Source organism: Lipotes vexillifer, unplaced genomic scaffold (assembly GCF_000442215.2).
Source record: "Lipotes vexillifer unplaced genomic scaffold, Lipotes_vexillifer_v1.1 scaffold371, whole genome shotgun sequence".
Taxonomy (NCBI): domain Eukaryota; kingdom Metazoa; phylum Chordata; class Mammalia; order Artiodactyla; family Lipotidae; genus Lipotes; species Lipotes vexillifer.
Genome location: NW_006786304.1, coordinates 2,569,172 through 2,630,485, shown reverse-complemented (window position 1 = coordinate 2,630,485; position 61,314 = coordinate 2,569,172). Strand labels below are relative to the sequence as shown.

The 61,314-nt window shown below is 41.3% G+C and overlaps 2 protein-coding genes and 1 non-coding gene across 3 annotated transcripts; 2 read left to right on the top strand and 1 right to left on the bottom strand.

Moving 5' to 3' along the window:
• Positions 1 to 10,538: 10,538 nt before the first annotated feature.
• On the top strand, positions 10,539 to 20,925 carry LOC103085347 (zinc finger protein 234). Its single transcript, XM_007458566.1, has 4 exons — positions 10,539 to 10,553; positions 14,187 to 14,313; positions 14,779 to 14,892; positions 19,061 to 20,925. Exons 1-4 carry the CDS (start codon positions 10,539 to 10,541, stop codon positions 20,923 to 20,925), a joined length of 2,121 nt encoding a protein of 706 aa, XP_007458628.1.
• Positions 20,926 to 26,237: 5,312 nt separating this feature from the next.
• TRNAE-UUC (transfer RNA glutamic acid (anticodon UUC)) lies at positions 26,238 to 26,309 on the bottom strand. The gene has a single exon. It is a non-coding gene; the product is annotated as a tRNA-Glu (tRNA).
• Positions 26,310 to 29,634: 3,325 nt separating this feature from the next.
• LOC103084795 (zinc finger protein 226) lies at positions 29,635 to 39,836 on the top strand. Its single transcript, XM_007458564.1, is given in 7 exon segments — positions 29,635 to 29,669; positions 30,127 to 30,177; positions 32,508 to 32,553; positions 34,221 to 34,357; positions 34,984 to 35,062; positions 36,911 to 36,914; positions 37,648 to 39,836. Coding segments are annotated over 7 exon segments (2,541 nt in total).
• The last annotated feature ends 21,478 nt before the right edge of the window (positions 39,837 to 61,314 follow it).

Sequence of the window (61,314 nt, the reverse complement as noted above, 5' to 3'; positions counted from 1 at the left end):
CGTGGGCTCTAAGAGTTCGCATGCCACAACTAAGGAGCTGGTGAGCCACAACTAAGGAGCACTCAAGCAGCAACTAAGGAGCCCACATGCCACAACTATGAAGCCGGCGAGCTGCCACTAAGGAGCCTGCGAGCCGCAACTAAGACCTGACACGACCAAATAAATAAATAAATATTTTTTTAAAACTCTGTTGGGGAAGGATAGAAGGTTTGGCAGAGAGCTTTCTTGTAGCCTATAGAATAGCCTCTTGGGGGGTCATGGGTCCTCACTTCTCAATGGGTCTCATTCTATTACCTGCCTTAGAACTGAGTGCCAATCTGGAACACACTGTGCCAGAATCTTTTCAGTTCTCCTCTTAGATTAGGTGAGTGGAGAGGTGTCTAATTGGGAAAGGGAGTTCTGTCTGGGTATTTTAGAGAGACTAGAAAGAGGAGGAGATGGGTCCCTTAATTGCATTTTGACAGGCTGTCTTGGGACCTACAGGTTGAAAGTTCAGGGTAAATAAGGCAGTGTGTAAAAGCCATTTGGAAACCATTATCCATTTTGTAATTTTAATAGGGCATCCTTCAGTAGATCATTGTTTATCTGTAGATGACAGGACAAATGAAAGTTGCAAGTGTTGCTTTCTTGTAAGGTCTGTGCTTGAACTGAATGAGCACTAAAGTGTGTATCCTGATCAGAGTCCATGATATCTGGGGGCACAGAGGAAACCAAGTTCTAATGAGGGCTATAGTGGTGAGGTTAGCACCCTGGAAAGGATAAGCCAAGAGTAGACCTGTATACGTATCAGTCATTGTGAGGACAAAATGGTTTGTGTCAGCACATTGGCACAATGGCCCAATAAAATAAATTTGATGGTGAGAGAAGGGTCATTCACCCTTTGGTATAGACCTTCATGTGCTGTGCCACCAGTAATCACGTTGGGAGGGTAGGGTTTGGGTTAGGGCTAGTGACATGGAGATGCCATGAATTTTGGCCCCAAATATAAGCATCTGGGGCCCAAGATGAGGGTAATACTTGAGTTTATTTGAGAAATGGGAGCAAATTGGACAGATACGACATTTAAATGAGCCACCTCTGGGAGTCATGGTAGGATCTGAGATGGGAAATTTTCATTGTAATACATGAGGTCTGAGAGGTAATATATTGCTAATGTGGAAGGCCCTGTCATAGGGGATAAGCCTGAATGTGAAATCTATTTTGAGCCCATCAACTGAATCAAACAGTCCAGGAGTCTGTAAAAATATGAAAAAAATGAAATAATTTTTTGATGGTGTCCTCCAGTTCAAAGTGACTACAATTAGCTCTGTGAATTTTGTCATCCTTTATTCGGGACGTCCCAGTCGTGGGATGGAAAGTGGTAACTCTCCATGGGCTTCATCACAAATGATGTGGTGCTGCTGTCTGAAATAAATGGACTCCCTTTCCACTGGGACTTGGTTTATCCCAAGAGGCCCCACGGATGGCCAATGGGGCCAGGAGGGGGCAATCGCTCCTGGATTTGTGGACTTGGGCAAAGGACAGAGGGTGGGAAAAGCCACATTCGCCTGTAGTTTGGATATGCCTGAGGGTTCAAGCCGTATCCTGTAGGTACCATTTCCTTTTAATAAGGAGGCTTCACTGCCTGTTCCAAGCCTGTGGGGTGTTGTTTCCATAACCTATGGTAAAATAGGCAGTTGCACTTAAGGGTCATGGGCTCAGGGCCTATGATGGCTTTTTTCTCAAGTAGGGCCCAATCGGCACTAAGATTTGTCTTTTAAGAGACATCTACCTCAGCCACTGAGGGTAGTTTGTATCTGAAACACATGGGGAGTTGTTGGCTATCATGTGTGGTCCAAAGACTCCAAGGGGCACAAGACAGTTGCTAGGACTTCCACCATCCCACCAAGGGGTCACCAGGCAGATGTGGCATCGCTTGTTGGATGGTCTTTTTACATGGGCCTGCTGTTGGGGTGGCCCCCATTCAAATTGAAATGATATTTTCCGTGACTTTTGTCAATAGATTTTTAAAAGACTATTGTAAATGAATTGTTGCAACCAAATGTTGTAGGCCATGGCCTGATAGTGCGCTGCCAGAATGGAGCTCACTGATTTTGGGTGACTCAGACTCATGTAGGAGACACATAAAGAATCAATCAAATTACTCTACCTCTCTTGGGCCCATGAAGGTTGTAATACAGTTTTTATGTTTTGTTTTGTTTTTGCCGCGCCACATGGCTTGCGGGATCTCTGTTCCTCCACCAGGGACTGAACCCCAGCCACAGCAGTGAAAGGACAGAATTCTAACCACTAGCGCACCAGGGAACTCCTTGTAATAGAGTTTTAAATTAAAATATTTTATCAACAGTTCTGCTATGTAGATCTTCAAATGCACAGCTTCTTGAGCCTTCATCTTGTGCATTCTTCAGAGGATCTGAAGTTCACCAATAGAGTCTGAACTAAACTTTCCAATGATATTATCTAGGTTTGCTGTTCTAACAGAGACAAAACGAACAGCAGTTTAAACAACATACAATAGTTTTCGCTCACGGATTCAGGTTAAGGTAACACTAGCCCCAGTAGGAAACCACCTTACTGCCCAGGAACTCGGCAATATGAACTCTGTCCCCAAAGGATTTGCGTGAACTGTAGTCCAACAGCTCCTAAATGGCTCAAGTACTTCCGGCAGAAGAGGGTGGGAACTCGGGCTGTGTTCTCCTCTGGCTTTCTGGGAAGTGTAGTTTACAAGTTCCGTAGAGATTCGGACGCTTCTGCACAGGCGCCGCTGGGACAGGGGAATTGTGGGAAGTGTATCCCCAGCGCAGCCTGGGGGCGGGGTTTCAGGTCCTGCCGCTCTGGGCGGTCAGGTAGTCTCCCTCTCTTCTCTCGCGCTGGTGAGTTGCTTCCGCGTTTTGCGGCCCGTGGGAATTTCCCTGGGAACCTGTCCAGCCCAGCCATCAATTTGGGGGAAAGAGCTGCTTCAGAGAGCAATGGTTTGAGGGCTGGGACGTGGGCGGTGGTTCCTTTGGGCGGAGTCCTCTGCGTTTGGTGCGGTGGATGGGATCGTTCCTGGTCTGGTTGGAGGGGCACTAGGGCTCTCGCCTTGAGGACCCATCCCCTAGGCCGTGCACCTAATACCCTGCTCTGTCATTTCCCGCAGTAGAACATTGGGTGAATTACTTAAATTTCTGTCTCTGATGGTTTCTTGTAAAATTGGGATGGCATTACTACTCTTAAAAAACAAAATTCAGGGAATATTCCGAAGGTCCAGTGGTTAGGACTCCGAGCTTTCACTGCCGAGGGCCGGGGTTCAATCCCTGGTGGGCGAGGTAAGATCCCACAAGCCGCATGGCGGGGCCAAAAACAAAACAAAAAAGGCAAAATCAAACAAAATTCAGCTGTGTAAATTTGAAGATCTAATTGGCTTTATGCAACAGTTGGTGAATTGGGCAGCATCCCATCTAGTAAATAGAAGGGTTGTACAAAATGGAAAGTTGTTTTTTTTTAGGCAGAAGAGTAGGGCAAAGGAATTATTAGTAAAAGAAAAGAAAGGATTATTTTTAGGTCAAGATCTCTTTTTGTGGGGAATGGAATGGCAAGGGCTTTATCGTGAAGATTGCCTCTTCTCTGGGGGATGGAAATGGGCTTTGTAATAGATTACCTCGTTAGAGCTGGCCATAAAATACCAGCCTGGTTGATTAACATATTTCTATGTAAGGTGGAAACTGCAGTTAAGTCTTGGTTTGCTGTCATGGGGCGGGGTGTAGCAAATGACTCCATTTTGGGCCTTTTTTTTTTTTTAGCCGCCTCCAGGCATGCGGGATCTTCGTTCCCCCCACCAGACATCAAACCCTTGCCCCCGCTGCAGTGGAAGCATGGAGTCTTAACCACTGGACCACCAGGGAAGTACCGGGCCTGTTCTTTCTTTTTTAATAGTACCTTCCTAATACTGTGGTTTGAGAATTAAACGGGATGGTATGAATAAAAGTCTTGATGGAGAAAATGTTCACATATCGAGGTATGGGGCAGTCATTTTAGCTTATACATGGTTCGGCCTGAACTTTGTGTGAGCCAAAGCAGCCTGACTCATGGCCTGTCAAACACACACAGCACATCTGCTTTAACCATTGAGGTAAAGACTATCCATCTCAAAGATAAGGATAAATAACTCCCTTCCTGTGGCATCTTCCTGCATCTCTCCTCTACCTGAGTATCTTTCCCAGAACAACATAAAACCATGTTCATTGCAGCTTCCTATATAACGGCAAATCTAGTACTCATCAGGGATTGAGCCAAAATGCTTATTTAATTCATCCAGGAACACAGCAGTGGTTTGATAAATCGGGTTTATTGGTTGCGGTGAGAGATTACACCCACCATGGGAAACCATGAAGTGCCACGACGGTAAGAGGGTGTCAGAAAAAAATCTATTACAGGATCTGGGCTTCATTTAAGTGTTTTGGGAGAGGGCCTAAGGACGCAGGGTTCACTCCGGATTGGATGCTGCCAGAAAGCAGGAGCAATTTTAAGATTTAGTATCTCAATAAATGTTATATTTGGGGAGAGCAGACTAGAACAAAGATAAAGCTCTAAGTGGTAAAGAAAGAGCATCACTCTTTTAGCCAAGAGGAGGATGTTTGGCATTGTGTGGGTGGCACAGTGACCTTGTTTTTGTCTGTCTAAAAATTACGAAGGGGCCTTCTTTTGTCTCACTTTACCGTGGTCTCAGAGAAACCTGATTTGAGGATGGTAGTCTGTGATTTATGTCCCAAAGGAGAATACTATTGGCCTGTGAGTGCCATGTCAGCTTTCAGATGTCAGGAGTATTTTGTTTTTAATTCTCATTACATTCAACACACCATTATACAGCCATCTTTTGGAAGGAGTTAGATTTTCAGCGGCTGACATTAGAAAATGACTAGCTTATACTGAGTTTAGAAAAATAGATACAGAACACAAGATTTCATTTAAAAAAACAAAGATATATGTTGATAGGCATATGTGTTGACATGTTTACAGAGAGAAAAAAAATCTGGTTATCTTCAAGGGGAAGAATCTAGGTGCATCCCCCCTCCCCCATTTTGCTTTATACAATTTTTAATTGGCTTCCAATAACATATGTGTTTTTATTTTTATTTTTTAAAATTTATTTATCTTTGGCTGCGTTGGGTCTTTGTTGATGCGCGCAGGCTTTCTCTAGTTGCATCGAGCAGGGGCTACTCTTCATTTTGGTGCACAAGCTCCTCATTGCGGTGGCTTCTCTTGTTGTGGAGCACAGGCTCTAGGCGCACCGGCTTCAGTAGTTGTGGCGCACGGGCTTAGTTGCTCCGTAGCATGTGGGATCTTCCGGGACCAGGGCTCGGACCTGTGTCCCCTGCACTGGCAGGCGGATTCTTAACCAGTGCACCACCAGGGAAGTCCCAACGTATGTGTTTTTAAATTGCTCACTATAATAAAGATATTTTAACTAGAAAATATAAAGGAAAAAACTCAGTACAAAACATCCTCCATCAATAGAATCCTCCCCAGTACTCTGGCATTTTGGCTTTGGGAGTCAGAATGACTCCAATGCCAAGCTCTTCAGCCTTCATTACGCTTGCTTTGAGATAGCAGACAGTTTCTTAACGTCTCTGAAATTTGGTGTTTTCACCTCCAAAGTAGGGATCATAACTTCAATGAAAAGTTTAAATGAGGGAAGAGCACTTTTCCATGAGGCCAAGCTTCCACTTTGGCCCTCTCAAGTTGTTTTCCCTGCCGAACCAGTGGTACCACAGGGTCTGGTACCTTCTTCGATCCTCCTGGTCCCTCCCAAATCATTCTACCTCGCCTATTCTTTGACCTCTCAGTTTTAACCTCATATTGTCAGATTATATTCAAATCAAACTACTTTCAATCACCTAGTGTTCCCTAAACAATCATCCCCCCTTAACTTCTTTCTTTTTTATTTTTTAAAAAATTTTGTCTGCACCCTGCGGCATGCGGGATCTTAGTTCCCAACCAGGGATCAAACTCTTGTCAAGGCCCTGGAGTGGGAACGTCCAGTCCTAGCCACTGGTCGGCCAAGGAGGTCCCCCACCCTGTTAATTTCTTGAAGATTGCATCTCCTCACTTGTTCCCTTTCCAACAATACTCCTGCCATAATTGGAGGCATTTCGACTTCAGAAAGTCGTGTCTATGGAACATTTTCGCTGGAGGACTCGGGGAAACGTAACGTAGACTCTCAGTGTAGGAATCCGCCTTACTACCCCGGAAGTTGGGACTTGGCGGGATTCTTTTCTCTCTGGCATTTTTGGGAACCGTAGTCAAGGAGCTTCCCGTAGTCTTCCTGGAAAGTGAGCCTCTGGACTGTTTTCCTCCGCATTCTGGGAGTTGTAGTCCGGGCACTCTGTAGTCGCTCGCACTTCCGCTCAGGAAGGCGGATCTGACGAATTCTGGGAAGTGTAGTCCAGAAGCCCGGTGGACTCGTAGGTACTTCCGTTCCCGGAGTGGGCGGGTTGCCGGTGTGTTTACTGTGGGCCTGTGCGTCTGTTCCGCGTCTGGCTGGCCCTTGCGAGCTTCCTGGGTCTCCGCTTGGGACGCGCAACCACCTGGCAATCGATTTAGGGGAAAAGAATCCTCGGCGGAGAACGCAGGTGCGGAGGGGCGAGGGCGGCCGTGTGCGTGCCCCTCGGCGGAGCCTCTGTGCGTTTGGGGTGTTCTCGAAACCCCAAGTGGGGACTGGCTCCGCTCGCGTATCCCCTGGATTGGGAATTTCCGCGGCTCTCACCTCGCCCAGTCCGCCTCCCTACACCTTCCACGCGCGCTTCCACTTCCTCGCGTGGGGAGTTAATCTCCCTGTGCCTCCCATTGCTTTTTAAAAAAATGTTAGGACCTTTCTAGTAGAATTGTTTTGGGAATTGAAAAAGGTGGTACAAATAGAAATCTTAGTTCCTGGCACGTAGTGAATGATGATCTCTCCTTGGTGTTAATTTCTCGAGGAGCGGTCAGGTCCCCGGGTTAGGGTCAGAAATCCAGCTTCAGTGACCCTTGCCCTTCTCTCTATCTCTGCGTGACGCTGGATAATCCCGGACCCCTTCTGACTCTTTTGGAGGGGAAGGTTCCGGATTGCTCGGGATTGCTTCTAGATTGCTCGGAGGGAGGGGAAGCTTTAACTTTTATGGGGACGGGGACTCAGTCGTGGCACTTCATAGCATTCTTTCTTTTTCCAGCGTGATTTCTCAAAAAGGACCACACGGAGGTAGAGGGAGTGGCCCTGAGCTACATGATAGCAAAGCTCCACGTGAGTGGGACTTGACAGTTTTGTTTTACAATGATCTTCACATCAGTCAGAGAATGTGTAGGATGTGTAATTGGACATGAGTATTGATAGTAATTAATCCTTAACTGTTAACTTAAGCGATGAGGGCTTTATACAAATAAATACATTATGTCACACCATGGCTCCGTGAAGAAATATTGCTCTTTTCCTGTTCTGAAAAATGAGATTGAGACCCAGGGGGCTGAAAGTTATTTGCCCATAGTCACCCACCAAGTAAGAGGCTGAGGTGGGGTTGGAATTCAGGCAGTCTGAGTCCAGAGCTTGAGTTCATAATCTTTTGGATGTAATTCTCCTTAAGCTTTAGGAACTAGGTGGAATGAAGCAGTTTAGTCAGGACTTGATTGTGAGGGACCTTAACATCAAATAAAATGGGCTTGGACTATTCTATGAGTTTTTCAAAATATCGTCAACTATTTTGTTTCACTTGTTACAAATAATATTTCTTATTCTCATAGAACTGTATCATTGTGGAACATTCAGAAATTTGAGAGAAAAAAATTGTTTAATTACTTATTAATCCAGGGTGTAAAGATAGCAACAGTTAAGCTTCTAATGCATTTCTGTTTAGTGATTCTTTTTGTGTATTTGTTTATAAACATTTTACAGATTTTATTTTATCCTACCTTTCTCAGTGATTTTTCCCTTATGTGTTTTAACTATGGAGATTTCCAAACACTGACAAGAAAGAATAATGAACTTCCATGTAATTTAATGATCAGTCTTACTATTTTCATTATTATTGTTATTCCTGTGACTGTTTCCTGATTTTTAAGAAAGTTTTATTTATTTATTTATTTATTTTTTGAAAGTTTTATTTTTATATAATTTTTAACCTATAGCAAAGTTGCAAAAGTAGTGTAAGGAACTCTCCTATACTTGTTACCTAAATTCACCAATTGTTTACATTTTGCCTATCTACTCTGTTCCTCCGTCAGGAATGTACCTATATTCAGTGACAGCTCATCTTAGCTTTCTGTATAAAGGAAGCCCACATACCATGAGTAATCAGGAGGTCTTGGTAAGAGGGATTTAGGAAAGGCTGACTATAGCATTTTAGCATCACATACTTGGTAATATTAGACTATTATACTAGATATATTTTTAAATTAATTAATTAGTTAATTTTTGGCTGCTTTGGGTCTTTGTTGCTGCACGTGGGCTTTCTTTAGTTGCGTCAAGCAGGGGCTACTCTTTGTTGCAGTGCACGGGCTTCTCAATGCGGTGGCTTCTCGTTGCAGAGCATGGGCTCTAGGCACACGGCTTCAGTAGTTGCGGCACCTGGGTTCAGTAGTTGTAGCTTGCAGGCTCTAGAGTGCAGGCTCAGTAGTTGTAGCACACGGGCTAAGTTGCTCCGTGGCATATGGGATCTTCCCGGACCAGGGCTCAAACCCGTGTCCCCTGCGTTGGCAGGCGGATTCTTAAACCACTGTGCCACCAGGGAAGCCCCTATACTAGATATTATACTACAGAATAGTGTTTATATATTAGATATCTATTAAGTTATTTCTAATCATAGTTAATAGGTAACAGTAGATAAGGCCAGATAGCATATTAGGTAACATACTGTTATATAATCCACGTCCTGTATTTTGTTCTGTTTTTCATTAGAAGTCTTCATAACTGGTTTTCCCCTCAGTTTAAAGTCCAATTTTATACCCAGCTCACAGATACAGAGAACAGATTGGTGGTTGCCAGAGACAGGGTGTGGCGGGGGTGGGTGAAATGGATGAAAGTGGTTAAAAGGTTCAAACTTGCAAGTATAGAGTAAATAAATCATGGAAATATAATGTACATCATTATGACTCTAGTTAATAATACTGTATTGCTCATTTGAAAGTTTCTAGAAGAGTAGATCCTAAAATTTCTCATCACACATAATACATAAATTTGTAATTATGTATGGTGATGTATGTTGACTAGATTTATTGTGGTAATTATTTCACAACATATACAAAACTAGAATGATTATGTCGTACACCTGAAATTAATATTATAAGCCAATTATACCTCAATTTAAAAAGCAATAATAAAGCTCATGCACTTGATCATTAAAAAAAAAATTCCAATTTTATGCCTTGCCTTAAGGGGTATATTTGTTTATAAACATTTTACAAAATTTTTCTCATACTTTTCATAATGTTCTTCTTTGACATGGAATGATTCCACAGCCTTTGTCTTTTTTGTTCTTGATGCTTTTAGGGAGTATAGAGGCAAGTTATTTTGGAGGACCATTTGAGGTTCATCTGATATATTCCATGTTTAGCTTCAGATTACGCATTGTTGGCAGGGATTCCACAGAAGTGGTGAAGTGTCCTCGTCACTGCAACATAGCAGGAGCCAAAGGATATCAGTTTGTCCCTATATTGGTAAACTCAACTTTGTTTACTAGGCTAAGGTAATGTCTGTCAGATTTCTCCATTGTAAAGTTACTCTTGTTTTTCGGAATTAATAAAGTTTTATTATGGGGAGATACATTTATTAGTGGGCATTCTACTATAAAGAGAAGCTGCTTCTCTCCCACTTATTTATTTATTCATTTAAATATAAATATTAGTATGGACTCAGGATCCATAAATTAGTATTCTAAATGACATGTAGATTAATAAACATTTATTTTTACCAGCTTGAGGTATGTTGTACACATCATAGAATTCACCCACTTGAGATGTACAAATCAATGATTTTTTTAGTAACTTTGCTGAGTGGTGCAACCATTGCCATAATAATTTGGAACATTTTCATTTCCCCAGTTGGATTCCTTAGTTAACCCTCATTCTCTCCCCAGATACCCAGGCTACCACTAACCTACTTTCTGTCTCCATAGATTTGCCTATCCTGGACATTTCATATAAATGGAATCATACAATATGTAGACTTTTGTGTCAGTCTTCTTTTGCTTTCCCACACATTTGCAAGGGTTCATCCACGTTGTAGCATAATCAGGACTTCATTCCTTTTCGTTGGTGCATAATATTCCATTGTATGGGTATGCCACAATTTGTCTGTTTTTTCACGCATAGGCCAACATTTTGGGTGTTTCCAGATGTAGGTTATTATGAGTAATGCTGCTGTGAACATTCACATGCTCATTCACAAGAAGCATCTGCATGGGTGAGCGGCGACCCAGGTCACTCTTTCATGTCTTTTTTCTGCCTTCCCAGACACTCTGCCAGGTGCAATTCTGACCTCCCAGGATCTGTGTAACTCAGGACTGTGCCCATCCCCAGACACAGGAGGAAACATGACCATGTTCAAGGTGAGTAGGGCCCGCCGTTCTCACTTTTAAAGTTCCATCTCATTACTCAGACTGTTGCACGTTTGTCTTGGGATGACTCAAGCAGAACGAGAGACATGGGAGGGCCTGTTCTCCTCCCAGCTCTTAAGTTGTCCCTTTTGAGTTTTCATTGCATTTGTTTTTATTGTTTATTTTGTGTTATTATTATTTATTTTATAGAGTAGAAAAATGACTAGAAATGAACAACTCTCTCACTTCACTACTTCCTTCCTGACAAACAAGCTGTTTTTATTTTCTCTTACTCTTTTTCTCATGTGCATTCATAACTCTTTTGTATTTATGATGTACATTTAATTTTAAATTGTAACTTCTTTCCTTTAATATTAGATAATGTTCATTTTTTAAATGGATACAACATATTTGTTATCGAATTGATGTACGTTTTTATTTTATTTTTTTGGTACCCTTTTATTTATAACTGCTTCCCACTTGTAGCCATTTAGATGGTTTAGGAATTTGACTGTTCTAAGCAACCCTGCAGTGACAGCTTTCCTACATTAAACGTCCCCCCACCCAAATCAGTTATGAAAACAGTCTCAGTTTTTTCTCCTTACTGTACCGTGAGCTCTGTATAGAAAGAGTACATTTGATATGTGTCATGTTGGCTGTTTTCTAGGTAGAATATCCAAATACAAGCATGGCACAGCCCTAACTTGCTTTGCACAAACATATTTGGAGGTTTTCACACAGCAAGAGCTGGATTCTGACTTCCCCAGGCCTGAGTCATGGCTTGTGTATATTTTATTTACTGGTCCTTTTTTGTTCTTTTATGTATTAACCAGTTTGACTAAAGTAGTATGTAACCTTAGCTTAAAATGTCTAGTGATACTAGATTTGCCAGTAACTTGACTTCTGTTTCTGCATTTACTCTTTAGAGCAGCTGCATGAGGAGATTTTGTCTCATTTTCTTCTTAAACACTTGAAATATGAGACACCTGCTCACGTTGACACAGGAACCCAAGGGTCTGGAATGCTAAGCAGTCTGCTTAAGTGAAAGATAAACAAGAAGAAAGAAGGAGTTCATTTGAGACCTGTGTCTTGTATTGTTGTTGTCTGGAGGGCCTTTTGAGTGAGATTTCCACAGTCAGTAGGTGGCGCTGCTCCTCCCCGACCCCTTTCTTGGGTTGCGTCTCTTCTCTTTCTGCATCTCTCCTCTACCTGAGTACCGCTGCAGGTACTCTGAGATGCTCAGCGCTCCAGGCACACAAAGAGAGCGTTTAGCACAGTCGTTGTATAAAATCTTTAAATTCCTCTGTGGCAAAAGATACCTTACATGGTATTACCAGAAAAAATAGCAACCTGGGGCAAAAGTATTTACCAAACGGATTCCAAAAAAAGACAAAATCCAGAATAAAGAATCTTATACATAGGACAAAGGAAAAAATCTAGCGGAATATGAATGAGGACATGAACAGGTATGTTAAAGAGGACAGATACAGATGGTTAATAAACATCTGGAAAGGTATTAGTATTAATTTATAATCAGATAAGTCGGAATACTAAAGCAAATTGTTCTTCCAAATCAGATTACAAAAACCGTGGGAAAATTTATAACCTGTTCTTGGCCAATATATGGAGATTCAGGGTACTTGTACTCTCTTCAAAGATTAGGGAAGTAGAAAAAAAATTGGGAAGAAAATCTGCCATTATATAATTTTATAATTTATATTTTTAATATATAATTTAAAATATGCCTATTTTGACATTTTAATTTTCATTTGCAATTATTTATTTATTTGTTTATTTTTGGCCACGTTGTGTCTTTGTTGCTGCGTGCGAGCTTTCTCTAGTTTTGGTGAGTGGGGGCTACTCTTTGTTGTGGTGCGCAGGCTTCTCATTGCAGTGGCTTCTCTTGCTGCGGAGCACGGGCTCTAGGCACATGGGCTTCAGTAGTTGTGGCTCACGGGCTCTAGAGCGCAGGCTCAGTAGTTGTGGCGCATGGGCTTAGTTGCTTCGTGGCATGTGGGATCTTCTTGGACCAGAGATCGAACCTGCGTCCCCTGCATTGGCAGGTAGATTGTTAACCACGGCACCACCAGGGAAGTCCTGCAATTATTTTTAAATAATGAGGGAAATAAGATCTACAAAAATGATGTTATTTGCAGGATGGATTATAAAGAGAAAAATATGTAAAATTAAATATACTTTATTTAGAACAGGTAAATGTAGATCATCAGTTCTCTGGAATAATACGTAGCCACAAAATGGGATGAAATAGGTGTTGATAATGATAATATGAAGGAATAATAAGAGTAATAGCAAATGTTTATCAGGCACTTACTCTGTGCCACATACTCTTCCAAATGCCATAGATATTCCCTTGTTTAATCCTTGAAAGAACTCTGTCATGTAAGGACCATTATACAGAGAGGAAACTCAGGCACATAGGCAAGCTTGTCCAAAGTCACGCAGCTAGTAAGGGTAAGGGCCACACAGACCTTTGGGAATCATGCCAAGGCATGCTGAATCCAGAGCGTGACGCTGAATGCTGCAATTAAGAGATGTAGTGTGTGCAAGATGGGAACCCATGTCTCTAGGAAGATACTGGAACCAAGACTGTTCAGTTTGTAGAACTCAGAGAATAGAAATGTTGCTACCAGAGCTCTTTACCAAGCAAGAAGTCCTTCAATAGGAAAATCTGGCTTCTAGCAGCATGAGTAGCTTATATGCACTCTAATTCAAGTCTAGCCAGTCAGCTTCCAAGTTTGAAATTCCCCTGACCCCTTAAATTTTGCCCCAGACTCTGGATCGAGGAAACAGACTTGAGAGCCTTGCTTCCTGTCTCCTTGTTGGTTGACCTCGCCGTAAAGCTTTTTCTCAAAAAAAAAAAAAAAAAAAGTGTACCTTGAGGTTACATAGGGTGAACTATGTCGATGTCCCACACAGGTTACCAAATGCTTGTTAGCTTGGCAGACAATAAAGAAAAGTGGTAGCTTTTCTATCACAACAGGGTTCGTGTGTGTGAGAGGAAGAAGGGCATTGCTGTCAAATATGTTTGGACTAAATTGCGAAATTCTTCTCGGGACAATTGGCAATATTCAACAAAAAGTAAAATGCATGTAGTCCAGGATATATATTTAGGGTTTTGGGAGGCTTACTGGTAAGTAGACCCAATGAGGGCACAAAATAAATACAAGGACAGTTGTCACTGCCACCCTTTCAGTGAGGCTGAGGAAAATCAGTGTGTGACATTGGCAGGATGAAAGGAGAAGTTCTGGGAAGTCTACAGATTTGACTGAAGTCCCTCAGAATCTGGGCTCACTTCCCTCCCATCCTCTCCACCTTTTCAGCACTGTCCCTTTTCTTTCTTTCTTTCTTGTTTTTAAAATATTTATTTACTTATTTGGTTGCATTGGGTCTTAGTTGTGGCAGGCGAGCTCCTTAGCTGTGCCTCACTGGCTCCTTAGTTGTGGCATGCGAACTCTTAGTTATGGCATGCTTGTGGGATCTAGTTCCCGGACCAGGGATTGAACCCAGGCCCCCTGCATTGGGATCGTGGAGTCTTAACCACTGTGCTACCAGGGAAGCCCCAGCTGTCTCTTTTCAAGTGGCCATTGGTTGTAAGATTGAGACTACATGTGTTTGGTGTCGTAGGAGGCGGTGACCTTCAAGGATGTGGCTGTGACCTTCACGGAGGAAGAGCTGGGGCTGCTGGACTCCACCCAGAGGAAGCTGTACCAGGAAGTGATGCTGGAGAACTTCCGGAACCTGGTCTCAGTAGGTGAGGACAGGTACCCTCTCTAACTTAATGTTTGGCTTTGTGTCCTCAGGTGTTGAAGGCTTTGGGGGTCTTGAAACAGTCACCTGCATTTGGGGACCTCACTTTTGTACCAACAATTTTTTAACGAAATCAAATAAGGTAGAAAAATACCAGGATTTGTTGGGAAGAATGGAATACGTTGCAGCAAAAACTTTTGCCAATTGCGTGAGTGATGTAAGAACCGATGGGAGGAGGTTTAATGAAGATAGATATTGGCAATAAATCGGTTTCTGCAATATTTATTACGCATATGTAATATGGGTCTTGAAATACTGGTATTTCTTCAAATAGGTCATGTTTTTTGTTTTTTTTTTTGAATACACTGGTTTTGATTCATTGATCAACATTTAATTCAGGAATCTAAATTTTCAGTAAATTGTACCTTTAATGTGTTCCTTTGAAGTATGTGACTCTGCATGTTCACAGGGTATCACCCCTTCAAACATGATATATTCCACTTAGAAAAGGAAAAAAGGCTTTGGGTGGTGAAGACAGCAACCCAAAAGGAAGGGACATCAGCTAAGAACCAGGCAGATAAGAGTCCTTGGAGATGCTCTCTATGTGTTTTTACTTTTCTCCAATCCTTTGCTGTCATCTGGTCCAAACTGCCAGACCCCTTCTTTCACACGCCTTTGTACTGGTTGCCCTGCTCCTACCCTTCCCCTCCTATAGTCTGTTCTCCCCGTCACAGCCAAAAGTGATGCTTAGGAAAGATTGCCATTCCTCTATTCCAAACCTTTTATGGCTTATTTTTCTTAAAGTTAAAACCTCTTCAAGTGGCTTCTGGAGTCCTCCAGGGTCCACTCATGGGTCCCTGCTGCCTCTCCAATTCCTCTCCTCTGCTCGTCTCTCTCGCTCCATCCCTCCCACCCCTGCCGGCCTCCGCAGTGTTCTCAGACCTGCCAGGGACGCTGTATCGCCTGTGGCTGCCCTAATAAATCACCACAAACTTCGTGGCTTAACACAACACATGTTGATCATCTTACACTTCCAGAGGTCAGAGCTGTAACGTGGTTCTTACGGGGCTGAAATCAAGGTGTCAGCACCATTGCATTTCTCCTTGGGGCCTCTAGGGGAGAACCTGCCTTTCCAGCTGCTAGTGGTCCCCCAAATCTCTTAGCCTGTGGCCGCCTGCCTCCATCTTCACAGCCAGCGACATCACTTCTCTCTGCCCCTTGCTGTGTATTTGCATGCCCCTCACCCGCTCTTCTGCATCCCACTTCCTCTTTGAAGGGCCCTTTTGACTGCATTGAGACCCCACGCCCACCTCATAGTAGAGGATCATCTTCCCTTTTAAAGTCAGCTGATCAGCAGCCTCAATCCCATCTGCAACCTTAATTCCCTCTGCCACATAACCTAACATATCCTAGGTTCCAAAAATCAGGACATGAGTTCCTTGGGGGACAGTTACTCTGCCCACTGCCGGGACTTCTGCCTCTGAGCCCTCACCTTGCTCTCTCTCTTCCTTTTGCCTCAGATCCTCCTGGCCCTCCCTTACTGCCTTCAGGTCTCCGCTCCGTTCTAACAGCACGCGAAAGGCCTCCTCTGACCACCCTGTCTAAAATCCCTCCCTGTCCTCTCCTTGTTCTGCCGTTTATTGGGTCTCACAGACTTTGGTTTGCTTGCTTATCACTTCTGTCTCTGCACTGAAGTGTGATCCCCAGGAGTGAGGAGTTTTGTCTGTCCTGTTTAGTGCTCTGTCCTCAGTGCCCAGAGCAGCCTGGTATGTGGCAGACGTCTGTAAATATTTGTTGACTTAGTGAGTGTGTTGATGGATGGGACGGGAGACCCCCGTGTCTCCGAGGGTCATGGAGATAACTGTTGGTCATGTGCAAACCAGAGTGAATGAAGGAGGTTGCAGAACATTTTTGTCTTTTGATGAATGTCTATCCAATTACTTTCATTTTTTTTTCTTATTCGTTTTTTAATTGTATTTATTTTATTTTTCCAATTGCTTTCTGTTTCAATTACTTTCTTTTTTTTAATTGAAGTATAGTTGATTTACAATGTTGTGCTAATTTCTTTTTATACAAATTTATTTATTTTATTTATTTATTTTTGGCTGAGTTGGGTCTTGGTTGCTGCACACGGGCTTTCTCTAGTTGCGGCGAGCGGGGGCTACTCTTCGTTGCAGTGCACGGGTTTCTCATTGCCGTGGCTTCTCTTGTTGAGGAGCACAGGCTCTAGGCTCGTGAGCTTCAGTAGTTGTGGCGTGCGGGCTCAGTATTTGTAGCTCACGGGCTCTAGAGCGCAGGCTCAGTAGTTGTGGCGCACGGGCTTAGTTGCTCCGCGGCATGTGGGATCTTCCCGGACCAGGGCTCAAACCCATGTCCCCTGCAATGGCAGGGGGATTCTTAACCACTGCGCCACCAGGGAAGTCCCCCACATTCTGTTTTCAAAGAGATAGTCCAAAAGATTCAGAAGGAGCTAGTGGTGGGCCCTCTTGCTTTCTTTTCACCCCAAGGGATTCTTTCCACCTTTGATTTTCTTTATTAGCAGCATGCTTGGTGTACCCTGGTCTCTGGGACAGCTTTTCAGCTTTCCAGCAAAACTGAGTTCTCTGTCCCTTTGATATTTCAAATAACTAACTTGGAAAAGATGTTTTCCTTGTAGGACTTGGCTTAAGCTCTCATAAAAAAGTCAAACCGAGATTCATTTATTCATTCAACATGCATTTGTAGGGTACTCACTGTACTCCAGGCATGATTCTGGACAGTGATTATAAAGTAGGAAAGTGTAAAAATGTGTTCCATGTACAAAGCGTGAAATGCTTTCTGCTTTGATGCTGCATTGCAGTGGGAAAGAGACATATTAAACAACAAATGATTTAGTGAGTCGTGGGGAAAAGTGCTGTGTAGAACATAAACAGATTCAAGGAGGATGGACCTTGCCAGAGGTAGACTGAGTGAGGGCAGGATTGGTTATTTTACATTAGGTGGTAAAGAGGCCTCGGTGGTGGGTTGACATTGAGCAGAGGCCTAAAAGACATGAGTCAGTCACCCAGCTGTCTGTCTGAGAAGACTTCCTGGCAGAATTTAACTCCCGTTTTAGGATTGGCTTTCAGAGTTTATACCGTGACCTCACCTTTTCCCTTTCTCAGTCTCTGTCTCTGAGTAAAAGATTACCTTCCACTTTTTTACTGTTTTTCCTAGAGGTCTGAATTAATATCAGGTTTAGAACAGTGTATGTTATCTGTTCAACTTGGTTTCCCTTTTCTCCTAGTGGAGAAAACCTGCCAGTAGGAGCTGACGTTCCATCCTCTGCTTTCACTGTGTTTTAGTCGGTGTGTGATTAGATATTTGCTGCCAAGCCTGCAAGTCATTCTAACCATTCCAATCACCTCAATGCTAGAGTAACTTTCCAATACAGTGATCCAAGGCAGAGTTGTAAAGAGGCTGTTTATCATATGTCTACTGGATCAAAGAGGAGGCAGCTTAAAGGGAGGGGAGTGAATTTCTCCTTTGAAACTTGGCAAAATTTCTTCACAAGTATTTTCTTTCTTCTTCTCCTTTTTCTTCTTTTTTTTGTGTTATGAGGATTCCCTGGCGCTCCAGGGGTTAGGACTCTGTGCTTTCACTGCTGAGGGCCTGGGTTCGATCCCTGGTTGGAGAACTGAGATCCCACAGCAAAAAAAAAAAAAAAAAAAAAAAGGCTGTTTTGTTTTGTTTTGTTTTTAGAGCAGTTTTAGGCTCACAGCAAAATTGAGAGGAAGGTACAGAGATATCTCATATATCCCTTGCCCTCCCCACACTCACAGCCTTTAACATCATTGACATGTCCTACCAGATACAACTGATGAGCCTACATTGACACATCGTTATCATCCAGAGACTATACTTTACATTAGGGTTTATTCTTGGTGTTGTACGTTTTATGGATTTGGACAAATGTATAACGCCATGTAGCCACCATTATTAATATCATACAGAGTATTTCCACTGCCCTAAAAATCTTCTCTGCTTTGCTTATTCATCCCTCCTTCCCCCTAACCCTTGGCAGCCACTGACCTTTTTACTGTCTCCATACTTTTGCCTTTTCCAGAACATCAAATAGTTGGAACCATACAGTATGTAGGCTTTTCAGATTGGCTTCTTTCTTTCTTCTTATTTAATAATATGCGTTTACATTTCCTCTGCTTCTTTTCCTGGCTTGATATCACATTTCATTTTAGCACTGAATAATATTCCACAGTGTGGAGGTACCACAGTTTATTTATCCATTTACCTACTGAAGGACATCTTGGTTGCTTCCAAATTTTTTTACGGAAAAGTTATTGCTTTTCCTTAAAGTTCTAGTTGATCCGGATTTTATTATCTATATAACTTTTTTGTGTACATCATTTATTAACTATATAGTTTACTATCCAAGATTCTAGGCCGCCTTTGAAATTCAGTAGAAATGGCCATAGATGAACAATTTGAATCTAGTTATCAATTTTTTAAGTTAAGGTTTTGATGTCTAACTTGCGCCTCACATAGGAAATTTGCACCAGTGGGTTTTGTTATGCTTAGTGGATAGGAGCCAGCCTGACCACCTCTTGGTTTCCTTTGGCACGTAAACCAGAGCCCATGACACACAATGGAAGAGGCAAACTGAACATTCTCTGGATTCATTCAAGTCTCACACTGTCTCCTAAATGTGAAATCTTGACAGCACTGAGCAGAGCCTTCAGTTGTCCACATCTCTGAATTTTATGTCTTTGCAGAAGGAAAGATCCAAAGTGAGATGGAGACTGTTTCAGAAGCAGGATCACATGAAGAGCTTTCCTCCTGGCAGATCTGGCAACACATTGCAAGTGACTTCACTAGGTGTCAAGACTCCATGATAAAAAGTTCTGAATTCCACCAACAAGGTGACTCATCCGGCCAGGTTGGGGCAGAATTCTCTGAAACTCACACAGGCCAGAAACCTCATCAGTGTAATGAATGTACAAGATCTTTCAGTGATGTCTCCAACTTTGTTCTTCATCAACAAATACACCCAGGAGAGAAGTCTCATACATGTGGTGAGTGTGGAAAAAGCTTCTGTTACAGCTCAGCCCTTCGCATTCATCAGAGAGTTCACTCGGGAGAGAAACGCTATAAGTGTGATGAGTGTGGCAAGGAGTTCAGTCAGAGCTCACAGCTGCAAGCTCATCAGAAAGTCCACACCGTAGAGAAGCCATTCAGATGTGAGCAGTGTGGGAAAGGCTTCAGTCGTAGGTCAACACTTACTGTTCATTGTAAATTACATATGGGAGAGAAACCTTATAATTGTGACCAATGTGGAAGGGCCTTCATTCATGCTTCACATCTTCAGGAACATCAGAGAATCCACACTGGGGAGAAACCGTTCAAATGTGATATATGCGGTAAGAACTTCCGCCGTAGATCAGCCCTTAACAGTCATTGTATGGTCCACACTGGAGAGAAGCCATACAAATGTGAGGAGTGTGGGAAGTGTTTCACTTGTAGCTCAAATCTTCATATCCATCAGAGGGTCCACACAGGAGAGAAACCTTATAAATGTGAGGAGTGCGGTAAGTGCTTCATTCAGCCTTCACAATTTCAGGCCCATCGGAGAATCCACACGGGAGAGAAACCATATGTCTGTAAAGTGTGTGGTAAGGGCTTCATTTACAGTTCAAGTTTTCAAGCCCATCAGGGAGTCCACACAGGAGAGAAACCATACAGATGCAGTGAGTGTGGGAAGCATTTCAGGATGAAAATCCATTATCAAGTTCATCTGGTCATCCACACAGGAGAGAAACCCTATAAATGTGAGATATGTGGGAAAGGCTTCCGTCAGAGTTCATATCTTAAAATCCATCAGAAGGCCCACAGCATAGAGAAACCTTACAAGTGTGAGGAGTGTGGGCAGGGCTTCAATCAGAGTTCACGACTTCAGATCCACCAGCTGATCCATACCGGTGAGAAACCATACAAATGTGAAGAATGTGGGAAGGGATTTAGTCGTAGAGCAGATCTTAAAATTCACTGCAGAATCCACACTGGAGAGAAACCATATAATTGTGAGGAGTGTGGGAAGGTTTTTAGTCAGGCTTCTCATCTTCTGACCCATCAGAGAGTCCACAGTGGAGAAAAACCATTCAAATGTGAAGAGTGTGGGAAGAGCTTCAGTCGGAGTTCACACCTTCAAGCCCATCAAAAAGTCCACACTGGAGAAAAGCCATACAAATGTGAGGAGTGTGGGAAGGGCTTCAAGTGGAGCCTGAACCTCGACATGCATCAGAGGGTCCACACAGGAGAGAAACCATATAAGTGTGGGGAGTGTGGGAAGCACTTCAGTCAGGCCTCAAGTCTTCAGCTTCATCAGAGTGTCCACACTGGAGAGAAGCCGTACAGATGTGATGTGTGTGGTAAAGTCTTCAGTCGGTCTTCACAGCTTCAGTATCACAGGCGAGTTCACACAGGGGAGAAACCTTACCAGTGTGAGACATGTGGTAAAAGCTTCAGTTGGCGCTCCAATCTTGTAAGTCATCACAAAATGCATGCTGGGGATACATTTTATGAAAGCAGCGAGAGTGGTAAGAACATCAAGGAACTGTCAGAGGAAAGAAGTTCTACAAAATGATGTTTTCAAAAAACTCATGTGCAATGTGAATTCTTGCAAGCATCAGGTCTCATAGGAGAGAAAGTATTTTAGGTTAGTTGGTGTTGAAGCAGTAGCTAAACAGATCCTAGTGTTCACCAGACCACACAGCAGAGATCCCTTCTGAGTGGTGCAGTAAGGGCTGCGTTCAGAACTTTGACATTTATCAAATGTCACTTAGGAGATAGCACTTAGAAAGGAAAAGAGTTTGGTGTGGCCTTTAACAAAAGTATAAGGATTAGCTAGTCAAAATTGATGTCCATGAGAATGTGCGCTCCATGAGGGCAGGGACTTGGCTGCTGAATCTACACAACCTTAACATTGACTAGCGCTTTTAGGTGTGCTCAGTACTTGTGTTTTAAATAAACCAAAAGGGGGAAATGTATAATATATGAAAGTTGTATCCAGAGGAGGAAACCTGCAAAATAAAATTAATTCAGGACATGAACATTTGTTGAAATACTGAAAACCACTGCAGAAAACCAATCTGCAATATATATATTCTTAATTTATTTTTGGTTGCGTTGGGTCTTCATTGCTGCACGCAGGCTTTCTCTAGTTGCAGTGAGCAGGGGCTACTCTTCATTGCAGTGCGTGGCTTCTCATTGCAGTGGCTTGTTGTGGAGCACGGGCTCTAGGCGTGCAGGCTTCAGTAGTTGTGGCACGTGGCTGAGTTTCTCTGCGGCATGTGGGATCTTCCCGGACCAGGGCTCAAACCCATGTCCCCTGCAATGGCAGGCAGATTCTTAACACTGCGCCACCAGGGAAGCCCCCCAGTCTTCAATATTAATTTGCTATTAGCCTATCTCAACTGGCTCCTTGCCTCCTGCAGCCTCTTTTCTCAATTTGGGTGGTTTTTTGAGGCCCCGTCTAGTTTACCAAGGACTGTGTTCAGTAGAAATTGAACTATCTTGTGATTTTTTTTTTCTGATGGTACAGACTGAAAAAACATTATTAACTTTGCAACAACAGTAACTGCATAGTATACAATTGATTTTTTTGTCTGTCAATGTTAAGGCAGGGTTTAGTGTAACACTTTGAAAGTGTCACAAAGATTGTTTGTCCCTAGAAAAAAACTTTTTAGTTGACCTTGAACTTACTGATTTCTAATTCTCTGCATTTTCATCCAGACTTTGAAATGTTTGCCTTCTAATTATTGTAGCATTTTTTCTATCAAAACTTCTCAGGCAGGGGCTATGCCATATTCTTCCCCCACATCCATGAGGCAAATACCCAGAAAACTTGTAGGAATTTGATAAAATTATCAAATGTATTATTGAGACAAGACTGACATTTATGTGCTTTTCCCTACTGGTAGCAGTAAAGCACGGTTTCAGGAAAGGAGTATATATCAGAATATATTAGATTGTACATCTCTTTGATCTAGATATCATATAATTGGAAGTTATTGATTATGAGATTAAAAACCAAAAAGATGAGCACCACATCAATGATGTCACTGAATTTTTTAATGGAAATTAGTGTACAGCTGTAAGAATTTGAGTTTTGATATATTCCTATATTAATCTGAAGCCATTAAAATGATGACAGGGACTTCCCTGGTGGTGCAGTGGCTAAGAATTCGCCTGGCAATGCAGGGGACACGGGTTCGAGCCCTGGTCCAGGAAGATCCCACATGCTGCGGAGCAGCTAAGCCCGTGCGCCACAACTACTGCGGCTGTGTGCCACAACTACTGAAACCTACGTGCTTAGAGCCTGTGCTCCGCAACAAGAGAAGGCACTGCAATGAGAGGCCCGCGCACTGCAACGAAGAGTAGCCCACACTCACTGAAACTAGAGAAAGCCTGCACACAGCAACGAAGACCCAACGCAGCCAAAAATAAATAAATTTATTAAAAAAAAATTATGACAGATATCATAATGGTAGGAGATACACAATATGGGCTTTGAGGGATCACAGATTGTAGCCTTCATAGTTTAATCAACCATAAATCTTTGTTAGTGTTTGCGTATGTGTCCGTGTGCACACATGTATGTGTACATGCATAAGATCGTGTGTAAAGGGATACTCTTCCAGAGTGGTTTTCCTAGGCAAGGAGCATTTTGTGGTATTTTTCCGTTTCATAACTTCATGTTATATTTTTTTCATTGAATAGTGAATATTGCCAAAGCAGGAAATTAGTACAATAGAATTTGAAAATGTACTAAATAACTATCCCTTGCAGTTAAGAGCTCATAATATGATTGTTCTATATTGTCATAAGGCATATAAGATCAAAATTACGGTATGAACTCTGGAAGCCAATTTCAAAAACAAAACAATTCTCAGATTATTTTGCATACACAGAAAAATTGATGAGTTTCAACAATTGAAGCTTTATTATTTATGCTGTGCTTTAAGTACAGATCCGTAATAGGGAGAGGGAAAATCCTGGAGCTAGAAACAAAAGTGGATATACCTACGTTGTGGAGGTTTAAAAAAAAAAAAGTTTCTCTTGTTGAAAAGATGCGCATGAGGAGAGAACTGAGCATAATAGCAGAGGACCCTCTGCATGTGGAACCAGTAAGGACAAAGCAGGTTTGGATGCCATTCCATACTCAGACCAATGGTGGTATTTTTAGTATAGTTGGTTAAAGGGCTTTATTTAGCAAGTTACAGTTGACCCTTGAACAATATGGGTTTGAACTGGGCAGGTCCACTTATATGCAGGGTTGTTTGTTTTTTTTTTTTTGCGGTACGCGGGCCTCTCACTGTTGTGGCCTCTCCCGTTGCGGAGCACAGGCTCCGGACGCGCAGGCTCTGTGGCCATGGCTCACGGGCCCAGCCGCTTCGCGGCATGTGGATCTTCCCGGACCGGGGCATGAACCAGTGTCCCCTGCATCGGCAGGCGGACTCTCAGCCACTGCACCACCAGGGAAGCCCAGCAAGTTTTTCTTTTAATAGTAATTGCTACAGTACTACATGATTTGTGGTTGGTTGAACCATGGTTGCAGAATTGCAGATACAGAGGAACCACGGATATGGAAGTCTGACCATAAGTTATTTATATAGATCTGTCTACCCATCCATTCATCCGTCCATCCATCTATAGAGAGAGAGGGAGTGAGTGCACGTGCTAGGTATTTACAGAAGTAGATGTGGAAGTGTGAGGATATACAAACACACACGTGTATGTGGTGTATATAAGCATGTATATCCATGTTTCTATTTCAGGGCTGGAGCAAGGAAAGTATAGAATGATCCTGGAGAAAATTTGCTGTGCCAGAAAGTAGGGAAGAGTGGTGGGACATGTAAAAATATCCAGCTTGAAGAGACTCACACTGGGTAAATCTGAGCAATTTGACCATAAAATAAATAATTATCATACAGAATATGAATAAAAAAAGAGGAAGGGAGGGAAGGAAGGGCTCTCAGAATGCCAAGCCATAAATATATAGAAGGAATGATGTAATGTAAAAATCATTATTTACAACCATCATAGTAATTATAGGTTCTGGCAAGAATAATCAATGAATTATAAAACTACTGGTTGAAAGTTTATGAGTAACAGGATGCTACAAAACCCAAAATCTCTCTCCACAAAGTAGTAGTAATCACAACAGGAAATACAGTAGATATAAATTTGGTGAACACTACCTTAGGCAAGAGATGAACATTATCAATAACAGAACAAACCAACATTTTAGATTTCTGGGATACGATGTACTGAGAAGGACGCAACGTTGCTTCAGTATTTTTACTGACAGAAATAAACAACCAAATCTTATCACAAGGAAGCATCCAAGTTGAGAGTCTCCTGTTTCACAGTTATGACCACAGGGAGCATAACTGACCAAAGGTCCCAGCTGCTGCTCTTAAATCCGTCACCACGTTTGCATGGAGGCCAGTCTTGCCCCGATTGCTCCTAGTCAACACAGCAGGGATCCTAAGGCAGGCCATTTCTTGGAGACCAGGATTCCTCTATCCAGTGACCTTTTTTCAAGGACTCCCTGACAACTTTGAAGGATTTTACTTAGAATACAAGGCAGTCTAGGATGATTTACCAAATCTTTCTTCCAAATCTTCACTCAGGGTCAGACTTGCACTATGAGCTCAGTTCTGCCAGCCTTCCTGAGCTCCCTGCCATTTTCTTTCCGATGTTTTCCCTAATAAAATATTTGTTCATTAAAGTCTTTCTCAGCACTTTGCCATCTAGTTCTTGGAGGACCAGGACAAACCCCAAACCCTAGAAACATCCCTTTTTGGCTCTTTCTAGTAACCTTCCTTTCCATATGGTAGCCACTAATTTGTAATGGTGTAGATTCACTTAGCCTATTTTGTACTTTATGTAAATGGAGTCATGTAATAGGTACTATTTTGTGTTGGCTTCATTTGCTCAACAGTATATCCGTGACATTTATCCATATTGTTGGGAGTGGATAACTTTGATTCATTTTCATTGGTGGATATTATTGCAGTGTGTAAACATATCAAAATCTATTTATTAATCCCATTATTGGTGGGTATTGGGTACTTTCCCATTCTTGGTTATCACAGTTAGTGGTGATGTGAGCAATCTAGAACGTGCCTTGTGCACTTGTTTGAGGGATATTTCTGTGGGTGGAACCAAAGTGTTATAGGGTATATGTTTAACTTTGGTAGATACAGTTGACCCTTGAAGAATGCATGGGCATGAGGGATGCCTCTGAGTCTTCTATTCCATAGATGTTTTTAAAATATCTCTCACTTTTGGCCCATTAGTGGTGCGTTTGGATTTACAGTGTTTCTTAACTTTAAAATAGTCCAATTTTTCCATTTTTTCTTTCACAGTTTGTGATTTTTTTTGGTCTTAAATTCTTCCTACTCCAAGGCAAAAAGGCTGTTATCTTACATTTCTTTCCTAAAGCATCATTGTTTACATTTCAAATTTAAGTCCGCAGATCTTCTGGAATTTATATTTTTGTATCCTATGCTGTAATGATTAATATTTTCCCATATGGATATCCAGCTGACTGAGAACCAATAGCTGACCCTTGGACAACATGGGTTTAAACTACGCAAGTGCACTTATACGAGGATTTTTTTCAATAGTAAATACTGCCCTACTACACGATCCAAGATTGGTTGAATCCTCAGATGCAGAATTGCCAATTATGGAGAAACCACGTACGTACAGAGGACTGACTATAAGTTATACTTGGATTTTCAACTTAGCAGAGGGTTGGCACCCCTAACCCCCTTGAACCCTAGTTCAAGGATCAACTGTATTAACAAGACTTTTCCCTCTCTGCTGCAGTGTTTTCTTTTCTTTCTTTTTTCTTTTGGCCATGCTGCGTGGCTTGCAGGATCTCAGTTCCCCGACCAGGGATTGAACCAGGGTCACCACAGTGAAAGTGCTGAATCCTAACCACTAGACCACCAGGGAACTCCTTGCAGTGTTTTCTTTTTACACGTTGTTATAATGTCTGTTTCAACGTGGATTTTGATGTCTATTATCTTGTCTATCCTTGAGCAAACACCAGACTATCTTATATTGTAGATTTATAGTAAGATTTAATGTGACTAATATCTTTCTTTTCATTCTTCTTTCAGATTGTCCCAGCTCTTCTTTTAGCTCTTTGCTTTTCCACATAATATTTATAAACATCTCATTAATTTCCAAGGGAAAAAAATGCTGATATTTTTATTGGGGTTTGATTGAGCCTATAGATCATTTTGGGGATTACCGATAACTTTGTAATATTGAATCTTCAAGCCATGAATATCATTATTGATTGATTGATTGATTGATTTGCAGCACGCGGGCCTCTCACTGCTGTGGCCTCTCCCGTTGCGGAGCACAGGCTCCGGACGCGCAGGCTCAGCGGCCATGGCTCACGGGCCCAGCCGCTCCGCGGCATGTGGGATCTTCCCGGACCGGGGCACGAACCCGCGTCCCCTGCATCGGCAGGCGGACTCTCAACCACTGCGCCACCAGGGAAGCCCAATATCATTGTTTTAAAGAATTTCTCTTGGAGAAAAATTAAAGTGGATCCCATGTAATAAAATGTACATAAATATACTCCAAAATATTTAAAGGACCTACATGTGAAAGATAGGTCTAGAAAGTTAATTTTTAAAAGGTAGAAATATATTTTTTCACCTGAGTTGTTTCAGAAGCACAGATATTAAGAAATTATTTTTTTATTATCTTATATCTTATAATTAAAGATTTCTATTCCATGAAGAACACAATAGAAAAATTTTAGAAACACGTGCCCAATTAGGAAAGGATACTTGTAATTGGTAAAACTGAAAAGGTATTAATAATCAGAATATGTAATAGAAATGAGGAAGAAAATGACAGCATCCACATTAGAAAATGGGGCAAAAGGTTTAAGTAGACATTTATAGATGAAGCTACCAAGCATTTGAAAAAAAGATCAAAGTTATTAGAAATCAGAGAAATTTAACTAAAACAAGATACTACTATACATTTAATACACTAGCAAAACAGGGTGATGAGTCGTCCAAATGAAGGTAAGTGGTTGCACAAAAACCTGACGTGCAACTCTTGGTAATCTGGACTTGGTGTAGCCATTCAGGAGGTCAATCTGGCTATATTATTAAAGTATACACATTTGCTATGAAATAATTTCACTCGGGTATGTAGTCCAAAGAAATTCTCAGGTACATCTATAAACAGAAATGTAAGAAGATGTTTATTTTATTGTTATTGGCATGGCAGTTGGAAGAGTACAGGTAAAATGTGGGTGCAGAAAATGGAATTCTATGAAACAAATTAGATGGATGGGTGAATCTTAAAAATATACTCCTGAATGAAGGAAATAAACACCAGAATGAATTTTATGACACAATATTATTTATATAAATTGAAAATATACACAAGTGCACATTTTGCACAAGAACACACCCAAAAGAAAACACATCAAGCAAATTAGAATGGTAGCTTACGGGGTAGAGAAGGGAGTGGAGGGTGCCATAGGGAACAGGAGGTGAATAAATAAAACTTTTAATCAGGTTACCATATTTCATCATTCTATATCCAAGATTTCAATTTACTTGTAGTGGAAAGAAATCCTGTGTGCTATGTTGGCTTAAGTCAGGAATAGTTCTTGGAGGATATTTTCCTGAAAGAATTTGGAACAAATTTTTGGAAAAATCTTTGTTTATACCATGGATGATCTTTTTTGTTTTGTTTTTTGTTTAATTTTTGTTTTGTGGGTGTGTGTGAGATCTACTTTATTTTGTTTTGTATTTCATTAATCTGATCTTATTTTTTTCTGTCTGCCTTCTTCAGTTTTATTATTCATTTATTAACTTCCTGAGATGGATGTTTTCCGAATCAATTTTCAACTTCCTTTCTACTTTAATATATGCCTTTAAGGCTCAACATTTCCCTCTATATATGTGTTAAAATCTCCAGATCCAATTATGAATATGAATGTTTCTCTTCATGGTTCTGTCAGTTTTTGCTTTATAAAGTATGAGCTGAAGTTATTAGTTTCTGATAACTTGAAACTTTTATGACTGTGAAGTGTCCCTCCGTATGTCAAGTAATGCTTTTTTTTCCCCCTTAAAGTTCACTTGGTCAAATATCAATGTCACAGATTTTATAATTACAGAAATAACTTGAGACCTAGGATGCTGATGTGTGTCTCTAGAAAGGATTTTCACTTGCTTCTGCACGGGTTGTAAGATGCTAACAAAACACGTTCACCTTTACACAATTTCAGGGAATGAGGTGTTTTGGCGTTTGGCTTCAGTCCCTGCCAAAGAAAGCCCAGTTTCCTTCTCCCCTTATTCCAATGGTGAAACTCTTTGGGGTTAACCAGGAAGCCTCTGTGGCTGGTAATGCCTTTATGTCGCTTAGCCTCTTGAAGACGTCCAAAATTCTACTGAGCTTGTACGCCTTTCAGTGAACAGAATTTACACCCTTCTGAGGCCGACACAGTAGAACGGCAAGGCTGCCTGAGACCTCAGGGATTCCGGAAAGTGAAAACCAGGGAAGTTGGGCACTTCCGCACCAACCAGGGGGGCAAGGCTCTGTCCGTTTTCCGCTCGAACCTTCGGGGGAAGTGTAGTGCAGAAAGGCGGTACTGTAGCCGGTACAGACACACACACACACACAGACACAGACAGACACAGACAGACAGACAGACACACACACCTTGTGGGACATGTAGTCCAGAGTGCAGAAAGGCGGTACTGTAGCCGGTACACACACACACACACACACACACACACACACACACACACACACACACACACACACACACACACACACACACACACACACACACACACACACACACACACACACACACACACACACACACACACACACACACACACACACACACACACACACACCCTTGTGGGACATGTAGTCCAGAGCTCGTGCCGGTAGACACCCCCGCTCCCACCCTTGCATTCTGGGACATGTAGTCCAGAGCTCGTAAACTCGTGTAGTCCCATATACTGCAGCTACAGTAACGCCTCGCTGTAAACGTTTCCCCGCGGAATTCTGGGAAGTGTGGTCCAGGAGCTCCGGGTTAGTCGCAGGCACTTCCGCCCCAAGAGGACAACGTAGCAGCCATCTTTTGCCTGATTATGGTGTTTCAGGTCCGCTCTTCAAGACCCATTCAAGCTTCCTCGACATGCGCCTGGGGCCAACCTTTCCAGACCTTTCATTTGGGGAGAAAGAGGAGGAGCGGCTAAAAGCGGAGGTTTGAGGGCCTAGAGTGGTGATGTACGTCCCCCGGACGGAGCTTCTTTGCGTTTGGTAACGTACCCGGGATGGGGTGGGCTCAGGTCGTGCCTCCTCGGGTTTGAGGGTCTCCCCGGTTTTCTTCACCCCTAACCTGACCCCGTCCCCCATCTATGAGCTAGCCCTACCACTTCATACGACGTCACATTGGGTGAGTTGCTTAACTCCTCTGTGCCTCCGTTGCTGTTCGGTAAAAGGGGGAAAAAAGGAATGCCTTCTTAATATAGTGTTGTGAGAGAAAACGAGATAGCACAAGTAAAAGGTCTACAACTACCTGATACATTGTTGTTATTAATACTACTCTAATTTGGGAGGCACCCATTTCGCAGCGGGATTCTGTGAGCCCAGGAAGCTGAATTGTCCTGGACTTCTGGCCTGTTCTAGCTGGTACGGGGGTGGAAGGGGCTGCGGTATGAATTAGTGGGGGTGGAAACACAGCCTTGGTATTTCACAGTCTCATTTCCTTCTCCAGCCCTGACTTCTCAAAAAGCACTGCACGGAGGAAGAGGCAACAGAGCCCCACGTGAGTAGGACTTGACATTCTTCTACTTAAGATATTCATATAAATTGTAGAACGTATGGGACATGGGTAACGATTATAACTGAGACTTGGTCACTAATTTCCATTCTAAAAGCTTTATGCAAATGAACACATTTCCATCAGGCAGTGGCTCTGTGAATTGGTACTGCTGTTTTCTCTACTTTAACGATGAGGAGATGGGGGCAGGGAACACAACCCTGTTGGCCCATCCTTACCCAGATGGTAGGAGGCAGAGCTGGGGTTGGGACCCAGGCAGTCTGAGTCCAGCACCTGAGTTTGCTAATCCCTTTGGTATATTCTCTTTGAGCATAGGGTACTGGTTAGAATCATATCATGAAAGTAGGTTGGGACTTAATCGTGGGGACCTTGAGAGCAAGGTTTAGGCTATTTTTTTTTTTTTTTTTTTTTTGCGGTACGCGGGCCTCTCACTGTTGTGGCCTCTCCTGTTGCGGAGCACAGGCTCCAGACGCCCAGGCTCCGGATGCGCAGGCTCAGAGGCCATGGCTCACTGGGCCTAGCCACTCTGCGGCTCTGTGGGATCTTCCCGGGCCAGGGCACCAACCCGTGTCCCCTGCATTGGCAGGCGGACTCTCAACCACTGCGCCACCAGGGAAGCCCTATTTTATGAGTTTTTAAGATAGTTTTCTCAACTGGGTCATTTATTTTATTTCAAATAATATGTATATCATAGAAATAGCGTAATCATTATGGAAAAATGCGGATATATACATAAAGAAAAATTTTAATTATCTATAATTTTGGGATGTAAAGATAACAGTTGTTAATGTTTTAGTGCCTTTTTGTCTGGTTACTCTTTGTGTATGTTTCTGTGTAGTGGAGGCTGCTTTGTGTGGGACTGATGTTACACTGCGGTGCTACTCAAATTGTGGTCCACAAACCAGCGGCACTGGCATCACTTGGATAGAAATGCCCAGCCTTGAGCCCCATTCAAGACCTTCTGATTTATAATTTCTGCATAGGGGGCCTAGGAGGCTGCATTCCAACAAGATCCCGCAGTAATTCACACGCACGTGAAAATTCGAGAAGCTCAAGAGAGGGTCTTTTCTGGAAACTGAGGCCGAGCAAATTGACCCTGCTGGATGTCACAGATAAAACTGAGCTGGATTCACCAAAGCCCTACTTAGTCCAATGATTTTATTCCCCCACTAGTTATTGTCAACTGTCAGGGCCCCTTTCAAAATCCTGAATTGAGCAGAAGACAGCTAGCAAGTGTAGAGTCAAAATGCAGGTCGTTAGAAGTGAAGATGTATCTCTCCCAGGCTTTGGGGAGTGGAATCATTGCCATCTTTTGTACTAGATCGAACCTGGGCCCCCTGCATTGGGAATGTGGAGTGTTATCCACTTATTTCTTATCCACTTATTTCTTAAACTCCCATTTATTTCTTAAACTTTTCTATATTTATTATGATATAATTACAATTCAGATTCTTGTCTCTTTTAATTTGAATTAGGTATGGACTGTCAAACTATTTTTTATTGTTGTTGCAGAATCCTGGCTTTTATTAGTTCTCTTTACCTCTGCATAATTGTCAAAACGGTACTTCCTGTTTAAAAAGAAACAACGTATTCTTATACCTTTTGTAAATGTTGTCCATGTCAATTTAAATATTATTGTTGCAGTTACAAAATCTTTAGGAAGACAAGCAGAGATTTTTCAGAAGTCTAAAGACTCACATAACAGGGCAACAACCTGTGACCTCCACATGTCTGACAGTGTTCTGCTGGTAGAAATCACATCTTCAAGGATAATTTCTAACTAAAATATCATCTGCTTTATCACAGTTGCTAAGAAATAAGAAACCCTGACGATGGTGTTCTCAGAGCTTTCTACCTTACAACGATATCATGAGGTGGATGCCATTGTTCTCCCCCACCTGCAGATGACAGAACTGAGGCGAAGAGATGTTAATAACTTGCCCAGGATGACACTGCTAGTGAATGGCGTAGCCTGATCATAGCCCATGCATATTGACTCCAAAACCTACTCTTACTTACATGGTCTCTGTTTACACCATACCCAGAATAAGAATGACCACTGTGGGAGCTGCAGGCACACTGTGAGGGGGCCACTGTGTGTGGATGGGCAGGTCATTCCTCACACAGCCACTGAGAGGGGTTACGGGGGCATCTGGTATCCATGTGGGGCTCTGCTCATCAAGCGTAATCAGCTGTAGCCACCCCGAGGACTGGGAGCCTTGGTAATTCACAATGAGCACCACGTGGGTTAGTGACTTTTTTTTTTTAACCAGATTCCATTGACTTCTTTCTTCTTTCCCTGTCTGTCTTGCTAGGACTCTGCACTTCCCCAGAAGGAGAGAGAAAATGAGCACATTCCAGGTGAGTAGAGCTTGCCTTCCTTGCTGTTAAAAACGCCATTTTTGTGCTCAGATTGGACACAGGTTTTCCTCTTTTTTTTTTCTTTTTCTTTTTTTTTTTTGATTGGAGTATAGTTGATTTACAATGTTGTGTTAATTTCAGGTGTACAGCAAAGTGATTCAGTTATACATATATATACATATATTTTCAGATTCTTTTCCCTTATAGGTTATTACAAAATATTGGGTATAGGTCCATATGGGTTTTTCTCTTTCAAGGAGAGTCTAAGCATATGAGGGCCTGAGTGTGCCATGCGTGCTTTTTTTAAAATTCCTGTTACATTTAATTGGTTTCGGTTTTAATTTTTGTTTTATTTCATCATTTTTTTATTTCACAAGTAAAAGAAAAATTAAGGGAAATGAAGGACATCTTCCACTTTACTGCTTACCTGCTTACAAATTAGCTGCTTTTATATTTCTGTAATCTCTTCATCATATGTATTCATAGCTGTGTATTTGTATTTATAACATAGATACAGTTTTAAATTGTTTTTTTCATTTAATACTAGCTAACATTCACTTTTAAGTGCTTTATCATGTTCCCACAAACCTATGCACTTATTTTTTAAACATTCTTTATTCACAGACATTTAGTTTAAAGACTTCTACTGTTTTAGGAACACTACAGTGACAGTGTTCCTGATTTAACCTTTTTCTCAAGGTATCTGTTCTGAAGAATATTGACCCTTTTTGCCCTTAACATACTAGGTTTAGGTATTCAGAATTGAAGAGGTACGTTTTATATGTGGTGCCTTGGATGTTTTTTGGTAGAATATCCAAATACGGCACAGCACAGCAGGATCAAACTGCTGCTTCATGCAGAAAAAATAATGTATTGTTAGAAGTTTTCTCATGACCAGAGTTAGATTCAGTCTTCCCCATGCTTGAGTCAGACCCTTTGTGTATTTTATTTAATGGTTTGTTTATTTTTCCATCTTATATTTTTTTCTAATCAGAGTAATACATGACCTTAGTTTAAGAAGTCCAGTGGTACTTAAAGCACTTGTCACTGCATAGACACCTCGGAACAATTGTATAAAGAGGTGCTTGGTTTCATCTTGGTTTTAAATATAAAGAATAAGGGTTGTGAAAAAAGGAGGAACCAACTCAGACTCACCCAGAAAACCAGGGGTCTGGAGTCAGAGTATTGCATTCAAGTGAAAGAGAGAAACGGGAAAAGAGAGAGTTTTCATTCAGAGACCTGGCATGGCCTTTTGGTTAATTTCCACATATAACACTCCTTCTCAGCTGGTTCCCACCTCAATGAGAAAGCAGGTGCCATCAAATACTGCCGGGACTAAATTGGTAACTGTTTCTGGGGCGCTTGGCAATAATAATTAAAAAGTGAAAGCTTTTTAGTTCAGGATCCAGCGGTTAGAATTTTAGGGAGTTTACTTATGAGTTGTCTGAGAGCCCCCGGTAAGTACACAAAGCTTTCTCTTTCATAACCGCATGTCTGGTGAGGCTGAGGAAAGTCAGTGTGTGGCATTGGCAGGATGGAAGGAGGGGGTGCTGGGAAGTCTGCACACCGCACAGGAGCCGGAGCAACTTCTCACCCTCCTCTGCTCGGGGCTGCCCCTCTTCCAGTGGCCACTGGGTATAAGATTGAGGTGGTGTTGTTTGTTGTAGGAGGCGGTGACTTTCAAGGACGTGGCCGTGGCCTTCACAGAGGAGGAGCTGGGGCTTCTTGACTCGGCCCAGAGGAAGCTGTACCAGGATGTGATGGTGGAAAACTTCCGGAACCTGGTCTCAGTGGGTGAGGACAGCCTTTCTCTGCGAGTGTCTTTGTGACCTTGGTGTTTCAAGGCTTTGGGCCTCTTGAGATGGTTCCCTGAATTTGGGGACCAGACTTTTGCAATTCCTGTGGGACATGAGAGGATGTCTCTGGTCTTTCTAAACAGTGTGTTTCAGGTCCTTTTCATTTATTTTGTAAAAGAATTGTAAATCGACAGTATCTTGCTGTACCTTGTGTATTCTTTTTCAGATTTCCCTCCTTGCCATTAGTGGAGTATAAAGCCAATTTATTGAGCCCTAAGTGTGATTTTTTAATGAAATAAAATAGTATAGAAAATATCAGAGTTCCTTAGGAAGAGTACAACACGTTGCAGCAAAAACTGTGGGCGATGGCATGAGTGGTGTGAGAGCCAGTGGGAACAGATTTCATGAAAATAGACATTGATCAGAAATAGGTCGTTCAAGCTTCGTTTTAATAACGTATACTTGTACATGTGTATCTAGGTTGTGAAATAAATGCTGTTTCTTCAATGGGTCGTGATACAAAGTTTGAAAAACACGGCTTTCAATATCTTGAATGTGCAGTTGGAACTCAAATTTCTAGTAAACTTTAGCTCTAGCCCGTTCATGTTAACTTGTGACTTTGCATGTTCTCATTCTTCAGACAAGATACAAAACATATAGAAAGAGAAGAGAGGCTTTGGTTGATGAATTCAGCAACCCAGATAGAAATTTAGGTAAGAGCCAAGCAGTCGTGAGTTCTTGTGGTTAGCTCACTATCTGTTTTGCTTCTCACCAGCCCTGTGCTGTCCATCACCTGGTCCCAGTTGGAAGTCTCTTTCCAGGATTATTGCATAGTCTTTGTACTGGTCACCTGTTCCCACCCTTCTCCTCCCACAGTTTGTTCTTTAAGTGGCAAAGTGATCTTTTGTAACTTTAAGTCAGGTTATGTTCTTGTTTCAAAATTCTCTTGTGGCTTCTTTTTCTTAGAATAAAAACCACTTAAAGTGGCTTCTAGAGTCTTCTGTGGGCTGCTGTTCATTCCCCACCATCTCCCTGAATACATCACCTCTCCTCCCTCTTGCCCTGTCTTTTCCAGACCTGCAAAGGATGCTTCTGCCACAGAGCCTTTTCCTTGTCCTTCTCTCTGCCTGGAATACTGTTTCACCTGTAATCTTTTAGGCCTCTTTACTTCTTTCAGTCAGTCACCATAAAGATGATGAGAGGGCTGTCCTCTGACCATCCTATGGAAAATACAGCCCTCTCTTTCTTACTGTCTCTGCCCTGCCTTGTTTTGTCTCTAAGCATTTCACTCATGTACATTTTTGTTCACCTGTTTCTCACCTCTCTTTCTTCCACTGGAGGGTAATCCAGGAGTGGAGGAGGAATTTGGTCTGTTAATGTTTATTGCTCACTAGCCTCAGTGCTTAGCATAGTCTTGGTACATGACAGGGACTCTTAAATATTTCTTGAATAAACGAATGAGTTAATGGATAGAGAAATTAGCCTTCCATGAAAATAGCTAGTAGGCAGTGAACAAATCCGAGTGAATAAGGGATATTGCCAAATGTTTTTTTGTTTTCAAATGAATTCCTAGCCTAATTCTAACTTCTCAGGTGCCCATGATATATGTATGTGTGTGTTTGCCTTTCTGTACAAGTTTGCCCTCATCAACTTGCACAAAAAACATGTATAGAACCTGTAATTATAACCAAACTGAGTAAAATGCTTTCCCTGTGACTTTCCTTGAGCTCTTAGTAGCAGAGCATATTCATTTGGGGAGGAAATACTGTTTTGAATGAGGATTCTTATGTCTACTTCTTAGGTAGCTCTCCCCATAGAAGGAAAGAAAATTCTGTTTCCTTATCCCTTATACCAGGGGAGAACAGGTCTCAGAAAACAGCCAGCTGGTGAGTTAGCCTTTCCCTTAAAAGATTTGCCCCGCTGCGTCCCATTTGCTTCCTCCCGAGCCCACCTCACTAATAAGAAATCGATCTTCGTTAGCTCTGCAAACATTTTGTGTGTGTGTGTGTGTGGTGCATTTGTATGTATCTTGTAGAAGGCATTTTAGATAATGTCACCTTGAGTGCTTTGATCATTCTTTAATAGTTTCTAGTCTGTTTCTTCTCAATACTTATCACAAGTTATGGAATTTATTCCCAGCTCACTCATAAACCCCATTCTTCACTTTGGAACTCATTCTTGTTAAAGACCAATGTATCTGTGTCCAAAAATTTTCCATGCTGTTTTTAAAGAGACAGCATTCTTCCCTACCCTCTAAATTTTGACTCCTACTTGGCAGGGGGAGTTGGGGAACGTATTAGGCAGCACAGATGCCTCAGAAGGATCCAGTGCATAGGTCTTCATGCTTTTTTTTACCCCCACTGATTCTTAGAACTTTTTTAAAAATTAATTTATTTATTTTTGGTTGCATTGGGTCTTCGTTGCTGCACATGGGCTTTTCTCTAGTTGTGGCGAGTGGGAGTAGCTCTTCGTTGCGGTGCGCAGCCTTCTCATTACAGTGGCTTCCTTATTGCAGAGCATGGGCTCTAGGCACGCGGGCTGCAGTAGTTGTGGCACACAAGCTCAGTAGTTGTGGCTCGCAGGCTCAGTAGTTGTGGCTCACGGGCTTAGTTGCTCCGTGGCATGTGGGATCTTTCCGGATCAGGGCTCAAACCTGTGTCCCCTGCACTGGCAGGCAGGTTATTAACCACTGTGCCACCGGGGAAGTCCCAATTTTTAGCACCTTTCATATTCTCCTCAGCACTAACCCCCTTGGTGTACTGCCACCTCTGGTGCAGCCTTTCAACTTAAGCAAAACTGTACTTTCTAGTCCTTTTCCTATACCTGATACCTGACTTGTAAAAGCTCTTTCTCTTCTCTGACTTGGTTCAAACTTAACCTGGGATTCAGAATTGTAGAGAATCCTAGAAATCAAACTGAGTTCACCTGTGCATGCATTTCTTGAGCCCTAACTGCCAGGCACTGTTAAAGCTGTCAGCACAGCAAAATGCTTGTCTTTATCGATACTGTATTGTGATAGGAATGACATGTAATTTTTGAAAGATGATTTAAATAGTATGTCAGATGGTAGTCATTTGGTTTTAAATGGATTTCATTAATGCTAAGTTTTTGGGAGTTTAATGGACCATCTCTTGGTTTCTGTTAGTTTATAAACCAGAGAACTTCATTTGTCATGCGAAAGATAAGCTGAACCATCCTGAGGTTCATTAAAGTCTCATTCTGTGTCTTAAGTGTAAAATCTTGAATCTTTGAACAAAGCTTTCACGTGTCCACATCTCTGAATTCTCTGTCCTTATAGAAGAAAACAATCAAAGTGAGTTGAGGGCCGTTCAAGACAGAGGATCACATGAAGAGCTTTCCTGCTGGCAAATCTGGCAACAAATTGCAAATGACTTAACCAGATGCCAAGACTCCATGATAAATAGTTGTCAGTTCCACAAACAAGGTGATTCCCCCTGCCAGATTGGGGCAGGACTCTCTATTCAAATTTCTGAAGATGAGAACCATATATTAAATGATAAAGCAGGTGATCCCAGTAACACTGGAAATCCAAGGTTTGCAACTTTGAGAGCCCAGGATTCTTGGAGGAAAACTTCATTGACTGAGTCACAGAATTATCAGAATAGACACCAGCAAATTTCCATGAAAAATAAACTGTGTCAGTGTAAAGAGAATGTTGACACCATCAGTTGGATTTCACATCACCTTGATGCTCACGGAGTACACAAGGGTCAAAAATCTTGTGGCTACAGTGATTATAGAAAAGATAGCATGAGGGTTTCAGCACTGGATCAGAATACTATGATTCACACAGGACAAAAACCTTACCAGTGTAATGAATGTAAAGAAACCTTCACCGATCTCTCCACCTTTGATCTTCACCAGCAATTACACTCAAAAGAGAAGTCTCATATATGCAGTGAGTGTGGAAAAGGCTTCTGTTACAGCTCGGTTCTTCATATTCATCAGAGAGTTCACGTGGGAGGAAAACACAGTGAGTGTGATGAGTGTGGCAAGGAGTTCAGTCAGAGCTCACAGCTGCAGACTCCTCAGAAAGTCCACACTGTAGAGAAACCGTTCAAATGTGGGGAATGTGGGAAAGGCTTCAGTCGTAGGTCAGCACTTACTATTCATTGTAAAGTCCACACGGGAGAGAAACCTTATAATTGTGAGGAGTGTGGGAGGGCCTTCAGTCAGGCCTCTCACCTTCAGGACCATCAGAGAGTCCACACTGGGGAGAAACCATTCAAATGTGACACGTGTGATAAGAGCTTCAGTCGAAATTCACACCTTCAGTCCCATCAGAGAGTCCATACGGGAGAGAAACCATACAAATGTGAGGAGTGTGGGAAGGGCTTCATTTGTAGCTCAAATCTATACATTCATCAGAGAGTCCACACAGGAGAAAAACCATACAAATGTGAGGAATGTGGGAAAGGCTTTAGTCGGCCTTCAAGTCTTCAGGCCCATCAGGGAGTCCACACTGGAGAGAAATCATACATATGTAATGTGTGTGGTAAAGGCTTTACTCTGAGTTCAAACCTTCAGGCACATCAAAGAGTCCATACAGGAGAGAAACCATACAAATGTAATGAGTGTGGGAAGAGCTTCAGGAGGAACTCCCATTATCAAGTTCATCTGGTTGTCCACACAGGGGAGAAGCCCTATAAATGTGAGGTATGTGGGAAGGGCTTCAGTCAGAGTTCATATCTTCAAATCCATCAGAAGGCCCACAGCGTAGAGAAACCTTACAAGTGTGAGGAGTGTGGCCAGGGCTTCAATCAGAGTTCACGACTTCAGATCCACCAGCTGATCCATACCGGTGAGAAACCATACAAATGTGAAGAGTGTGGGAAGGGATTTAGTCGTAGAGCAGATCTTAAAATTCATTGCAGAATCCACACCGGTGAGAAACCGTATAATTGTGAGGAGTGTGGGAAAGTCTTCAGGCAGGCCTCAAATCTTCTGGCCCATCAGAGAGTCCACAGTGGAGAAAAACCATTCAAATGTGAAGAGTGTGGGAAGAGCTTCGGTCGGAGTTCACACCTTCAAGCCCATCAAAAAGTCCACACTGGAGAAAAGCCATACAAATGTGAGGAGTGTGGGAAGGGCTTCAAGTGGAGCCTGAACCTCGACATGCATCAGAGGGTCCACACAGGAGAGAAACCATATAAGTGTGGGGAGTGTGGGAAGCACTTCAGTCAGGCCTCAAGTCTTCAGCTTCATCAGAGTGTCCACACTGGAGAGAAGCCATACAGATGTGACAGATGCAGTAAGGTCTTCAGTCGGTCTTCACAGCTACAGTCTCATCAGAGAGTGCACACAGGGGAGAAGCCTTACAAGTGTGAGACCTGTGGTAAGAGCTTCAGTTGGCGCTCCAATCTAACAATTCATCACAGAATCCATGCTGCTGATAAATCCTATAAAAGTGATAGGAGCGGTAAGACCATCAGAGAGCCCACACACGAAAAAAGTTCCATAAAATGATTAAGAAAACAAAACAAAAACAACTCAGGTGTCATGTGAATTCTTCCAGTCATCAAGTTCAAAAGAAAAACAAATCATTTGTTTCATTAAAGTCAGTGTTTCAGCCACAGCTCAACATGTCCCAGTAGTCAGGAGGCAACACAGCAGAGAACCCTGGTAAATGGTGTAGTAAGTTTGAACTTTGACCTCTATTAAATATTACTCAGGGGAGAAGCCTTAGTATGAGTTTTAGCAGGCCTTGTACAAAAAAAGTATGATGGACATGCCAAAATTTATGCCCATTACAATGTAAACTCGACGAATGCAGAGACGTTTGTTCTGAATCTACAGTCTGAACATTGTCAACTACTTCATAGGTGCTCGATATTTGTCCAATTAATGAGGAAAAACTTCTTGAAAATTATGTTGCAATCCCCTCCAAAATTTCATAAAAATTTGTATTCAGAGCAGTTAACCTAAATGTGGCCTTAAAAGTAATTCAGGGAGACAAAAAGTTGAAGTGTTAGAAAACCACTCTGTATTGCAATTTGTAATATGAATGTGGCATCGTCCTGTTATGATTAGCTCCATTTGTCCCCCCAGCCTCGCTTCAAGTTGGATCTTATCTTGGACTTTGTCTAATATTCTGTTAATTTTTTACAGTACAAATTCAGTTATCTTTTGTGACAGTATAGACTTACTGAAAATGGATTGTTCATCTTGCAATACAGAAAACATACTGTTGACCCTTTTTTCAAGAATGTCAAGGCAGAGGTTTAAAGTTTAAGTGTCAGAAAGAGTTACTAATGACAGTGACAGAGGACAAATATTTCTTAGTAAATGAACTGATCATTGGATTCTTATTCACCACATTTCTGTCTAGGTTTTGATGTGATTGTCTCCCAAGGGTTTTAGCATTACTTTCATCAATACTTCTTAAGTAGAGAAAAGAGGCTCTTTGAAGTAGATTACTTTTGTCAAGTTTTGTATCTCCTTACTCCTTCTCTCTGGCCTGAGACAAAAAGAAAAAAATTATTTGTTGAAATTTGGTAATTTCATCAAACATGTTTATTCAGTGACTGACTTGCACACTTTTTTCCTAGCGGTGGATTGAAAAATTGATTTTCAAAGTGAAGTTGGTAAGTACATATCAAAATATAGAACATGCGTCCCTTTGATATAGAAATCATAGAATAGGACCTTATAATTAGGAAATTCAAATAGAAAAGGTGAGTAGCACATCAATGTTACTAAAGTTTGTAAAAGTGAAATATTCAATAGGAATTTCTTTATATTTTAAGATACTTATGTAATAACAGATCTGTTAAAATGATGGCATAAACTTAATGACAGAAGCATGTAACAGTTTAATGTATTTTAGGCACATCACATACCTTAATCAAACACGTATGTGTGTGTTAATGCATCCTATCATCTGTAAAGGGATATTCACCCTTATGTAAACAGTGGCAAGATTTTCAGGGATTTTTTCCACATTTAACTTCCATATTTTAAATTTTTCATTGAGCATCAATTTTCCAGTAAAATACTGTTATTTTTATAGTAACATAGGTAGTAAAATAATGTAAAATATAATATTAAAAATTACTAAGAACATATTAATACCTCACAGTAAGAAATCTTATCATCATGAGGTATATATATGGTTAAAATTAAGGAATAGACCTCTAGAAATCAGTTATAAAAATAAAAAATTTATATGGTTATTCAAAGATACAGAATATTAGTCAGTGTAACTGTATATTTATAATTAATGCATTTGAAGTTTAGGATAAATCCATGCAGCCCAGAATATTCTGTTTTAATTCCAACAGTAGAAATTTACACATCCTAGTTCTCCCCATCAGACTTCCTTACTGGGTGAATGGATGGAGAGCCTGGGGTACCGGCTTGTCCTTTCAAGTGCTTGGTCTGACTGAAGTAGCTGGGTCATTCCAGACACTATGACACAGAGAACCGTTAGCTGTGGGAAAAAAGGAATTAACCCCCCCCCTCAAAATTTTTTTTAAATTGTTTACAAAGTAACAGTGATTGGGCAAATCCTGAAGATAGAGAGTGGAAATAGGTAAGTTTTAGAGGTAAAATTTATCAACGATTCCCTAAGGAAAAATGTGCATAGGGAAGAAACCGAGAATGATGGGAACAAGTTGTTAAGGAGGAGGTTTGCATACCATTTCCTACTTCTTAGTCATTTCACTGATGTTTAACACTTACTTGGTTAAAGGGCTTTACTCAGCAAAAGATGTATTTAATGTGAGAGGCAGGTTTCCAAGATTGGTTTCCTAGACCACACCTTCACATGTGTATGTAAAGTCCATGCTATTGCAAATTGCATTGCATTAGATGTCAGAAATCCTAGGCCTTTCATGTTTTGTTTGTTTGGTATGGTAGATATCAGGGTAGCCCACCAACTCTGAAGGTAATTTGTAGTTTAGTGAGTTAAGTCAAGGGCTGGAAAACTACCTCCTGTGAGCCCAATCTGGCTCATTGCCATTAAAACTTTATTGGAACATAAAAGCTCTTTATTGGCCCATCCATTTTTTTACCATCTTTGAATGTTTCCCATTGTGCTGACAGTGTTTAGTAGTTGTGACGAGCACTGTGGCCCACAAAACCTAAAATATTTACTTTCTGGCCCTTCAGAGAAAAAGTGTGTTGATCCCTGTGGTAAGCCCAAAAGGTTTGTCTCTGTAAGTGAAAGACCACAAGTAGAGCAGAACTTAGACTTGGTTCAGTGAGGATTCCAGAGAGGTGTTCTTTTTGATTCTCATATCTGCCCTTCTGGTTGACCTTGTTCTTTAGTTTGGTTCAAAGACAGTGGTAGCAACTAGGGACTACCTGTTTCTTTCTTCACATTCAATGAAAGAGCTGCTCTTCCATTCTTAGTGTTGAGTACACTACTCACTCCCAGTGCATAGCTTCCTCTAACCTTGACTCCCATCTATGCTAAAGACTAAATCTTTAGCTTTGTATCCAGTTCCATTGGCCTTTGTAGGGCCTTCAGTTTCAACTCCCACTTGATAGCTTGAGCTCGAAATCTATTTTTACCACTGGGGATTTTCTATCTTAGCTTTGAGCTTGGCTACATAGCAACACTTTGGGGGACTTGTTACAATCAACATTTCTTTCTTTCCTTCCTTTTTTTTTTTAAGGGGATCCAAAGTCAAATTCAGTCAGTGGCTGAATGACAACACATTGAGTCACAACCTCGTAGATTCTCTTAATGTCATAGGGCATCAGTGGGAAGGAGTAGAATCCTGGAAATTTGAGGTGGAAATATGGGCAGATTCCAACAAAGCTGAGGCCTATGACCTCTGACCTGTGACCTCTTAGTGGAGCCTCCTGTGCTATTAGAAGGAAGTCTGCCTCTGAGATAGTTTCTTTGCAGGGGACTGTAGATCCTCAAGACTTGCCTCCACTACCTCTCGTATTTCTAGACCTAGTAATCAGACTAGAGTCCTTGAAATGGGGAAGGGAGCAGGGAAGGGGTGGGCACCCACCGGGTATAAAGTATGACCATGAGGAGACACTATATCTGCTAAAATAAGGAATTTTATAATTTATATCAATAGAAACTTCAGAAATATTGTGTGATTGTGGATTTTGTAGGTATTGAAGCAGGTGGAAGTAATGTAATATTGGATTAGGCTGGATTTGTTGATACGAGTGCATTCAACACCCATTCCAGACTTTGCTCAAATGACTGAAACCTGTACCCAAAGTTAGCATATGCTAAAGTCAAAATGCCAGAACTTTCTAAGTATGTTGTAGCAAAATTTCTTGATGTTGGCATCACTGACATTTTGAACTGGATAGCTCTTTGTTGTTGGGAGCTGTCCTGTGCAATGTAAGATGGGCCAGTGGCACATATTCTTCCCTGCCACCCTAGTTGTAACAATAAAAAGTGCCTTGAGGGCTTCCCTTGTGGCGCAGTGGTTGAGAGTCCGCCTGCCAATGCAGGGGACACGGGTTCGTGTCCTGGTCCGGGAAGATCCCACATGCCGTGGAGCGGCTGGGCCCGTGAGCCATGGCTGCTGAGCCTGCACGTCCGGAGCATGTGCTCCACAGCGGGAGAGGCCACAACAGTGAGAGGCCTGCGTACCGCAAAAAAAAAAAAAAAAAAAGAGGTTTGGGGTAAATTTTTCCCTCAAAATACCCAGGTCAAAGTCTGTTCTTCTTGATTTTTTAATGGGACAGAATTGGGGGAATTCAACAAAGTATTTCTTTAAATTCTGAAACAGATGAAGAGCTCAGAAATGAGGAACTCCTCTACATTGTCCATAGATATTACTGAGTTTATTTTCCATGATTTTACTCAAGAGCATTTGCTGTGTCGTCATCCTTTTGACAAATTTCTTTAAGAGCTTAAAATTCTCCTCCCTCAAAAAAAAAAAAAAAAAAGTGCCTTGATACCTCCGTGTGCACCAGCCACGTGGGGCTCATTCATAACACAGCTCCTTAAAAAAGTCTCAAGACACTGCCACATGTTTCCTGGGAGGGGGGACCAAAAGTGTCCCCAACTGAGAACCACCGCTGTAGAAGGTTTACAAAGGCGTAAGAATGTCAGACCGCTGGAGTGGATTTATCACATAAGATCTGCTCACCCAAACCCCCTATGTGCCCTGGGAGGGCTCAGAGGACACTTCCTTTGCCAGAGGTTTACGAAACGTATTGGTGAGGGGAACGTTAGCAGTCTTGGAATGCTCTGTAGCTACTCTTCTCTGCAGGCTAGGAATGAGAAAGGGAAATTATGTCGTCATAATGGGCTCCCTAAATTCAGTGAGGCTAATGGGATCGTGGGGTATCATTGGTCAAGTGAAACACTTCATTGGCAGAGATAAAGTGAGCGTGCTTTTCACTATGAACAGCAAAATGAAAGGGATCATTAGAATGGTTTGGTACACAAAGATTTTTTACATTTGCTCATGTGCTATCTCTAGGGCTGAAATAAATGGGAAGTCTACTAATACCCTACTTGATTTGAATCAGGAGAAAAGCTCTAGGTCTGATGAACATGTCTGACCTGAATCAACATGAGAGTTGTGGTCCCTCAGCCAATTCCATAACATGAGTCAGTTCCCATTTCCAGAGCATCTTGAATGAAGGGCAGGCTGGGTCCCCTTGACAGAGGATATACCCTGGTGTACTACCAATACCATAAATCATCCCTAGACTTCAACATGACTTCCAGCCACATTTTATGGAGGTTGTGCATTAGGTAATTGGAAATCACCAGAAGATGAAGGAAGCACTAGACACTAGAGCTGACATTAACTCCTGGACCCCAAAATGGCATTGTGGTTTACTGGTTAGTACAGGGACTTATAAGTGACATAATTAAGGGATGTTTTTGCTTGGGTCCATCCACGTGAGCTGGTCTAAAAGGATCCCTGCACTCATCCTCTGGTTATTTACCAAGTTCCAGAATGTAGAGTTGAAATTGGAATATCCAGCTGGCAGAATCCTCACCTTGGTTCTCTAGCCCATGGTACAAGGGCAATTTTGATAACAAAGGACAAGTGAACACGATAACTGTCTTGTATGTACCAAAACAGACAACCAAAAGCAGTATTATATTACTGGAAGGACTGAAGAGTTTAGTGCTACTAGTAGTATCCTGAAAGCTGCAGGGGTCATGATTTCCATCATATTCCCATTCAGTTCACTCACTCGACCTGTGCAGAAGACAGGTGAATCTTGCAGAATGACATGGGATTATTGTAAACTTAACTAGGAGTTAATGCCATTTGCAGCTCCAGATGTGGCTTTATTGCTAGAGAACACATCTGCTGGCACCTCATATGCAGCTACTGAACTGACATGTGCTTTTTTTTCTTTATACCTATTAGCAAATATCATCCATTGAAGTTCAGTTTCATCTGGTAGGGCTATCAATACATTTTTATTGACCCAGCTCCGGGCTACATCACTGTCCAATCTTGTTTCACAGTGTAGTTCAAGGATTGGCAAACTACAATCCATGGGTCAAATCTGGCTGCCACTTGTTTCTGTAAATAAGATTTTATTGAAACAACCATGACCACTCTTATATATTGCCTACGGGTGCTTTCGTGCTAAAATGGCAGAGTTGAGTAGTTGTGACCGAGATTGGTCTGCAAAGCCTAAACAATTTGCTACATGGCTCTTTACCAAAGTAATTTTATGATCCCTGATAATGTCTGTGTTGCATGTACCTGGTAATGTAGGCAGTGTCTGTGACAGGTAGGGATGCTGCATGGAGATCACAACACAAATATTTAGGATTTGGGAGCAGAGCTATGTTATCCTCTGCATGTGACATTACTCCTTCTGTGAAAGCAGCTTCTGGCTTTATTGGTCCCTAGTTAAAACTAAATACATGGCCATGAGCCAGAAAGTTATGCAATGAAGTCATAAATTTGGGCATACCAGCAGCACTTCATCGTCTAGTGGAAGTGATACGTATGAGACTGGGCTCAGTGTCACAAGTGAGTTGCACAAGCAAATGGCTCAAATTCCCAGAGCTCCAGTTCCTTCTACAGCGACTCCCATCTCACAGCCCATGCCTGTGACCTCATGAGGAGTTCTGTGTGATCAATTGAATGAGGAGGAAGATTTGGGTGCTGTTCTCCAAAGGAGACTCCCCAACCCCCTGCTGGGAATTTGATTACATGAGACCACTTCCATCATGGAAGGGACAGCACTTTCTTTTCACTGGAAAAACCAGTTGCTGTAGATATGGAACTGCCTTTCCTCTTCCAGCGCTTCTGATAAAAGTACCATCTGTGGACCTTACAGAATGCTTTATTCTCTGTCATTGTATTCCTTCCATCATTGCTTGTGACCTGGGAAGTCATTTTACAAAAAACGAATTGTGGCAATTGGGCTTGTGTTCACAGAATTCACCGATCTCGTAACCTGCTTCCGCTTAGATGTGCCTGGATTCTCAGAATTCCGACAAACTCTGATTTCTCCTTCCACATTTGTGTATGCTCTAATTCCTATTTTAAAATTCCTTTATCTCTAAAATCATAGTGACGTGGCTTTCTTAAGTGAACCCTGACTGGTATTGAACCCTGTAGTGTAAATGCCTGACATTAAGCTTTTGATTGCCAAGACATCCATTTAAAAAGACATCTATTTTTTTCTTTTCTGTTGTTTAATTGAAGTATAGTTGATATACAATGTTGTGTTAGTTTCTGGTGTACGGCAAGTTTATTCAGTTATACATATATATATATCCTTTTTCATATTCTTTTCCATTATAGTTTATTACAAGGTAAATATAGTTCTCTGTGCTCTAAAGTAGGACCTTGTTTATTTCTTTTATATATGGTAGTTTGTTAATCCCAAACTCTTAATTTATCCCTCCCCCCTTTCCCCTTTGGTAACTGTAAGTTTGTTTTCTGTGTCTGTGAGTCTGTTTCTGTTTTGTAAATAGGTTCATTTGTATCATTTTTTTAGAGACCACGTATAAGTGATATCTTGTGATATTTGTCTTTCTCTTTTTGACTTACTCCACTTAATATGATAATCTGTGTGTCCATCCATGTTGCTGCAAATGGCATTATTTCGTTCTTTTTTATGGCTGAGTAGTATTCCATTTTGTGTGTGTGTGTGTGTGTGTGTGTGTGTGTATGTATATATATATGTATATATATATATCACATTTTTTTTTTTTTTGCGGTACGTGGGCCTCTTACTGTTGTGGGCTCTCCCGTTGCAGAGCACAGGCTCCGGACGCGCAGGCTCAGCAGCCATGGCTCATGGGCCCAGCCGCTCTGCGGCATGTGGGATCTTCCCTGACCGGGACGCAAACCTGTGTCGCCTGCATCGGCAGGCGGACTCTCAACCACTGCGCCACCAGGGAAGCCCTATCACGTCTTTTTTATCCATTCATCTGTCGATGGACATTTAGATTGCTTCCATGTCTTGGCTACTGTAAATAGTGCTGTGAGCGATGGGGTGCATGTATCTTTTTGAATTAGAGTTTTCTCTGATATATGCCCAGGAGTGGGATTGCTGGATTGTATGGTAACTCTATTTTTAGGTTTTTTAAGGGACCTCCATAGTGTTTTACACAGTGGCTGCACCAATGTACATTCCCACCAACAGTGTAGGAGAGTTGCCCTTTCCTCCACACCCTCTCCAACATTTATTATTTGTAGACTTTTTGATGATGGCCATTCTGACCGGTGTGAGGTGATACCTCGTTGTAGTTTTGATTTGCATTTCTCTAATAATTAGTGATGTTGAGCATCTTTTCATGTGCCTATTGGCCATCTGTATGTCTTCTTTGGAGAAGTGTCTATTTAGGTCTTCTGCCCATGCTTTGATTGGGTTGTTTTGGGGTTTTTTTTCTTTCTTTTTTTTTTTTTTTGTTATTGAGTTGTATTAAGCCCTTTTTGGTTGCATTATTTGTAGATATTTTCTCCCAGTATGTAGGTTGTCTTTTCATTTTGTTTATGGTTTCCTCTTCTGTGCAAAAGCTTATAAGGTTGATTAGGTCCCATTTGTTTATTTTTTTCTTTTATTTCTATTGCCTTGGGGGACTGACCTAAGAGAATATTACTACGATTTATGAAAAGACATCCATTTTGTATAAACATATTGCCACTGTATGACACAACTCTTAGCAAAGCAACCAGATAAGGATAACCACTAGTGGATAACCACTAGGCCACCCACACCCATGAAGTTACCATTTCAGAAGCCCCTGGCAATCTAGATACCTGACCACTTGAGAGAGCCTGCCTCCACTCTCCCACACCCTAATTCTCACTCTTATGCTTCATGATAATGAGTGAACCTGCGTGAAACCCCACACACCCCACCCTTAAAGCCTAATAAAGGCAGGGCCCCAGGACCGAGCTCTCTCTACCAAGTAGGAATTCTGAGAATCCAGGCATATCCAGCTACCGAAGTGGAACTTTTAACGGGAACATGGTATAAGATCAGTGACTTCTGCATGCCCAAAGGCCACACAGCAAGGTAGAAAGTAGAGAGTATCTGTGAGTAATAGATCTTGTTTTTCAAAGTTCTCTAATGTTTTTAAAAATTTATTTATTTTATTTATTTTAATTTTGGCTGCATTGGGTCTTTGTTGCTGTGCACGGGCTTTCTCTAGCTGCGGCGAGTGGGGCTACTCTGTTGCGGTGCGCAGGCTTCTCATCGCAGTGGCTTCTCTTGTGGAGCACAGGCTCTAGGCACATGGGCTTCAGTAGTTGTGGCTCGCAGGCTCAGTAGTTGTGGTGCACGGGCTTAGTTGTTCCGTGGCACGTGGGACCTTCCTGGACCAGGGTTCAAACCCGTGTCCCCTGCATTGGTAGGCGGATTCTTCACCACTGCGCCACCAGGGAAGCCCAATGGTTTCCCTAATGGTTTTTTGCTGAAGTGTGTCTTGTGATAATAATAAGAACCATAAAGGCTGGCCTAGCCACAACACTGGCCCCGGTGGGGGAAATGTCTGTGGGGCTCTGTGTGAGTAATTCGGAGCCCAGGTGAGTGCCTCAGGCATCTGTAGCTAAGAGCATTACCATCAGTAGGCTGTGGCTTACAGGATCTTAGTTCCCCAACCAGGGATCAAACCCGGGCCCGCTGCAAGAGGAAGCACAGAGTCCTAACCACTGGACTGCCAGGGAATTCTCCTGATTTTCATTCTTGGAGGTAAAAATTTCAACATTTTATCACTAGGTATTATGTGTAATTTTATTTTAGTTTTAAATGTGATCGTTCTAGGAATTTATAACCATTTCACATATATTTTCAAATTTATCATTATAATATTCCTCAAAATGTTCTGTTAAAATCTTTAGTGATGTTCCCTTTTTAACTTCTGAAATTGGTAATACTGCCATTTCTCTTTTTCTTCTTGATCACTGTTACTGGACTTTGTCAATTTTATTGTTTTAGTCACAGAATGTTCTTTTGGCCCTTTTTTTTAAAATCCACTTATTTTTTTTTCTATTTCATGAATCTCATTTCCTTCCATATACTTACTATATTTTTTGTCATTTGTTTATTAAGCTCCCGAGGGGGATGTTTTAATTTTCAGATTCAGCTTCTCTTCTGTTTTAGTATATGCTTTTAAAGTTCCACATTTCTTCCTAAATATGTGTTGAAAACTCCCATTCTGAGAATTTTGCTTTTCTCCTTGTGGTTCTGTCAATTTTGCTTTTTCAAGTTTGCTTTTACATTATGTGAAGCTGTTATTCATGATAATTTGAAACTTATTGTTTCTTTGTATATCTTATAATGCTTTTTTCTTCAAGGACTACTTTGTCCAATATTAATATGTTTTTAAATTATAGAAATAATTTGAAGCCTATGATGATGCTCTCTTCCCTAGAGAGTTTTCATTTGTTTCCTTTAGATGCTTGAAGATACTAACAAAAAAGCTTCACTCTAATCCAATTTCAAGTAATTGAGGTAATTTGGAGTTTGGTTTCAGTCTCCCCCAAAGGCGATCCATTACCCTTTTATCCTTATTCCTATAGGCAGCTCTTTAAGGTTTTACTACGGACTCCTCTTCTCCCTACCCTGACCTCCTCTCAAGCCCCTTGACCATGGCTAAAGTGATGCTCAGCTTTCAATAACAGAATGGGTAGGAGCCACCAAGAAAGACAGTAGCAGCGCCAAATTGGACAACTTTGCCAAACTCCGCGCTGGCATTTCTTGTTGTAAGGCGTGAGGGGCAGCAATTGCAGGGTTTTTTTTATGGTGACACAGATGTATATTTTGATAACAGCAATTACAGTCTCAGTATTGTAAGGAGCATGGCAGGCCGCTGCCGGCTTGTAATGCGGAGAGAAATGAATTAAAGCAATTTTATAACAACAACAACAACAAAAAATAGCTCCTAAAATTCCTCTAGCCTGAGTGTTTCAGGAACCCTCTACAAGAATTCAGTGCCTAGAAGCTCAGGGTACTCGGAAGTACTTCCTTTTCAGAGGGCTCGACCGTGGCCGCCGTTTCTCTCGTTCATTCTGGGAGGTGTAGTTTGAGGTCCGTGCAGCCCAGAGCACTTCCGCTTCTGGACGGCCGGGCTAGGGAATTCTGGCTCCCTCTACTGGGAAGGCGCTTTCGCTGTAGGAGGGGTGGGCTATTGCCTACCTTCCCCTCAGGTAAATGGGCCTTCAATCCCCGGGGCCCCTCCAAGCCTGGGCTCTCCAAGCCTGGGCGGGGAGCCAGCGAGGCCCTGGCCCTCGTCCTCGGGGAGAGTAAGAGAAGCTGCTGCCGGCTGCAGAGTATGGGATTGGGGGAAGTTTGTGTTCCCCTCCGCTGAGCCTCCCGTTTGGAGAGGTTCGTGCAGCCCTGTGTTGGGGGCAGCCCGAGTCGCTCGTTGCCTGGTTTGAAGGTCTCCCAGCGCTCCAACTGGCTTCCCTCTCCTGCCAGCCAGCTCTACCACTTCCTAGCGGTATAACGTTATGCGAGTTACTTAATCTGTCTTGGCCTCATCCTCATCACTAGTGTCATTAATCATTGGTAAGTCCCTTATCATTTTATACAAATTAACTTCATTAAATGACCGCAACAGCCTTATGAGGTAGGTAAAGCTATTAGGCTTTTTTTCTTTTTTTTTTTAACAGATAAGGAAACGGAGGTATTGTTTGGGGGAAAATAAAGCATCCGCCTAACACACAAAGTCCTCTCTACACAGTGTCGAAAAGAAAGCAATCTTATTACTGAATAAGCATTTCCAGAGTACAGTGTTGTAGATAATTTGTGGAAAGAGATTACAGAGGAAGAAATTTATCACTATTTATACAGTCAAGCAGTTACGTGCTAGTCTATTTTTGACGACTTGGTACATACATTCTCAAGATTAACGGTATCTTGTTTTCCTATAAGAGGAAGTGTCTGCCCCCATTTACTGCAAATTCTTTGTTAAATTCATCTTAAATTTACTTGGAAATGTTTTGTTAATTGACTTTCTCTGAAGGAATAATAAAATATATCTGATCTCCCCTGCTAGCAGATTTACAACTCACTGAAAGGCACCTTTGTTACACTCCCACAGTGACTGGGACGCTGGGTTATTTTATAAGATGTTTACATTCTAAAGGGAAAAACCCCAGGACTTTGAAAAACGCTTCTGGGTTGTAAACTTGGTAAGAGGCTTCCTTAGCCTCTAACAAGATTTTCATGCATATGGAAAGGTTAAAGAAAGGATCCAAAAACCCTGGGTTTTTTAATGGAGTTGCTCTAAGAAAAAGGACAGGAAAAACAGACCCTTTGGACAAGGAAAAATTCTTTTTTTAAAAAAAATTTACTCTTGTGAGTTTATCTTATTTGCCCAAGACTTAATAGCTAGTAAGAGGCAGAACTACCATTTGAACCCGAGAAGTTGAAGCCTCAAATCTGGGTTTTTAATCTCTATGCTGTACTTCTGTACTTTTTTTTTTAAAGCATCAGAAATAGTCATGTGAATGGTTTAAAGAAGTCTTTTTTTCTATCAGGTTTGGAAGTGGTTTGGGGCTTTGTAATTTATATCCTCATTATAAAAGGAATGTATGCCCATTATAGAGAGATTAGGAAATACAGAACTGTAAAAAGGAAAGAAACGAAATTACCCATAATCTCAAGGTTTAGAGATAACACTGTTAACATTTTTAATGCATTTTGCATTGGAGCTGTACTACGCATGGTATTTCTTCCTAAATTTTTATTAAGGAAAGGCCCAAACATACACAAAACAGAGAAAATAGTGTAATGAAACCTGCCCACCACCCCATCAGTCATCTGCAACCCTTGTCAAAGTTTTTCCTATCTAATTGTGTCCGTTCCCCTTCTCACACAAAATACTTTTGGGGAGATTGGGAGGAAGAGAAGATGGAATAATTTAAACTAAAAACAAACCCCAGTCATGGAGTCACTAGAATTTAAAATCTATTAACATAAATTGATTATATATGAAGAACAAAGGAAAGCAACTGTTAACTTCACGGTTTTCATTCCTGGCAGCCAGGAGGATGGTAGTTATGCAGGTAAGAAAGTTCAGGGACATAGAAACATTGAAAGTTGGAGAGGAATAATGATGAATTTGGTTTCTCTATTTTGAAGTTTGACTTGAAACAGTTCAGTCTTCTAAATCTTGGTTTCTGATCTGTTTCTCCCTTTGGCTGTGTGCTACTTTGTTGCAGGGAGAATGTCATATTCTTTAAAGTGTACTTAGCACCAAAGACTGGCAGGGAGAAATTCTTCAGTATTTGTGGCTGGTGTACCTGCCCAATATCCTGAAACAGAGGCCTGCAGCTCAGTTAGATTTTATTCAAAATTCCTGAAATGGACTTAGGAAACAGTAAAGGAGAACAATATAAACTTTAGTGATCCTTTATCTCACTTTCAATGGGTTGCAGTATCTACTAATTTTTTTCACAGCATTCAAAAGTTGATATACATTAATTATTGATAATATTTTAATGATCTAAAGAAAACTTATTTAGAAACCAACTATCTCTATGTGTCCTGTGTTTATCATCTGAGAATATTTGCTAACTTGTTGTAGGTGGTCGTGAGTCAGGCAGAGTTTCCAGTGCTTATACATGTATTTATTACATGTATCTTCCTCATATCAATCCTATTATTAGTTCCATTTTACAAATGAAGAAGAAGGGACAGAGTTCACAGAGTAAGTGGCAGGACGAGTATTTTAACCTAGGCAGCCTGAGTCCAAGTCTGTGATCGTGGTTATCGTACACAGTTTGTATTAGTCTGCAAGATAATAACTCACAAGAAGTCTTACTGCAGCAGGGAATATTTAAGCTATGGCCTAGAAGTGAAGAGAGCAGCAGTATATGACAAGAAGGAACAGCAGATACAAAAAAGCTTTTTGTAGGGGTCCAAGCGATTCACCATGGCTGGACATGTAGCGTGGAAAGCAGATTTGAAGAGGGAAACAAGCATATGCAAGATTCCTGTTTGTGAGGCTGGCCAAAGTATTTGGACCTTCCCTTAAGGACACTGGATAGACATGCATGTGAAAAGGATTGAATTTCCATGTTAGGCTACAGCTTTCTGGCATCAGGAAGGAGAAACAATTGATTGAAGTTAAACATTCTGTTCATGTTGATTATACAAGATGTGGTTAGTGTAGTGGTTACCTCTCAGGCTCTGGTTGTCAAATGCCAAATTTTGAAACCTGGCTCTAGTACTTACTAATTTAGTAACGTGGGCAAATTACTTAACTCTCTCTGCCTGTGGCTCTGTTGTAAACTGTAAAATAGAGGAAATAATAGTATTTACCTTAAAAAAGTTGTGAAGGTGAAGTGAGATCCCGGAGTCTAAAGAGTTGGGAGTAGTCCCTGGCACACACTAAGTGCTCCATAAGAGATAGCTGCTAAGAATAACAGAAAAAGGAATATATGTTCAGAAATGAGAAATGCAAAAATATATTGTCATGGATATATGGATAGTTTTAGGTATTCCTCTCTTCTCTCCAGTCTCATTTCTTTGAAACATCAATTCTGTCATACTGTTAATGGAAATAATCAACCTATAATAAGAATAGATGAGAGTTTTATTTGAGCCAAACTGAAGACTGTAGCTTGGGAGGCAGCCTCTCAGATAGCTCTGAGGAACTGTTCCAAAGAAGCATAGTTTTCAGCACAGTTTTATATCTTGTCAGAACAGAGAACATCAAACATGACAGGAGTATATTCCTTCAAGGTTTCAAAAAAGACATTAGCACTCACATTACGAGTCAGCATGGCCTCAGCTCCAGGGAGCCTTATCATTGAAGGAAAGCTAGCATTGACATCCCAGAAAGGGAGACATTTTTCTCTCTTCAAAATGGGCATTCTTTACTTCTGGACACTGCACACTTTTTAAAAAAATTTTTTTTAAAAATAATATATTTTATTTATTTATTTATTTATTTTTGGCTGCATTGGGTCTTTGTTGCTGTGCGCGGGCTTTCTCTAGTTGCGGCGAGCGGGGGCTACTCTATGTTGCGGTGTGCGGGATTCTCACTGTGGTGGCTTCTCTTGTTGCGGAGCACGGGCTCTAGGCACTCAGGCTTCAGTAGTTGTGGTGTGCGGGCTCAGTAGTTGTGGCTCACGGGCTTAGTTGCTCCGCGGCATGTGGGATCTTCCCAGACCAGGGCTCGAACCTATGTCCCCTGCATCGGCAGGTGGATTCTTAACAACTGGACCACCAGGGAAGTCCTGCACCCTTTTCCTTAATGGTTAAAGCAGATGTATGTTTACTAGGCCACAAAACAGGCTGTTTTAGTTAGCGTAAAGTGTAAAGTTAAATTATGTAAAAGCCAGAATGACTTCCCCATACCTCAGTATGTGCACATTTCTTCCATCAATATATTTGAACAAACAGTCTTTGTAGTGACTATTGTATAAACACCTAATTAACAACAAAGTGCTTGTCTTTCAAGTTCAGAAACTCCCTGAGGATTGATTACAATGGCCCTGATTTGAGAAATTGATCACACAGTCCATGCTGAAGTTTGTCTTTTCACTCCTTGTGGTGGTGTCCTCAGCAGCCAAGTTCTGAATTATTTGACTGTTCTGTTAACAATAGTGGAAATCGACAATACAATCTGCCCCTGTTGCATTTTTTGGGTCTTTCATTCATCTAAAAATCGCCTAAAACTGCATTTTCAGCTTATCATTTCCCTCTCCCCCCTTTTTTTCCCTCTGGTAGAGGGGGTACAGTTCTATTACACTGATCTGTTTCTTTCAGTCTTTTAAGATTCTGATTCTTCAAATATTTGTTTATCATGTTTTGTTTGTCAGTGAGATAAAGCTAAGCTCTACCGGCGTCAGAGAACTGCTTCACACGAAGGGGATCCTGGAAGGCGTTGGCCGAGAACTCCCAAGAGTTTGGGGTTGTTTTGTTTTGTTTTAAAGCTCCAACGGGGAGGACACGGCCCTTCCTCTTCTTGGGGCTCTGGGAAGTGTATTCCCCTGGACTCTATCCGGAAGCGAGAGGCTGCGGCGTGTCTCCGGGGCTTCTGGGAAGTGTAGTTCCGAGCGCTGTGTAGTGAGAGGCACTTCCGCTCCGGGAAAGCGAGGCAGCTACCATATTTTCGATCCGGTAGGTGAGTCGGCCCTGCACCCCCAAGACCCCTGCGAGCCTTTTCGGCCTGAGCGTGGGACTAGTCGCTACCTAGCCGGCTGTCTTAGGATGGAGAAGTCGCGGCCGCCGGCGGAGGCTGAGAGGTGGAGGGCGGAAGTGCGGCATCCTTCTGTTCTCCGCTCACCAAGCAGAGCTGCTACTTCTATCGGTACAATATATGGCGAGTTGTTGATTATCCGTGCGTCCTACTTTCCTCCTCTGTAAGATAGCGGGAGAGACGGTTACTACTGGGTAGGGTTGTGATTAGAATCGAGTGAGACCATACGTGTCAACAGCTTCGAACGCTGGTGGCACATACCGGGTTGGCTCTTGCTATTGACGCAGTTAATTTTCTCACGAGCGCCCTTTTGACTGGACGCCCGAGTGAGCGGAGAGAGCGAGGAGCGATGGCACGGTCCTTTTGTCAGACGTCGGGAGACAGCTTTTCCCGAGCTTTTACTGATCTCGTTTTTTAGGAAGCACCGAGTCACCCCGCGCTAGTGCCTGGGGACGTCCCGCGGCAGTGTATCCGGCAGACGGATACAGTCGTGCTCTTCCACCACATCCTTTTCTTCGCCAGTCCTGAATTTGGAAACGGGAGGAAGGAAGGACCTCTTGGCCCCTCACAGCATAGCCCCAGGTACACACCACTGAAAGGTCTTTGTTGGTCCGTCATCTGTTTTCAGTTAATCAGGTTTCCTTCGCTAAGTAAATTACCACTAGGAAAAAGATCAGTTGTCTGTTGACTACACCTGAGATTGTTTAATTGCTTGTTAATATGTACATGTGTTTTTCTACCACATGTACATGTGTTTTTAAAATAAATATTTTTTAAAATATAAAATGTTTTATTTACTTTAAAATATGTTTTAAAATATTAAAAAAATTTTATTGAAGTATAGTTGATGTACAGTGTTGTGTTAATTTCTGCTGTACAGCAAAGTGACTCAGTTATATTCTTTTTCATATTCGTTTCCATTATGTTTATCACAGGATATTGAATATAGTTTCCTGTGCTATACAGGAGGACCTTGTTGTTTATCCATCCTATATATAATAGTTTGCATCTGCTAACCCCAAACTCCCAGTACTTCCCTCCTTCAGCCCCCTTCCCCTTGGCAACCACAAGTTGTTCTCTATGTCTGTGAGTCTGTTTCTGTTTTGTAGATAAGTTCATGTGTGTCGTGTTTTAGATTCCACATATAAGTGATATTGTATGGTATTTGTCTTTCTGACTTCGCTTAGTATGATAATCTCTAGGTCCATCCATGTTGCTGCAAATGGCATTATTTCATTCTTTTTAATGGCTGAGTAATATTCCATTGTGTGTGTGTGTGTGTGTGTGTGTGTGTGTGTGTGTGTGTGTATGTATACACTACATTTTCTTTATCCATTCATTTGTCAGTGGACATTTAGGTTGTTTCCATAAGCCTGGCTATTGTAAATAGTGTTGCTACTAACACTGGGTTGCATGTATCTTTTCAAATTATAGTTTTGTCTGTGTATATGCCCAGAAGTGGAATTGCTGGATCATATGGCAACTCTACTTTTAGTTTTTTGAGGAACCTCCATACTGTTTTCCATAGTGGCTGCACTAAATTACATTCCCCCCAACAATGTAAGAGGGTTCCCTCTTCTCCACACCCTCTCCAGCATTTATTATTTGTAGACTTTTTAATGATGGTCATTCTGACCAATGTGAGGTGGTACCTCATTGTGGTTTTGATTTACATTTCTCTAATAATTAGCGATGATGAGCATCTTTTCACATGCCTGTTGGCCATCTGTATGTCTCCTTTGGAGAAATGTCTATTTGGGTCTTCCGCCTCTTTTTCGATTGGGCTGTTTGAGTTGTACGAGCTGTTTGTATATTTTGGAAGTTAAGCCCTTATCAAGTCCCATCACTTGCAAATATTTTCTCCCATTCCATAGGTTCTTTTCATTTTGTTTATGGTTTCCCTTGCTGTGCAAAAGCTTATAAACTTGATTAAGTCCCATTTGTTTATTTTTTCTTTTATTTCTATTGCCTTGGGAGACTGACCTAGGAAAACATTGATATGATTTATGTCAGAGAATGTTTTGCCTATGTTCTCTTTTAAAAGAGTTTTATGGTGTCTTGTCTTATATTTAAGTTTTTAATCCATTTTGAGTTTATTTTTGTGTATGATGTGAGGGTGTGTTCTAACTTCATTGATTTATGTAAAATATTTTTAAAATATTTATTTTTAAATCACCATGCTCTACATTTCTTCCTTTTATTCTCTTTTATTATCTTCAGTTCAGTTTATTCCTTTTATTTACTCTCAGCTCATTTGAAAATTGTGTGGTTTTGTATTTTAACTTTTAAAAATGATATCTGTCTCAACAAACACTAGATTTAATCAGCATGTATTCTCATTCTGAAAAATATAGAGACTAAATAAAAATACACTTGAAATTTGATGATGGCTCCCTCATACCACCTTTTTGTTTTCTTTTTTTTTTTCACTGCAGGCTAGGTTATAGGTTTACTTTTTATTAAAACCACCCTCAAAATTTGTCATATCGTTCTAGGTTTTTTTTTTTCTTTTAACAAAGATATTACCAACATATTTACATCTTTCCTTACTATCGATTCTTTCAGGATTCATTTAGTTGTACATTTTCTTCTTTTTTTAATCAGCTAAAACGTCTTTCTTCCTCTCTCATATAAATAACCATTTAGTTGAGCATAGAAATCAAGATTCATGATTTTTTTCTTCATTTTGGAAATATTCATATATTTTAGGTCTCCATTCTGCTTCCCTGTTTCTGTCAACCTAATTGTCATTTTTATTAGGTAAATTATATTTTCTTTCTGGGAGCTTTAAGGATTTTTGTTGTTGTGTTTATTTATTTATTTATCCTTTGCCTTCCTGAGTTTCACTGTCATTTGTTTAGGAGTATATGTATTTTTATTTATACTGTTCAGAATTTCTATATGTGAAATCAGCAGTTATCTCTTGAAATAAAACCTCTCTGTAGTTGCTTCCATTCCCTTCTTACACTCCTGTTAAGACAGATGTTGGAGCCTCTCAATCTGTCTTCCATGTTTCTTGATTTTTATTTTGTCTCTTTTCTTTTCTATGTGTTTTTCTTTATCTCCATGCACATAGGATGAAAGGCTTTTACCGATAAGCCTTTTCTGGCTTCAGTGAAATAAATGGACCCGAAATGATACTTTTTTAGAAAACTAATACAAGTGTGAATAAAATATTATTAACTGGGCAACAAATTATTAAGTAAGGAGAAATTTTAAGTCAGAATCAGGGCTTTCAGAAAATACAGGTGACTTTCATAGGAGAGCAGTCATATACAAAATCCAGGTGCCTTTCAGGTCTCTTTTGTTGTTATTGTTAGAAAAGACATTGGCAGATACAATTTATGATGCAAAGGATCATCTGCTTTTTTGCAGCTGCAAGAAAAAGGGACTCCTGTATTTTTAGAACTTTCCATCTACTCCTTGAATCCTTGGAACAACTCTATGAGGTGGGTATGGTTTACGAGGAGTGGCCGGGTTCATATCCTATCCTCATTGTGTACATGACTGAAGAGAGGCCCAGAGAGGTTTTTTGTAATACCCCTACATTACATGGATGCGTAGTATCTTTTCCAGGATTTAAACCTAGGACTTTGACTCCAGAACTCTTTGTTTTTTTCTTTTTTTTTTTAAACCCACATTGTTGTTATGTTGCGTTTCATTTCCTGCCACCCCCAGGATCAGAAATCTTTTTTTTCTTTAGGTTTTATTTTGAATATTATTCTTTTTTTTAATTGAAGTATAGGTAATTTACAACGTTGTGTTAGTTTTAAGTGTAGAGTAAAGTGATTTAGTTTTTTTATATATATATATATTCTTTTTCAGATCCTTTTCCATCGTAGGTTATTATAAAGTACTGGGTATAGTTCCCTGTGCTATACAGTAGGTCCTTCTTGTTTATCTGTTTTATATATAGTAGTGTCTATATGTTAATCCCAAACTCCAAATTTATTCCCCCTTCCTCCCCCCTCCCTTTTCCCCACCCGCTGTCCCCTTTGATAACCATGTTTGTTTTCTGTGTCTGTGAGTCTATTTCTGTTTTGTAAATAAGTTCATTTGTATCACTGTTTTAGATTCCACATTTAAGTGATATTATATGATATTTGTCTTTGTCTGGCTTACTTCGCTTAGTATGATAATCTCTTAAGTCCATCCATGCTGCTGAAAATGGCATTATTTCATTCTTTTAATAGCTGAGTAATATTCCATTCCATACCACAACTTCTTTATTCATTCATCTGTCGATGGATATTTAGGTTGCTTCCATGTCTTAGCTGTTGTAAATAATTCTGTGAACATTGGGGTGCATGTATCATTTTAAAAAAAATTTTTATTGGAGTATAGTTGCTTTACAACATTGTTAGTTTCTGCTGTACAGCAAAGTGAATCAGCCATACATATACATATGTCCCCTCTTTTTTAGATTTCCTTCCCATTTAGGTCACTACAGGTCACTGAGTAGAGTTTCCTGTGCTGTACAGTAGGTTCTCATTAGTTATCTCTTTTATACGTAATAGTGTATATGTGTCAATCCAAATCTCCCAATTCATCCCACCCCCCTCTTCCCCTCTTGGTATCCATAAGTTTGTTCTCAACATGTGTCTCTGTTTCTGCTTTGCAAATAAGTTCATCTGTACCATTTTTCTAGATTCCACATAGAACTGATACTATACAGTATTTGTTTTTCTCTTTCTGACTTATTTCACTCTGTATGACAGTCTCTGGATTTATCCACATCTCTGCAAACGGCACTATTTCATTCCTTTTTATGGTAGAGTAATATTCCATTGTATACATGTACCACATCTTTTTTATCCATTCCTATGTTGATGGACATTTTTAAAAATATTTATTTATTTATTTGCTTACATGGGGTCTTAGTTGCAGCAGGCGGGCTCCTTAGTTGTGGCTCTAGGGCTCCTTAGTTGTGGCTTGCCGGCTCCTTAGTTGCAGCACACAGGCTCCTTAGTTGTGGCATGCGTGTGGGATCTAGTTCCCTGATCAGGGATCGAACCTGGGCCCCCTGCATTGGGAGCACAGTCTTATCCACTGTGCCACCAGTGAAGTCCCATGTTTTATGTAATTTTTATTGGGCCGTTTTTTCTTATTACAAAAATAACTTATGAGCATTGTGCATGTGTCTTTTTGAATTAGAGTTTTCTCTGGATATATGCCCAGGAGGAAGATTGCTGGATCCTATGGTAGCTCTATTTTTAGTTTTTTAAGGAACTTCCATACTGTTGTCCATAGTGGCTGTACCAATTTACATTGGCACCAACAGTGTAGGAGGGTTCCCTTTTCTCCACACTCTCTCCAGCATTTATTATTTGTACACTTTAATGATGGCCATTCTGACTGATGTGAGGTGAT

Bases quoted from the DNA above. Each gene is read 5' to 3' on its own strand.
- LOC103085347 (XM_007458566.1), top strand. The intron at 14,314-14,778 runs GTGAGGACAGGT...GCATGTTCACAG, and splicing joins CCGGAACCTGGTCTCAGTAG to GGTATCACCCCTTCAAACAT. The intron at 14,893-19,060 runs GTCCTTGGAGAT...TCTTTGCAGAAG, and splicing joins TAAGAACCAGGCAGATAAGA to GAAAGATCCAAAGTGAGATG.